General features: G+C 33.4%; 6 protein-coding genes, 1 non-coding gene and 1 pseudogene across 15 annotated transcripts in view; 4 read left to right on the top strand and 4 right to left on the bottom strand.

Annotated features, from left to right (window-relative positions):
- Positions 1-348: 348 nt before the first annotated feature.
- LOC7495193 (uncharacterized) lies at positions 349-3580 on the top strand. Of its 2 annotated transcripts, XM_002320233.4 has the most exons (7): positions 352-732; positions 899-998; positions 1264-1359; positions 1502-1554; positions 2503-2551; positions 2988-3035; positions 3277-3580. In XM_002320233.4, the coding sequence occupies exons 1-7, from the start codon at positions 491-493 to the stop codon at positions 3358-3360; spliced, it is 672 nt and encodes a 223-aa protein (XP_002320269.2). In that variant the 5' UTR covers positions 352-490; the 3' UTR covers positions 3361-3580. The 2 variants fall into 2 exon arrangements, with proteins under 2 accessions (XP_024440902.1, XP_002320269.2); XM_024585134.2 differs by lacking the exon at positions 2988-3035 and having other exon boundaries at positions 349-732.
- A 908-nt stretch (positions 3581-4488) lies between these two features.
- On the bottom strand, positions 4489-7215 carry LOC7455402 (probable protein phosphatase 2C 49). 3 transcript variants are annotated; one of them, XM_002320918.4, is made up of 4 exons: positions 6885-7212; positions 6241-6441; positions 5916-6151; positions 4489-5399 (listed from the first exon to the last, which is right to left on the bottom strand). In XM_002320918.4, exons 1-4 carry the CDS (start codon positions 7062-7064, stop codon positions 4823-4825), a joined length of 1194 nt encoding a protein of 397 aa, XP_002320954.1. In that variant the 5' UTR covers positions 7065-7212; the 3' UTR covers positions 4489-4822. The 3 variants fall into 3 exon arrangements, with proteins under 3 accessions (XP_002320954.1, XP_024440901.1, XP_024440900.1); XM_024585133.2 differs by having other exon boundaries at positions 6241-6477; positions 6885-7033; XM_024585132.2 differs by lacking the exon at positions 6241-6441 and having other exon boundaries at positions 6885-7215.
- Positions 7216-16876: 9661 nt separating this feature from the next.
- LOC112324110 (shaggy-related protein kinase alpha) lies at positions 16877-23297 on the top strand. Of its 5 annotated transcripts, XR_008057266.1 has the most exons (15): positions 16877-17089; positions 17771-17963; positions 18083-18175; positions 18262-18321; positions 18445-18717; positions 18861-18935; positions 19143-19199; positions 19290-19430; positions 19520-19570; positions 19980-20075; positions 20170-20253; positions 20782-20884; positions 20969-21055; positions 22074-22201; positions 22874-23297. XR_008057266.1 is itself a non-coding variant. In XM_052446955.1 (14 exons), the coding sequence occupies exons 2-13, from the start codon at positions 17850-17852 to the stop codon at positions 21049-21051; spliced, it is 1230 nt and encodes a 409-aa protein (XP_052302915.1). In that variant the 5' UTR covers positions 16877-17089; positions 17771-17849; the 3' UTR covers positions 21052-21055; positions 22074-22744. The 5 variants fall into 5 exon arrangements, 4 of the variants coding, with proteins under 4 accessions (XP_052302915.1, XP_052302916.1, XP_024440925.1 ...); XM_052446955.1 differs by lacking the exon at positions 22874-23297 and having other exon boundaries at positions 22074-22744; XM_052446956.1 differs by lacking the exons at positions 22074-22201; positions 22874-23297 and adding an exon at positions 21518-21943.
- Positions 23298-24843: 1546 nt separating this feature from the next.
- LOC7455403 (polygalacturonase At1g48100) lies at positions 24844-27895 on the top strand. Its single transcript, XM_002320235.4, has 6 exons — positions 24844-26258; positions 26361-26528; positions 26611-26655; positions 26747-26954; positions 27051-27132; positions 27260-27895. Exons 1-6 carry the CDS (start codon positions 25662-25664, stop codon positions 27759-27761), a joined length of 1602 nt encoding a protein of 533 aa, XP_002320271.4. The 5' UTR covers positions 24844-25661; the 3' UTR covers positions 27762-27895.
- Positions 27896-48165: 20270 nt separating this feature from the next.
- LOC18105267 (boron transporter 1) lies at positions 48166-52508 on the bottom strand. Its single transcript, XM_024584362.2, has 12 exons — positions 51861-52508; positions 51617-51699; positions 51206-51398; positions 50982-51120; positions 50701-50866; positions 50402-50568; positions 50134-50307; positions 49946-50041; positions 49654-49788; positions 49193-49512; positions 48836-49103; positions 48166-48719 (listed from the first exon to the last, which is right to left on the bottom strand). Exons 1-12 carry the CDS (start codon positions 51962-51964, stop codon positions 48411-48413), a joined length of 2154 nt encoding a protein of 717 aa, XP_024440130.1. The 5' UTR covers positions 51965-52508; the 3' UTR covers positions 48166-48410.
- Positions 52509-58313: 5805 nt separating this feature from the next.
- On the bottom strand, positions 58314-59172 carry LOC18105268 (GDSL esterase/lipase At3g62280-like; annotated as a pseudogene).
- Positions 59173-66495: 7323 nt separating this feature from the next.
- Positions 66496-66568, bottom strand: TRNAF-GAA (transfer RNA phenylalanine (anticodon GAA)). The gene has a single exon. It is a non-coding gene; the product is annotated as a tRNA-Phe (tRNA).
- A 3224-nt stretch (positions 66569-69792) lies between these two features.
- Positions 69793-70606, top strand: part of LOC7495198 (ADP-ribosylation factor) — a 2765-nt gene continuing 1951 nt past the window's right edge. The window contains exons 1-2 of one of the 2 annotated variants that reach the window (XM_006375363.3): positions 69793-69931; position 70606. The exon at position 70606 is cut by the window's right edge and continues 157 nt beyond it. The gene's annotated coding sequence lies outside the window, so the exon portion shown is untranslated. Of the gene's footprint in view, positions 69977-70605 lie in introns of both variants that reach the window. The other variant, XM_002320238.4, reaches the window with a different exon arrangement.

Genomic DNA, 70606 nt, shown 5'->3' on the forward strand with positions numbered 1-70606 from the left:
TATTTCTATTATCATTTTCTTAAATAAAAAATTATTTTAATAAATAAATTTAGCAAACACATTCGGTTAAATATCTTGATCTACATGTGTCTCTCAATTTTTCAAATTTTATTTTTAGATATCATTAATAATTATTTATTTATTTATTTACACATAATTCTCAATATATTTAATTACATATATGCATATATTTTTTTATTTGAATTTAAATTTTTTAAATTATAAAAACATATTAAAAAACTTACATATATAATTTATTTTTTTGAAAAATAAAAATATCATACTGGCGGCTGAGTTGGCCGATCTAAACAATGTTGTAACGGGCACGTGAGAGTAACGATAGTTGCAAAAATATTTTATGTTGGGAGAAGAAAAATCTAACAAAAACTATGTGGTGTTTCAGGCTGGCAAGTCCCCTTCTTCTGTTCTCCAGTCTCTGTAATAATAAAAACAACAATAGCAATTTCTTTAAGTATACCTGTTATTGACCATGGCTGCTGCTGCTGCTGCTTCAATGACTGTTGCGCATTGGTCAACCCCAACTTCCCTCCACTTCTCAACTGCTAAGAACAGGAACGCAGCAGTCTTATTAAACTCCTTACGCACTTGCAAAATCACAGCATCATCGTCTATCAGTAAAGTCCAATATGGATATGGATACTCGAAGAGAAGCTCAATTCTTACTGGTTTCAAGCCCTTTTCTTCTCCAGTCATGGAGTTTCAGGATTGCACGTAAGATACCAATAGTATTTTGCTTTGCTTTTAACTAATTGTTTCCAATTTGTTGGGCTGTGAAATTGGAGGAATACTAGGTAATTGGAGTTTGTTGTGATTGAATATGGGTCTTCAATGATCATTGTTTGTGTGATTTTAACCAAATTATGGGTTTTAAATGCAGGGTTAAGATGGAAATTGATGTGCCTGTTGGGTTGGCTTATAAGCTTTATTCAGATCGTGAATCAATTCCTCGTTGGATGCCCTTCATTTCATCTGTACAGGTGTGCAACAATTTTGATGTTTTTCTTCTTTTGATTTATCTAACGCCTAGGTAGGTTAAATAAGCACTACTGTTTTAATGTTAGCTCATGACTGGTTTTATCTGTGACTTTAGTTTTTCAATTTGAAGGGGGGCTATAAAATATGGTGCATTCATGATTTCATTTTACATTATAATGATCAAGAAAAAATCTCAACTTGTTTTAACATATTATAGCTATAAATGTCTGCGTTTAGGTTAAGTTGAAGTTTGGTTCTATTTAATAGGTACTCAAAGACAAGCCTGACCTATCACGGTGGTCACTGAAGTATAAAGCACTTGGTCAGGAACTTGAATATTCTTGGCTTGCTAGAAATATGCAGGTAATGATCCTTTGTGTTGTATGGAAACATTTTCACTAATCGTTAATGGATGCATAATGCTTTCGCTACATGATCAGAGGTGAAATCAGTGCCTCCTTGCTATGTTCCCATTCATTTTTATTCTGTGTTCAACTTGTTGCAGCCAACCCCCAATCAGAAAATTCATTGGAGATCTCTGGAAGGTCTTCCTAACAGGTAACTGGAAAAGGCAGGTAGCAAATTGTGCAGGATTAACCACATAATCTCAAGAATAGAGGATGCACCTTTTAGCCTTTGCATGATTGGTTAATGAGAATATGAGATTTCCTTTGCTAAATTCATAGTCCAAGATGTCCTAGACTGTATTCCACAGAAATATACTAACATCACAAGATTATGGAAATTTTCTTGCCTATTGTATTTGCTGCCTATGGTTAGAGAAATCTTGTTGACACACTCACATGACTTGAAATTAAATAACTTGCAGTAAATAGCTAATTATCACGTGTATGTGTGTGACTGTAAATTTCATCATGTGATAAAAATTAATTTCGGATTATAGTATTGGATGAAAACAATATATAGAATTTTCTCTGGCACCATTAATCTTCTTAAGTGCCTGGAAGATGCTCAGTAATGCTGAAGCAAACACATTTTTTCAGGCTTGCTATTAAGAAATTTCCCCTGAATATACTAGATAGAGGGGATGGTGAACAAGGTATGAGCATAGATGCATAGATCTAGTTCATTAATGTTGGTTCATGATATCAATTTGCTTCCACAATTACTTGCTTAAGTTTTTTTGTTTTTTTTTTATTTTGGTGGGAATTTTCTTGTATTTCTCTTTCAATTCTCATTGCTACGTGTTGATGAGTTTTAGTGTTAAACCTGGTGCTGTTAGCTAACACCAATTTGAGTGAGATTTTCATGAATGTAGATGGGAAGCATATTTCATCTGCATTAACTAATGAAGTTTCAAATTGCTTGCAATAAATGTGTATGGTTGTTGACATTGTTGAGCTGATCCATGCCCATATAACTTAAGCATGCAATGAAAGAGTTGTCATGTGGTATTGCATTTGAGTGCCTTGCAGAATGTAATATCATTTCATTTTTCCTTAACATAATAGCAGAATGTTAATTAACTTTTTTCTTACATTGCAGAGGCTCTGTTCGATTTTTTCCTAAAGGTTCTTCATCATGTCTGGTAGAAGTGAGCTTCTATATACAACATTCAGTTTGATCTTCATGGTTACAGCATTTGTGTTTTTCAATTAGTTAGCTATTATAATCACAGTTCATCACCCTAAGTTTAGTGGATTAATTAGATTCTTATTAACAGATCAACTAAATATTCTGTCAAGATTGTCATTTCTGCATGCCTTCACCAACTTGCCAAAATAGTCTTATCTTATGTAATTTTATTTTTTAAATAGAACCATAAACTTGGAAAGAAAAATAATGTACAAATTCTCTAATTCAAATCTCTGACACTGTGTGTGTTCTCAGGCTTGTGATAGGAATGTGTGGCACTATAACAAGGAAAAGAAATGTGGCACTATAACAAGGAAAAGATAATGATGTATCATTTTTCTTACAATCAAAACTTAGCTCAGACCTTTGTAATTATATATTTTTTTCCTTTTCAGCTAACTGTTTCATATGAAGTTCCCCGAATTTTGGCTCCTCTAGCAACAGTAAGCATTCGTACTTCCATTTAGATGCTATTTTATTACTTTGAAAGGAGCACTACATGCTTAGCCTGCTCAAGTAAAAAATGAACAGTAATGTGCATTTAAGTGGTGTGTGCAGTTGCCGTGTCCAAGCTGCTTGTTTTCAACAGAGAAGAAGATATAAATTGTCTTGTATAAGAATATGTCCTTGCACTTGCAATACAGTGAATGATGAGTCCATTTTACTTTATTGTCACTTTTTCAGGCACTCCAGCCTTTGCTTGAGAGCTTACTCAGAGGGGGTTTGGAAAGATTTGCAACACTTGCGAAAAGCACTTTGGCAGACTGAATTCCATGCTTCAAATGGGGTAGCTGGAACTCATGTCTAATGATCATCAACAATTTTCTTAGTTGGAATATTTACAGAATCAATATGATTATCTTTCACTGGCAGCATTGTTCCCCGTAGAAGAAGGGAGAAGTTTTCTTATTAATTTGCCATTGATTGTACTCAGCACCCTTACTTTGGATTGTTGATCAATTCCAAAAATAATGAAAAGTTCATGATATATGCTTGAGTTTTCCTTTGGTTGGCAACACTCACGAATTTAAAAAAGAGTAGCTTAATTAAATAACACCTTTTGCTTCATACTCCCTTCTCACCCATGTTTCTGAACTACTAGATTTACCATTCGAATGTGTCAGGATAAGAGAAAATAGAACTGGTTGTCCCATTATTTACTCTGTTAACTTCAGAAAACAGGGTTAGTACACCTGCCTCAGGTTTCCATGTATGGGATCATGGCAAGATGGCTAACTTGAGACTAACCTGAAAAGAACTTTCCATCAGATGCTTCTGTTGATTTTGGTAGTAACAATAAAATACGGAATATTTTACCAGAGAGTTCCCAAGTTTAGTTGTTCTTCCTTGTTTCTTGTGCAACTGTTTTCTCCATTAGAGCCCCTTATATTTCTTTGAACTGAAATTCCCAAATTCTGAGCGGAGGTTTTTGGATCAGGTCTTCATGCTCACCGGAACTGGTAGCCTTGCCTGCTTATGAACCACTTCTATTTTGATTTAGCTAATCGGCTATGGGAAAGATTTATTGATGTGAATATAATCAACAGTGATTAAATACACCCCAATAGCCACATATTTAGTAATTCCTGAACTTTTTCTTAATTTAATAATTTCTAAAATAATTTAATATTAAATGATAAAATTGAAAGAAAAATTAAATAAAAAAATTGAATTGTTGAAGGGATAATGGACAGTGTTAATGTTTTGTTAATTGATGTTTTGATAATAACAACTTATACTAGGCAAGTTGGCATATTGAAATTCGAATGTATCTTGAATTAAATATGCTTGTCATTTGATGAATTAAGAGATTCGTAAGACGTGAAACATGCAATTAACGCCTCATTCTAAAATACAAAAAAAAGTTTTAATATGGTAGATGAAAAGGACAGAATATAAACAATAACAAGAGATTTTTTATTCGAACTGTACAGATACATATCAAGATTAAAAATAGAATATATTAAATTAGCAGCGGAACGAGGCTGCGACGCCAAAACAATACATCCATGATGAACGTGCTTTAATAAAACATACATACATCTGAATCGATCTTTACACCGCCAGCACCCACCCATCACTGTTATGTACATTAACCAATGCTCAATGCTTGCTGTTTGAAAACAGTCATCTGCAAAAATGCGAGCTGCTTTTTCTATCTCCAGACTGAAGCAGCCAGAAACAGTTTATTAACACAACAATGGAAATTAGAAAATTATTCTCTTTACATTCAGCGGTTGGCACTGCCCTCCAACAAGTTCCTCAAGCTACATAATGCCTCTGTAGAGAGGCTAAAGCACCTCTGTTTCCGTTGCCTAGGTGTAGGCGGTGATGGCTCCTGATAATCAGTAGAAGAGAAGCACACAATTATTACAGTGAGATTGTCAAATGTGTTTCGGCGTAAGGCCTCCATAACAAGGTCCCTGGCACACTGCTCAGGGTCATCATGTCGCCGCAGCCCATGGCGGACAAGGCTGACTGCATGCTGGCTTGACATAACATCCCAAATCCCATCACAACCAATTATGAGAAATTCATCCTCCTCTGTTAGAACAAACTTCCGGAACTCTGGCTCAGCAATGAGAGGTGAAGGAGAGCCCCGGGGGAGTTTCATGTCCCAGTCACCAAGGGCTCGTGAAACTGACAGAACACCATTGAGATATCCATCATCAATATACCCACCCAATTCTTCAACCCGCCTTCGCTCTGATGGATAAATAGGCCTATGGTCTTGAGACATGTCTATTGCCTCTCCTTTACGACAGAGAACTGCTCGGCAATCACCAGCATTTGCAACCATTAATAGCCTGGAACATGAAATCATGATCAGGATGCCAGTGAAAAAACAAAAATAAATCCAAGGAAATACTACAAAACTATCAGCTTGGAGCACCCAAAAAAACTGGTACTTTAAAGTTCCTCCTAACTTTTCCAAAGTCAACTAGAGCTATGCACTGAAAAAATGATGTAGGAAGGCTGGCATTGAACCTTCTGAAACATTGACGGCAACATGCAATATGGAGCTAGCGTATGTAAACATCAGAAGTTAACTCAAATATTTGCTGGTTCAAGTAAGAAAGAGAAAACATCATGTGCAAGTAAAAAAACAAGACCACCTTAGTTAGCATATCTTAGAAGACTACATGTGAAGACTGATATATAGAATACTGGATTTCATAAAACATTTATTGCAGATAAACTAAATGGTGATTGACCAACATCACAACCACTCATATACCTAAAAACAAAGCTTTGACAAGGTAAAACGTGGACTGGAATCCATATACATGGCTATATTTCCATGTTTAAGAGCAAGAATATACCTTCCAAATACAAAAGCAGTAAGAGCGGTTGTCCCAGAAGAAGTGTTCACACTGCAGTCATCTGCCAAAGCCAAGTCAGCCAGATGAAATGCTTTTCGTAGGGAGTTCTCAACCTCCTCCAAGAAGATATTGTCAACCTCAGATGTCTGAGGGAAATTTGCATCTTCAAAAAAGATTCTCATTGCATTTTTTCTGATATAAGCTGCTGCTTCAGGTCCTCCATGACCATCAAAAACCTACAAATAAATTCAATCTCAATCAATTATGAATTCCTTAAACTTATCAAAATATTATAGTTACAACCATAAGTTTCAACAACAATCACCCCATAGAAAGCACTGGGCTTGGGAAACTTGAAGACTGGGCCCAGTTGCACAGATAGATCATCTATGCGTATATGCTCGTCTTCCATGTATCTTCGAGGCCCAATGTCGGCAAAGCTACCAGAACGGATACTAGGCACAAACTGCAGGACGGCAGACTCAATAGCTTCTGCATCTGAAATTTTTTTCGAAGATATAATATCCTACAAAAGGAGATGGTTTAATATTAAGTTTTCCACCTACAGCAGCACAACTAATAAAAAATCTAGGAATCATTCATTATTGACGAAATCTATTATTTACATCAAATTCATAATTAAAAATACTATACAGTATGCTAGTAATTAACAGCATGATCAAGACAATTTATTGGAAAAAACCCAGAAGTGAATTTCTATTTTATTCATATTTTCGCTACAAATAAATAAATTAATAAAAAAAAGGCTAAAATTCCCATTCAGATTCAGCTTGTCTGTCAATAAACAAAACAAAACCCGATCTGAGCAACCTGTCATGAAAGAACAATAACAAAGCAATTCAACACCTAACAAGTTACGAATTCTCAAATTTTAACTTAGTAATATTCAGGATTCTCTAATAAAACAAAACCTAGCAAAAAAAGGGGACGATCATGAAGAAAACTGACCAATTGGTCGGCGGGGACAGAATCCGAGATGCGAACTTGACTTAGCCTTCTGGGGGAAGGCGAAACAGTAACAACATCTTCAATTTCATGAACAGCAGCGGCAGTAGGGCTGTTACCTTTAGCAGCAAAATATTGAACATCCAACACCGGCACGCTTACTACCTCTGCTTCAACTACCATCTTTCATTCACCGAAAAAACAATCAATTTTCAGACTTCAAATTCCCTACTCTTTGGCTAGTAATAATGGTTTTTAATTTTGGTTTTTCTGAGTGATCAAAATTTTGAACCAATTTGGCTTGAACTAGTATATAAATTGGAGTCAGGAGTTTTTATTCTTAAGAGACCGACGACCGGTGGCTACAGGTAAATGGAAATTCGGTAATGGGACACGTGTGAGTTTTCGAGCCATGGGTTCTAAGAGACCGTTGTTTTCACACGCCACTTCGTTAGCTTCATTGACACGTGACTTTTTTGGTTGACGCGTGCCATGACTTTTGGTACATCTTGAAGGCCGTTTCGTGTACAGTGACTAAAAATCGTTCTTCTATCATGTAATGAGTTGTCTGTCCCCGTTGACTTTATTTTTTGCTGAGCTGGCCCCGGGTTGGGGGTGTTGATGGGATTTGGAGAGTGTTGGGAGGTCATTTGTGGGAAAGAAAGATTATGTTTCCTAAAATTTTCAATAGTATTACCTCGTCGTTCCTACATAAAAATTGTAAAATTAAGAAAATGCAATTCATCTAAGTAAGCGGTAAGTGTTTGGAATTAAGGGTTGGTTTTTCTTGCGATTTTAGATTTGAGATTTATGGTTGATAATATGATTATTATTTGAGGTTTATATAACTGTTAACTTCAGGGCTCATAGAATTAGTCGAGGTACGCGCAAGCTGGTCCGGACACCCATGTTAATAAAAAAATTACAATTAATCATGCCATTAGATTTTCAAAATTACACAATAGTCCCTTTGCATAACAGAACAATAATGTTTTGATGACTAAATTGTCATTTTGTATTTTTTAGCTATAAAAATTTCGATGATTAGTCATCGCTGTTTTAAAACTATTGATCTCCTTTTCTCAAATCTAGGTGGGTGAGTGTTACTGTTTTTTAAATTATTATTTTTTTGAAAATATATTAGAATAATATTTTTTATTTTAAAAAAATTATTTTTAATATCAAGACATCAAAATAATTTTTAAAATTTTTAAAATAATTTTAAATAAAAAAATAAATTTTTAAAAAACATAATTTCAAACACATTCTAAACACCACATATAATTGGATGTATAAAAATTATTTATTTAAGAAAAGGCAATTTTAGCTAAGATTCCTTCATAGAGAAGAAAAAAAAAAAAGAAATCTACCCTTACACATAAATACTTTTGGGTGTGTGGTATACTTTCCTTGCTTTTGTTATGGATGCTGGCTTTCATAGGGCGTTTAGCATTCAAGCCAAAATGCTGTTTGTATAAAAATTTAAATTATTTTATTTAAAATTAATTTTTTAATATTTTTAAATTACTTTAACATGATAATATCAAAAATAAATTAAAAAAAATAAAAAATATATATTATTTAATATATTTTTAAATAAAAAATAAACTTTAAAAAACAACTATTAGAAACCAAGCACCTAATACATGAAGGGACTATATTATCTCCTCATTGCACACCTAGTAGGCTTTCGTTACTTTTGTCTTTTTCCTAGGTTTTTTTTTTTCAATTCAATAATGAGTTAAATAATAGAAGTTGGGCTATAGGCATGAAACTAAGAGTGTGTTTGGCAGTATGGTTGCGGATGCTTTTTAAATAACTTTTCGTGCCAAAATGTATGTCAATGATGTTTTTTCATTTTTTAAAAATCATTTTTGAAATCAACACATCAAAACAATACAAAACATACAAACCATATTAAATTTTAGTAAAAAAAAATTAAAATTTTTTGAGAACGCAGCAGCAGCCGCGTTCCCAAACATTCTCTAAATCGTTGATTTTTACATACATGGAGGAGTAATCTTAAAGTTTTTGAGTGTAAGTTGGTGGTGTCACATACTCTTAAATAAAATTTCCATAAAAAGCTTGTCGGAAACTTTTTATAATGCATGGCATCTGCTTGTTGTTGCCAATTTTTTTACATGTGGAATCATGCAGGTGAGCGTTTTGGAAGCTAGTAGATTGATGTTATAAAATTTTAAATTATTAGTACTGAAATGAAACAAATGTGCAAGCTACAGGGGTAGAATATATTTTACCCTTAGAGTACTCGCGTAGAATGCGCAAGAAACCTAAGAGGAAAGGAAATATTTGCCGATGGACAAGGGTGCCCCTGGTACGACGATGTGAGTGTGTCATGCTTATCAATTCAGATTTCCGACACGCGGCTGTAGTTCACATCTTCTTGGAGAGAACATGGGGACACGTATTATACTTTTGGACGGTTAAGATGCATCTGGACTCTTCTCATGGTTGCTAAACTTTATGTGACCCCTTCTTTGCATAAATAATTCCAGTTGTTATTTTTGCTTATTTTAGCACCAAAAACTTTAAGTTTTTTCAGAATACTATAAATATAAAAAATATTAGCACAGTAGCACAATTTATATTTGTCAAATCCTATCTAATTCCTAACCCTAACTAAGCCTAAACCTAACTAACCACCAACTCATAATAATAAAAATATAAATTAACATTAATTTAAACTCTAAACACTAACTCTAATTTAAACACTAAACACTAATAATAATCCACAACTCTGACCCTAACTAATCCTTAATCCCATACCTTTAACCATAAAACTAACCCTAATCTAAACTCATCTAATCCATACATCAAAATTTAATTACTAACCATATAACTCTAAAAATAAAATGTCAAGTCTCTTGTCGATATGAAATTATAAATTGCTGATATCATTTAGATTATTCTTCCTTTCTTATAAAATTAAACATTGTATAAAAACTATATCTTATAAAAAAATTACAATTTTTGTTAAATTATAATTAACAAAATAAAAGCCTGTCAATTGGGTTAATTCTCCTCTTACTTTTTTGTTTTCAAATTTGATGTGAAATTGAAAGCTACCTGAACCGGTAACAAATGTTGTTGTTAGCATCCGGGTTCGTGCCCTAGCAGTCCTGACAGGGAATTCTTTGCCTCTGCACCCTAGGTTCGAACTTTAGTGTGAACGTCTGTCATTCCCGCGGTATTTTATCTGTCTACTGGGCTTGCAGGGTGTTCAGTGTATCCGGAGATTAGTCGTGGTGCACGTAAACTGGCCCGAACACCCCGGGTTATAAAAAAAAAATGTTGTTGTTAACTTCTTTTTTTCTTCTTCTTCTTCTTTTCTTAAGTCTTATGGCTATGCTTTTGCAAAACAGAAAAAAGAAAATATAATTCTTTCCTTGACCAACAAAAGAACTAGTTCAATCCCCTCCAATGATCATCAAATAATTGTAAATTTGATATTAATATTCGTAAAATCATGCCATTAACTAGCTCATCTCGCAATCAATCCAATTTAGTTAACATCCGCTAATTGATTCACATGTGTCTTAACATTCCCAAACTTGCCCACAAAACAACCAATAATTTGTGCACTTATTGAGATGTTGACCAATTATTTGAGCCTGTGCAGAGCAGGCATGGCAATAGTACCCTTTTATTTTATTATTTTATAAAGACAAAGGTGCCATTTTAAGAATGGAGAAGTGTGTAGAATGAAATCCTCGTCGTTAGGTAAGAAAGAAATAGCCTGCTTTGCACGGCATGCTTAGATTAATTTAATAGGCAGCAAATAAAGAAATACATACAAGTAATGTTGGGGAGTTTAATAATGTTTGTTTTTTAAAATATTTTTTTATTAAAAATATATTAAATAATAATTTTATTATTAGAAATTATTTTTAATATTAACACATCAAAACAATTTAAAAATATAAAAAAATAATTTTTCTATAAATATCATTTGAAATGCAATTCCAAAGATCACGTTACTCCACCTCTTCTCATCCATACATTAGATTAATAAATAAATAAATAAATATATTGACAAAATCTTGTACAATTCACACATCATCTTACACACATTACTGTATTTTATCGAGAGGTGTTATGTTCATGATATTATCTCTGAATGAAGTGATAATATTAGATTTGGCTCTCTTTAAATTATGAATAACATAATCTATCATGTTAATTAATCACTTACTAACTTGTTGAAACGAGGTCCTAATAATATATTTTAAAATTAATTATCTGAATTTATGTAACATGATAAATCTGTTACTCCTAATGTGAAAGAGGAGCAGATAATATTAGTATACCGAACAATTTATGATGGAGTAAGTATTAAAGGCTCAAGTTTGGATAAAATTATCTATCTAGAAGGTAGTTTAGTAATAAGAGTTTGATATCAAGAAATTTGTTATTCATGTGGTTGCTAATATGATAGTCACCAGAAGCTTACATAGTCATTAATTCCAGGACCCGTAAACTTAGTCAAGATATACGTAAGTTAGTCCAAACATCCGAAATTAATAAAATAAAATAAAAAATATTAAAGGCAAGAACGATCGCCAAAGTCAACTCCACTGTTTTATTCTTCATCTCCAAGGGGACCCCTTGCAGCCATGGTACAATAATTGTCTAACAAATTATTTATCTTTTTCAATTATTTTTTTTATAGTGAAGATATTTTTCAAAACAACTTTGAGCTAATCAAGCTGTGGTTGAAATTACCGTAGAGATCACTTTTTAATTTTTTTGATTTAAAATATATTAAAATAATATTTTTTATTTAAAAATTTATAATTGATATGAATATACTAAAATGACTCAAAAGCATTAAAAAATTAATTTGAAATAAAAAAATTTAAAACTTCTTAAAACCACAGTTGAACCATAAAAATAAATACTAAAGATTATAAGGACGTATCTTTTATATTAGCATGGTATATTTAAAGAAATTAAAAATTCTCTGAATAATGATTCTAAAAGTTGAACTAAAAAAAATAAGAAAAAGAGATATTTTCCATTGTTTGCAATCTGATGCGAAGCAGACGATGAAGTGGGTTTATGAGGGAAGGAAAGGAAATAAAATTCTACTGGACTATGAGGCCTACTTGATCTAAATTATTGTGTTGTGTTGGGCTTTAGTAGTAGTGTAGGCTATTCAAGAGAAGCCCAATACACTCCCAAGGTTAGAGAGGGCGTCGGTTTTTACTTTTTAATGGTCTTGAATGTAGTTCTTAAAATATAAGTTTAAATATTTTTTATTTAAAAATATATTAAAATAATATATTTTTTATTTTTTAAAATTATTTTTGATATCAATGTATCAAAACGATCTAAAGATAAAATAAAATTTAATTTTTTTAAAATTACTTTTAAAGTATGAATTATTTATGATATCATGATGATGTACGAGATTATCACAGCTATTTTAAATTTACTTGTGCATGAAATATAATTGAATATTTTGAAAATGGCATGTTACACCTTGTTTTTGTTGAATAAGAACATGGTATTCAACAAGCCTGCCCCAAGCCGTCAAAATTTGCATGCTCATGAAGAAAAATGTCACGATGAAAAATTATTTAGTTTAAGAAAGAATCATATATTATAATAAATTCAATGACTTTAGGTGAGGAGTGTCATCTTTTTTTAAAGAGTTCAATTCAAAGTCCAGGGATGGGGCTATCAAGGTGGTGTTTGTCGTATACATTAAAACTGTTTTTTATTTATAGATAAATTAAAATAATAAATATTTTTATTTTTTAAAATTTATTTTGGATGTCAACATATAAAAATGATTTAAAATATAAAAAAAATTAAATTAAATTCGATTTTTTTTATTTTTTTTAAAACACGGTTATACCAACGCCACATAAATTAGCCTTCTTGACTTTCAAAGTGACAATGATGGCTTCAACTACGGCCGTGAGAGCATTTCCAATGGAGAAGCTAAATGGATAGTCAAAAATAAAAAACTAATATTTTAATTTTTCTTTGCTTGTTTTTCATACTCCAAGAGGAAAGTCAAATAAAAAGCTAAAATGTCTTTTCTTTCCCACAAAAGTTATTCCTACATATCTCTCAAAAGAGCCAAAACTAACAAAGTGGGGCCAACAAAAAAATAAACCAATTAAATCTAGCCATGTGAAAAAAAAAACATTAAAATCATTAAAAAAAACACTTATTTATTCCACTCTAATAGAATTGGCTTTTCAAATGGCTTTTTTCCATTGGAACATGCATGATAAAAAAAGCTATATTTATACTATTTAAAATGCTATTTTAAAGGGAGATGCTCTGAGCACCCCTCTTATTTGCTTGAGTAAATTACAAGTCAGTCCCTCTACTTTTGATAAATAGATTAATTAATACCTGTGATATGATTATTTCACTCGTCGACTCTTTATTATTTATTTGATGAATTGAGTCTCCTTACTCTGTATTTCATATGCAAAGAGGATCCTCCATTCAAGAGTTCGTTTAATATTTGGTTTCCTCGCTGGATCTCATGTGGGGCTTACATCCATATTTAGAGGCGTTAAAAAAACTGATTTATCTATAATATTTATATTATTTCACTTTATTTAACCCATCCAATTTATATAATATAAATATTGAAGATTATAGTGTGTTCAGAAACCTAGGAAATAGAAATTATAAGTTGAATGGTGAGTCAAAATTTTTAAAATTCAGTCAATCTGATCCAATCCTTTTATCCTGTTTTTTTTTATCTTTATATTTTATGGTTTATGGATTGAATATTTTTTAATTTATTTATAAATATTCTAGCTTCTAGGTTCTTATTAATGAACTTCCTATTAGATTTCTTTAACATAAAAAAAAATATTTATCTAGAAAGGAGAGAGAGATGACTTGAATTTAATGGTGGTATAAAGTATACAAATTAGACCTAGCATTAGAGGTTTCATTGCATCTGCATCTCATGTTGTATGTTACTCTTTGAAACCTGTGTAAATTAGTAATATAAGCTTAACATATGCATATCTGTAATATTCACAAAAAAATTAGATCAGCCTGTTATATTTAACCTGCTCGGTTTCAAAAAAATTAAATAAATCAGGTTTATAATTTTTAAAATATTAAAATTTAAGTTAAATACAACTATAGATTGAAACTCGATCTAACTATATTTATGAATATCTCTATCGATATTGATTCAAATTTAACTTATTTTTTATTTTTAAAAGTAAAAAAGGTTGAAAAAATCGAGATTCGGCATCAAATTATTTTGAAAAACATGGAAAATTTAAAATTTTAAAGCCCGAAGAAGTTCCCAATAATGCCCCCATCAAATAAAATAAAATAAAAGTATTTTTATCCATCGAACTAAGGGGAAAAAATAAAATGATTAAAAACTAATCTGATAACTAATTTTTGTTGTCTTTTTAATATTCTTGAAATGTTTTAAAAAATGAATATCATTTTCGAAAACATTTTTGCTTCTGGAAATTGAAGATCATGTCAAATCAGACTTAAATTATCGCTAACGATGTCCTGGATTGTAAATGAAAGACAAAGTAGAAGGATTGGATTTATCAAAATAGTAATAAGAAGACTCGGTTGATCACATCAACGTAAATGTATTTTACAGTGTTCTTCGAAGCTGCCAGGGAGTTAAGTTTATAATCTTTATCCAATTCCACGTGGCTTTTTACAGTGTTCTTCGAAGTTGCCAAGGAGTGAGGTTTTTAATCTTTATCCAATTCCACGTGGCTTTTTACAGTGTTCTTCGAAGTTGCCAAGGAGTGAGGTTTTTAATCTTTATCCAATTCCACGTGGCTTTTTACAGTGTTCTTCGAAGTTGCCAAGGAGTGAGGTTTTTAATCTTTATCCAATTCCACGTGGCTTTTTACAGTGTTCTTCGAAGTTGCCAAGGAGTTAAGTTTTTAATCTTTATCCAATTCCACGTGGCTTAGGTGGACAGAATAATGTATTTTATTTTATTTTTTCCATTAAATAAGAATACGAAGGGTTTGATTTTCCAAGGCTAGAATATTGTTTTTTAAAGTATTTTTAAATAAAAATATATTAAAATAATAATTTTTAAAAATTATTTTTAATATTAATAAAATGATAAAAAATGATAAAAATATTTTTTTAAAAAAAATTCAAAATTTTAAATACATTGATTAAAACAAAATTCTAAACAATCTCCAAGTATAGCATACATTAAAAAAAAAAAGACCATACCTAACCACACCTACCTCCCTGGGACCCTCGAAACATGTTGCCCTGGCTGGGACCATTTTGAGCCTCCTCTCGTGGTTGCAGTCCCCGAGAATACGCAGGGAATCAAACCACGTCATCAAGGCGGGGAGAGTTGATTCATCACAGATAATATTGGATTAAGAGAAGCGGTGCTTATTTAATAGTAAGATAGTTGTTGTTTTTTATATAGTATTTTTTTATTTAAAATATATTAAAATAATATTTTTTTATTTTTAAAAGTTTATTTTTAATATTAATATCAATATATTAAAATAATTTAAAAACAATAATAAAAAATTAATTTAAAGTAAAGAAAAAATAAAAAAAAATTAACTTTTTTTAAAATATTTTTAAAATGTGAAAACAAACAATCCCGTAAAATAATTTGATTAAGGATTCATGATACTTAATTTAAAATCAATTTAATTTCAATATAGGTACCTTGAAATCCCAAAGGCGAAGGCATAATATGGCTCCATTAAATAAAGAAATATATAATTAATTTAAAATCAACCGGATATCCAATTATTTTTTTAATAAAATAACTAATATATTATTGGTAGCAGAAGGGGGCCATTATCGGATGGGAAGGGCCGAAGGGAGAGATAACTTTAGACTCCATGGAATGGGATCAAGCAAGCTCGGGGAGCGTTCAAAAATGGTGGCGTGTGAATGAATGAAAAGGTCAGTGAGCGCAGATCGGAATCCAAGATCACGTGGGAGGATTTATACCTTGTCCTCCATCACAACTTTTATAACACCACCAATTGTAAGAAATCTATAAACCTAATAAACCACACATCAAGTTTCTTTCCCTTTCACATGAATACTCACTGTCCTGAAATATAATGTTAAGACTATACCATTTTTTCTAGGAATACGTATCTTTTTTTTTCTAGGGTGTTTAAAATAATAATAACAATTATTTTTAGCAGTTTTTCATTTAAAAATAATATATTTTTATATTAACGTGTTAAAATGATTTAAAAACTAATTTTTTTTAAAAAAAACTTCACCTAAAATGTTGTAGTAAAAAGCTCTGCTTGTTTTTGTATTTCAAAAACGTTTTTGAAACAATTTAAATTTTATTTATTTATTTTTTATTTAAAATTAATATTTTTTGATGTTTTTAGATCATTTTGATGTGCTGATATTAAAAATAATTTTTAAAAAATAAATAAATATTATTTAAAATAAATAAATATTTTAAAAAACAATTATAATTATATTCTTGCTATAAATAGACCTGATCTTCCTGATTAAAGAGGTTCGGACAACATTTTGAACTGACATCTTGCATTCAAATACAGGGAGAAAAATTTGAAAGAAGGAAAGATTAATGAAGTAACAGTACGATAAATTACAGAGTGGAAACAGCGCCATTTTTCATCATAAATACATTACCAGCAATAATTGGAGACGGCATAATAACAGAATCCGACCGAGTCCAACCGGCTGTAGCTGGTCAAAAATCCAAACCGTCAAATATTTTTCAGAATCCCACAAAACTACACAGCTTAAAGTGTTATTTACGAAAATCTTTGGTCTCGACTGCTGACTGGAGAATCTACCTTTAATTTACGCTTTGGCTGTGGCAGGGCCTCATTGGGAGAAGACTAAAAATAAAAATAAAAATTGATTTATTCAAAGGGAGGAGACGGGGAAAGTTTGAAAGTGGAAGGGTGGGGGCCAGCCAGGGTTGAACGGTCAAAAAGAAGGAAAGTGAGAAATACAAGAACAACACATAAATGTTTGGGCTGTTGGACTGTCTTCTCTCTCTCCATCCATTCATCTGTCTATCTCTATCTGTGTCGAAGAACAAAATAGGGCAGTCCTACTGAGTACTTTGGTAAAAAGACCTATTCCAAAATCTAAACCGAAAACCATTTATTTTGTGAAATCCTGTCATGATTTTGCCTCGTCCTGCAATCCCATTTCTTGACCTGATCTCCGAGTCTTGAGTAAGTTTCTCCCTTTCCTCCATGCTGATTTTTATTTTTGATGGATTTTTTTTTCAAGTGGGTTCTCTCCCTCCCTCCCTCTCTGTCTCTCTCTGTCTCTTTTTAAGAAGTTAATCTTTGTGTTTTTAGTTTATAGATCAGGTTAGTTTCGTTGTTGATTTTGTTTGATCTGTGTGTGCATCAGGAAAGATCTTTGCTTTTATGGTTTTCATTTCTTTTGCTACTACTAGTTATGCTCTATTTTTTTCTTGGTCTTGTGATAACTACGCAAAAATTTGGGAGTTTTGTGGATCTTCATTTTCCTCTCAGTTAACTTTTTTTTTTATATATAATTTTTTTCCTTGGCTTTGCTTCGCCTCTACCCAAAATGTGTTTTGATGGTGCTTCACAGGAAAAAAAAATAAAAAGCTAATAAATCCCATTTCAAGCTAACTTCAGTGTTGGCTGCCCAGACAAAAAAAAAACCCATCTTAGCGAAACTTATCTTGCTCTCTCTTATGCCTTTGGTTTGTAGGGGTTTCTAGAGAGATGAGAAATAACTGACCGAACTTGGCAACTGCACTTGTATCAAAAGGGACCTAGATTTTGATTATGCATTGATGACATGCTCCTTTTCTTTCACATGAAACAGCTCCTTTTCTTTTACATGAAACAGCTAACCGTGATAAGTCTTATACACAGGTAAGTTGCAGAATCTTGCTTGAGTCGGCAAGGTGAATTCCTAAGAGGATCTTCTTTATTACTTTCTTTTTTTGAGAGAATGGCCTCTGTAAGTGTTGTCCCTGCTACTGGATTGCGAGATAGAAGTGGAAACTCAGCTGGTGTTGATAAGTTGCCTGACGAGATGAATGACATGAAAATTAGGGATGACAAGGTACACAAGCTGCCATCTCCACTAAACTGAGATTGCCTTCATGTTCATCACCCACCACATGTTGATTGCTTGGTTGCAATATTATTTACTTGGAAGGAAAATGTCTAATGATTTTTCAGGAAATGGAAGCAACTGTGGTTGACGGTAATGGAACCGAGACAGGTCATATAATTGTCACAACAATTGGTGGCAAAAATGGCCAGCCAAAGCAGGTTATTATCCTTAAATGTTAGCCTCTTGGTCAAATAGATTCTGATGTTGTTTTTATATGATATAATTTGCTCTCTGATGAATGCAGACAATAAGCTATATGGCTGAACGTGTTGTTGGGCACGGATCTTTTGGAGTGGTGTTCCAGGTAAGTTGTTGTCTAGATATAATGCTGATCTGCATGCTTTTAGCTGGTTGATTCTCACATGCTGTTTGGATTTATATTTGGATGAGGCACTAAATTTTCTTTTCTGCTGCGGTGTTGGTTCAGGCTAAATGTTTAGAGACTGGCGAAACTGTTGCTATTAAAAAGGTTCTGCAAGATAAAAGGTACAAGAACCGGGAGCTGCAAACCATGCGTCTTCTAGATCACCCTAATGTAGTGTCTCTGAAACACTGTTTCTTCTCAACAACTGAAAAAGATGAACTCTATCTTAACCTGGTTCTTGAGTATGTCCCTGAGACCATCCACCGAGTAATCAAACACTACAGTAAGATGAGTCAAAGGATGCCATTGATATATGTCAAACTTTACTTTTATGAGGTATGAGTTGTATATGTGCTTTCTTTCCTATCTGAGATGTGCTTGTTATTCGTTAGATATAGGTTATTTCAAATGAGGTTCAACGGATGCAAGTTCATTAACTTATGGCTCTTATTTGACCTTTTTTCCTTACTCATGGACAGATTTGTAGAGCTCTTGCTTACATTCACAATAGTATTGGAGTGTGCCATAGAGACATAAAGCCTCAAAACTTATTGGTATGTTAACAAGGGTACTTGGTTTTTGTCTTACTTGGAGTAGGACCTCCAATGTTGAATGTTTGTGCAGCAAACTAATAAATGTGCTTTTAATACAAAATTTTAGTATTGTTTTTTGATATGTCAATCCTACTTTGTTGTCTTTTTATTATGTACTTGCAATATTACTTTCTCTAATTGTGAATCTGTTGTATTTATTTGGAACAGGTGAACCCACATACGCACCAAGTGAAACTATGTGACTTTGGAAGTGCAAAAGTTTTGGTTTGTATTTTCCTATTCTGGAATTATGTCATAATTTTGAGTTACAATTCACATAATGTAAATCATTCTAATTTTGGTTGCTTTTGACAGGTTAAAGGAGAACCAAACATATCTTACATATGTTCCAGGTACTATCGAGCACCTGAACTTATTTTTGGTGCAACTGAGTACACCTCTGCCATTGACATCTGGTCCGCGGGTTGTGTTCTGGCTGAATTACTGCTTGGACAGGTAGGTAGTTTTGTTTTTTACAAGGTTTTCTTCCTGTGCGTTTTGTTAGTAAATTATACAAGTGACACCAATATTTCTGTTGATGACAGCCTCTCTTTCCGGGTGAGAGCGGAGTAGACCAGCTGGTTGAAATTATAAAGGTAATAATTGTTTCCTATACAATACCTTGATAAAAAGTGTAATGGCATGAAAATAAAGAAAAAGAACTTTTGGGGCGAGAGGGGAGGAGGGAGCAGGAAGGAAGGCTTGGAACTATGCTTCTCACAAAAAAAGTGCTAGATTGGTCTGTATAAAGAAAACATTCACTTTCAGTTTGTCACTTGATTATAGATGTCATGAAAAGTGGGATGTTCCTTACAATTCCTAATCCTATGAGCCTATTCCCATCCTGAACAATGGGTGAAGTGGCGAAGTTTTAAATATGTATTGTCGCATTTATATTGAATTTAGAGGGATCATTTTGGGTTATGTTGCTGAGATTGGAAATTTCTAGCTCTCTTCTCCATTGTAGGCTCTTTTCTCCCATGTAATTTATGTATTCTCATGCAGGTTTTGGGTACCCCAACAAGGGAGGAAATTAAGTGCATGAATCCTAATTACACGGAGTTCAAATTTCCTCAAATTAAAGCACACCCGTGGCACAAGGTACCAGCAAAAGTTACCTCTGCCCTGTCTCTAAAAAATAAGCACGTACAAATAACATGAATTATTCACCTATATGCCTGCATATGATTGACAGATATTCCACAAGCGCACGCCCCCCGAAGCTGTGGACCTTGTCTCCAGACTACTACAGTATTCTCCGAACCTCCGAAGCACAGCTGTGAGTATAAAATTCCAGCAAGATCCTTTGAAGATTGTTATTTATTTTCTTTGTTTTGCACAGCAAGATCAAATGAAAAATTATTCTTTGAAGTGCTTATCTTTCTCCATTACCTACTCTACTGTATTTTCTGATCATAAATTGTTGTTTCCTTGTACAAAAGATACTCTCCATGTGTGTCCACTCTTTGTATTTTGAAGTCATTCCAGGCACTTAATGCATCTTTTTGTCAGTTGTACCATTTAAGAGATGAATCAGATCTGACTTCTTATTTGTCCTCTGAGGGAATACCACTTTAGATGTACTAATTTTCAGACAGAATATTAGGGAAATGGGGAACCCCAATTAGGCATTTACCTTGTAGACTGTAGTTGAGCTTTCTATTGTATGTGCAATGTAGCATTGATTGAATGAATGAATGGGCCTCTTCAGGTTTTAGCTGTATGCTTTCGTTTTGTGGCTGCCTTTTTTTGTTGGTAATGCTTTTGGTTTCATTTATTTATTCTTATAATTTATTTTGCAATGCAGCTGGAGGCTTTGATCCATCCTTTCTTTGATGAGCTGCGTGATCCTAACACCCGTTTGCCAAATGGACGCTTCCTTCCACCACTGTTCAATTTTAAGCCTCATGGTACGACCAATTCTTAATGTTCTTTCATTATTCCATTGAAGTTCCTGTTAATAACTGTTCTTGATGTCTATCTACTCTGGTCAGAACTGAAAGGAGTGCCCCTTGAGATGCTTGTCAAGTTGATCCCAGAGCATGCAAGAAAGCAATGCGCCTTCCTTGGGTTATGATGCGGTACTTTGTTGTCTGGCTGTCTGCTCCTTGCAGAAAAACGTGCTCGGCTGTAGAGAAGTAGCTAGTGGTCTGTTTAAAGTGAATCATATTCAGGCTGTGTTATTTGTTATGCATCCCCAGTTCTTTTATTCCATTTTTATAATTATTTATTAGGTTATGTTCATCTTCCATCTTTGTGTAAAGAGCAGGTAAAGAAGGTTCTGCTTAGTCTGTTGTTAAGACTTCCATGGCATTACTGACCCTTAATTTGAAGTGAGACAAATTGCAATACCACAATTTATTGCTTATGTAGTTTTCTTGACTACAATTCGATCCCATATGATGACGATTTTACATTGAAAGTAGGTTTTTTTGTCCTCGGTGTTCGTTGTATTTTAGCTGCCAACCAGATCATGCAACTCTGCTTGTTCTATCATTCTTACACTATTCATGGATGTCTGAACATTGTGGCTTGTCGTACAGGATTTATTATATGAAATGCTACAAGGATGGTTAAGAGTTAGCATTTAAGTTGAGAAAGTGAAAATCAAATGAATACCCTGTATATGGTGTTGAAATTGTAGTCCTTGCATATTAGGCATATGTGATTTGTTGGGTCCCAAATTTCGAAGGTAAGCAGCATCAAAGGCTTTTTGTTCCTAACAACAACGCGTTTTAGTCATGCGTGGACTGGAAGTTATGATGGAACCGCCCTAGCAATTCTGCTCATAAAGAATAATGAGACATCAATATGGATTTTGTGAAAAGGGAACTTGATATCCTAGTCTGCTTTCCATTTCAGGTTCAGTGGTTTGGGAAATCATTAAAATAACCCCAAGATATAACAGGGGAGATGTATTTTTAGCAATCTACAGTGTCTATTCCGTGTCAGTCCTTCCTTGCATGCTTGTGCCTTTAGGAAGCTTGAGTAATCTTTCGAGGATTAAAGTCAATCTATTCTTCGCACAAGATGAATGAAATATTTATTGATAAGATCCGCTGCATTGGTGCTGACTTCGTCTTATTGACAATGCACCAGGAATCCAGGCGGTACAATTTTTGAAGAGGAGATATGAAGGTCGTTCAGCTTATAAATTGAAATGTTCGGGATTCTGTCGCACAAAACATTCTGTAGATTGAAAATTCTTCTAAGCGCATAATCAAAAGGTATGATGGTGATCCGAGCTAATCTTTGCATTAAAAATCTGATTGCTAGACACAGAAACCCTGTATTTGAGGTGGGAGTCACCTCACAAGCTAGTTTTTGAGAGAAATAGGCCCAAGACCACCTAACAATTTCTATCAGAGCTCATGTATGCCAGCAAGTCTGGACCCGACAATCAGAGTAAAAAACTGGTTGTCGTGGCTTCAACCTAAAGCCAGATTTGTGAGGGGGGAGATTGCTGGAGTTATCCGACATCAGTTGTGGAAGAGGCTGGTGAGGGAATTTATAAGAAGCTAGCTTTTGACGAGGAAATATGCTCAAGACCACCACCTAACAAAAACAGCTTGCAAGCCATCTATACCAAAAGCTTTATACGGACCCTGGACCGATATAAGAAAAGAGCATCTTTGATCTCTATATCAGCAACAGGCATACATAAAGAATTATAAGCACGGCTAGAAAGCATAGAAAAAGCACCTGAGATCGGAAATTCCTCCATTATTTTCTAGTCTTGATTGAAATAAAAAGCTTAATTCATTTATGGACATGTCATTGATTATGGCTTTGAAATTGAATTAATGTGCTGTTCTGTTTTGCTTTGACTAACTTACAGAAAATGTTATTTCATAGAATTCACTAGCAGAAATGCTTCTGAAAATTGTTCTTCTCTACAGATAACATGCAGCCAGCATATATGCATCATCTTGAATTCTTTTCTGGGAAGACTGAAACCCCTCAAGTGATATCCAATCTTACAGTGAAAGCGATCAGATCCCAATCGCAGAATGGGAACATCAGATTGAACATCATTGGCCGTATCGCCGAAAGGAGCGATGGAGAAACCATGACCAGACATGGTTTGCATTGATTTGGTCGGTTATAAAATAAGACTCAAGAAACCTTACCAGAGCTCTAAGTGAAGTTCCCACTACAAGGAAATAAAACTAAATTTTAGGCAGGCATTCACCGTCCAGTTCTTAAAGCGCCCACTTTCGAAAAGTGGGTCTCTGCCTTTCTTTTTTGTCGAATCATAAAAATGCTGTTGAAGTGATAGCAAGTTTTTTAAGCTATTTCAATCAAAACCTGATGGTTACCTCATGAGCGATGTTACTCACCTATATTAGTTCTTTTACCCATCAATTTCATTGCTCACACGACAGGCTATTTTTCTTACTGGGATAAAATTTCTTCCTATGAAGATGCTACTTTATGTGATAAAAAAACCTTGACGACCAGCTAGCATCTGCCATGTTTCGATGGGTAATTAATAAAACATAATATTGGGTTAAACATTTGCTTGATTGCTAGTAATCATATTAAACTCGATGCATATACAGCTCAACAGCCAGGCGAATATGCAATATTGCAAGCAATTCATTGTAATCTGATTGCCCATAAACAAGGGTTTTTCCATCATCATGGGAAATCAAACATAAATTATCTGCAACCCCGAGTGCATGTGGCTTTTGATCAGCTGTGTTAAGTGTACTTAATGATGCAAGAGATTTTGGAAGAGTTTAACCATCGGATACGGAGTTGATAGAGCTGGACTATCTTGACAGGGAAAACCAACACAAGCATGGCAGAAACAATAGTTCAAACTTGATTTGGGAATGTTTTTGCACACCCTACAGTATTTTGGCCATAACTCTTGATACGGGTGTCAAAATGACGCAAATCATTGCAATTCAAAAACCTTGTTCCAAGGCACACGTCGCAGGCAAAGAGCTACGCTTGCTGGGGGTTGTTTCGAACCCCAAAATCCATCTTTTAGGTCTCTATTTTTCTTGTTTTGTGTTTTTTTGCTATTTTTGTTGACTTTTCGGGACATTATTTTGTGGTGATTTTTTTTTCAATTTTTACTTAAATTTTGCTGACTTGTTTTAAAATTTTATTTTACTTTATTGAAGAAATCAGAATTTATCATATTCATATAGTTTTTGATACACAAAATATTATATTCAGGCTTTTCTCTCCTATTGTGAGATTATCTACATTGTCTAGGTTTTTTCTCAAGCCCTTTTCATTTCAATCCCTTCCAGATTTTTTTTTAATCTCAATTTTCATAGTTCCAACTAAGCTAGCTGGTACCAGAATTGAACTTTTCCAGTTGTTTTATGTTGTACTCTTTGATTTCCATGGATGGAGGTCATAGAGGACATGATCGTGGTAGAGGAGGATGATTTCTGAATGAGGAAGTTCCCCTCAAAGAGTATAATGTTAATAAATTGATAATTGAGGATATGTAAAGGCAATTTGGGAATGTTTTGTGCATCCCTTCAATATTTTGGCCATAACTATTACTATGGGTGTTAGAATGACACAAATCACTCTGATTCAGAAAGCTTGATTCAGAAAGCTTGTTTTCACAAATCACAATTCAAGAAAATTAAGAGCTATACTTTTAGAGTCGAACCCTAGATTCCATCATTTAGGTCTCTATTTCTTTAGTTCTGAGTTTTTTTGTTTTTTGTTTTTATAATTTCCAGAACTTTATTAAGTGGTTTTTGCTTAATTTTTTCCGACTTGTTTTAGACATTATTTTTATTTTATTGAATAATCAGAATTTATCATATTTGATAAATTTTCTAGTCCTAGCTATATAGGCCCGGCTTGCTATCGATCTAATTCAGATAGCTTTTTTATATATATATATTTAGAATAATATTTATATTTTTCTCTCTTGTTGTGAGATTTCTACGGTGTCCAGGATTTTTCTCAGGCTGTTTTCGTTTCGATCTCAATTTTTATAGTTCTGGCTGCGCTACACAAGCTCAAAACCAAGTGTTTTCAAATGTAGCTTCAATCGTAACACTGCTTAATTTAAACAACGCTGAAATCTAGATAGAGATTTTACAAATTTCAGGGCCAGTCACAAAAATCAATTTCGATCCTCTCGAATAGATATGCTGTCAAGCTTATGGGCATTATAATATGTGACATTGTTGAAATAACTGATGAAAGTGAAAGTTATGGGAGGAACGTGGGGGGCTTTTCGGCTCTTGCTGTAATTCCTTTTACCTTTTTCCAGAACAGTCATCTGCAGACTCCACATTCTCTACAAAATAAAAAAGAAATGCCTACAAGGAATTCGGTATGTTCCCGCCACCGAAACCATTAAAAAACGTGTATGGTGCAAATTAACGTTCCTCAAAGTCCCTTCCACTATCCACTGTTATTATAAATATGGAATCAGGCCTTTCTGATGCTGCATACATTCCAAAGACAAACTTAGTTAATCTATGGCAAGTTGCTCTGGTGCTCACAGTCACTTGTACAAGCCACTGGCTTGTTTCAACTTCCCACAACTTAGGCGCGTTCTTTAGATCTTGTTTCAGATAATTCATAGTGCAAAAGCAATTTGAACAGGTTTTCTTTTTAGTTCCAACAAGTGGAAAGACTTTCTCTAGAAGAGAATTCTCTTGTTTCCACTAATTAAGACTCAGCCAAGTTGAGCTTAAAATGAAGGATTCTCGCGTCTCGTTACTAGTATTTGGTATTTCTTTCATTTGCCTCTTCCTTTGCATCCAAGCTAGGCGGCATTACCATGCACAACACCACAAACATAGTCATCTTCACAAATCATCAACCATTCCAGAACCTCCCACTCCTCCACCTGAACCTGCCTCTCCTCCACCTGAACCTGCCTCTCCTCCACCTGAACCTGCCTCTCCTCCACCCGTGCCTGCCTCTCCTCCACCTGAACCTGCCTCTCCTCCACCTGAACCTGCCTCTCCTCCACCCGTGCCTGCCTCTCCTTCACCTGAACCTGCCTCTCCTCCACCCGTGCCTGCCTCTCCTCCACCCGTGCCTGCCTCTCCTCCACCATTGCCTGCTAATCCATCTGGCGGGAGTGGCAACTCTACTGGAGTTTTTGATGTACGAAGTTTTGGGGCTATTGGTGATGGCATAACAGATGATACGGACGCGTTCAAGATGGCATGGGACGCAGCCTGCAACCAAGATGATTCTGCTGTCATCCTTGTTCCTTATGGTTTCGAATTCATGATCCAATCTACAATTTTCACTGGTCCTTGTCAAGGTGGCCTAGTGTTTCAGGTAACATGCTTTGTCAGTCCTGTCATGTTGTTTTTTGTGCCTCTTGAGGTTTGTAAGGACTTACTAATTCTGGTAATTGGTTACGTTCTGTTCAATGAGAAGGTTGATGGGACTCTTATGCCACCTGACGGACCTGAGTCTTGGCCACAGAAGAACAGCAGGCGTCAATGGCTTGTATTTTACAGAATCAACGAAATGTCACTTCTAGGAGGTGGTGTAATAGATGGCAGAGGAGAGAAATGGTGGGATCTTCCTTGTAAACCCCACAAGGTATTGCTGAAATTCTACTTCATTGCAACCTGGAAAAATTAGGGTTGACTTGTATTACTGATCCTTTTCATATATGGCACAGGGAATAAATGGGACAACAATGCCTGGACCATGTGATAGTCCAATTGTAAGTCATCAACACTCACAACTTCTATTTTCATGCTCATTGCAAATTACCTTTTGGATCGATTCAGCTTAACATAACATTTGTGATGCAGGCCATAAGGTTCTTCATGAGCTCAAACTTAACCGTGCAAGGACTTAAAATCAAGAATAGCCCGCAGTTCAACTTCAGATTTGACAACTGCAAGAATGTTCATGTAGAATCAATTCACATTACTGCTCCTGCTTTAAGTCCCAACACAGATGGAATTCACATAGAGAACACCAATGGTGTGGAAATATATAATTCAGTGATCTCTAATGGTTAGTGCAGGACATAAAAATATTTCTCCTTATCCATTAATAGCTTCCCTCAAAAGCTCACTAACATCACGTTGTTTGATATTTACCTGTTCATAGGCGATGATTGTGTATCAATCGGGTCAGGTTGTTATGATGTGGACATAAGGAACATTACATGTGGACCGAGTCATGGAATCAGGTATGCACAGAATGTTACTGGTTTTCCATATATAGGATTCTTTTCTTAGAATTGTTTCTGTCACATTTTTCTTTGGAATTCTAAGCTAATCTCTTACAAATTCTTCCTTTCATCGAATTTAAAACAGCATCGGGAGTCTAGGAAATCACAATTCCCGAGCCTGTGTTTCCAATATCACAGTCAGGGATTCGGTGATTAGAGTCTCGGATAATGGAGTTAGGATCAAGACATGGCAAGGTGGATCAGGAGCAGTATCAGGAATAACATTCAGTAATATTCACATGGACAATGTCAGGAATCCGATAATAATTGACCAATTCTACTGCCTCAGCAAGGGGTGCACCAACCAAACATCTGCTCTTTCAGTATCAGACATTCTCTACGAAAACATAAAAGGAACTTACAACATTCGAAGCCCACCAATGCATTTCGCCTGTAGTGACTCAGTACCATGTACCAACTTAACACTCTCAGATGTTGAGCTTCTTCCTGCTGAAGGAGATTTAGTACTGGATCCATATTGTTGGAATGCATATGGGAATTTCCGAACTCTAACTATTCCTCCAGTTTCTTGCTTGATGGAGGGCATTCCCAGATCCAACCTGAATAATGAAATGGATTATTGTTGAGCTGCTAGATTCATATGTAAAGTGATTTCCATATTATATATGCATTTATATAATTGAAAGAGAAACCATGAATGTGGAGTGGCGTATTTTGATCTTCTCCTCAAATATATTATATGACAAGTTTAGTTCTTCAACTTTTGTTCAAAATTGCATGTCATGCATATTTAGAATGCTAGCTGGAGCTTAAATATCCACCATTATTTTTCTTTCGAACATAAATATACATGTATGGATCATATCAAGTTAGGCAAGATATATAGGACTAAATCAATACTCAAGCATGTCTCCAATGTCCATCAAATTAAATTCCTTAAATGAAAGCTTCGCTTTTCCTTTCTGTTCCAAACTGCATAGCAACAAGAAAAGTATACAGTATTTGTTTGTGGGATTTCAAGAAGATAAAGCATCCATTTCTAAAAGGGACTGCATATCTGAATGTAATGAAGTTTTTGTTTCATCTGTCAAAATTAATTGGTTAAACAATTTATGCATGGATGAATGATGATCCAATCACAAACTTAGAGATAGATATAGCAATATCATTACTGTTAGTGATGCAATGTACGATAAACTAATTATCAAAACAGAAAGTAGAATATTCCAACTTTCCGCTTGTCATGCGAGTTGGTGTATGGCGAGGGAGATGAGGACAAGAACTCTCATATATGTGAAGTATACGAGACATGATGAGGATCTACCTAGCTAAAAGAATAATTTGTGAGAGTGAGTGAATACATCAGAGGATACTGGTGTGCTGATGTGGGGCCAAACTTCTCTGAACATGCTGCACGCGCAGTCGCTAGTATAATCATAAATTAGGATGTCTATGGAAATAGAATAGAAGTATATGAAAATGACTCCTTCCATGTAGACTTGCGTGCTCTGAAAAAGTTCCTGTCGGTGCACGGGTTAAAATCCAATTGCCACCCACCAAATTCTGGGTTTTGTTTTTAATATTAGGGTATAGCGGACGTCTAAATTCATGGAAAAGTCATCTATTTTATTATTGTGAATTATAGCCTTTAATATATTTTTAAAACTTGGGTTCAATGATTTCTAGATATCTACATGTTAAAGAAGAAAAAAATTGGATCCATGTTTAATTTATTCCATATTTACAATTCCTTTAAATTAAACTTCTTCAAATTATAAACAATGATCAAATCAAATACATGAAAAAAAAAGACAAATATATATATATATATATATATATATATATATATATATATATATATATTACAAAAACAACTAACGGCAGGTGGTCATCATCACCAAATCAACCTCATCTTTATCAAAATACATTTCACATTCCTGTACACATGCAAATTCAAAATACAAAATATCAACATGTCTCCTCATTTCTCATCCATATAAATACTCAAATAAAAAAATCATTGAATGAAAAATCACAAAGCCATCTCTGATATATCAACGAAATTACCCTATATTTTCTCCAACTAACCCTAACTTTTATTTCATTTTCTTTACACGCAGAAAATCCTCAAGTCTCTTCATTTCTTGATTCCTAGCAACTTCTTATCATAACCCAACAGATAATATATATATATATATATATATACCGCTTTCATGCATTCAATATCCTCACCCATCCCTTCAATATATTACCACCACCGAACCATTGCTGAATAGCAAAATCAAGTACAAACACGATGTCAAATCAGATCATGAGGGGAAGGAAAAGGTGTTGCGGAAGCTTTTGTTTTTTGTCCTCTTTAAGTGCATGCCTACATTTTGCAAAGACAAAGAAAAGGAAACAGCAAGCAGTTTGAAGGGTACATTGGTCAGTTTATGAGAAAGAAGAGAGAATTGGAGTGCGGTTAACCTAAGCGGGAGCGCCAATACCAGCTCGATCCCCATTTTCTATGGCATAGAGTTGAAACTTTACTCCGTCCAATCCCATTATAAAGATAAACACATACCTGTTTCAATTTATCTTTTTTAATTATCTAAGCTTTAAAAATATTTTGTATACTTTGAACGTAATGAACATTCAATATCATCTCTCTTCATTGGCTGTTGTTCAAATGATCACAGAACGCATGTAACAGTCAAACCACAGAACTATAAAAGCACAAATGAGAATCGCTGATATGAGCAGAAGTCGCATTGATCATATTGGTAATGAAAGAGCTTGTTGAAAACAAAATGACTTTCCAAACTCACAAATTAATGTCACAAAGAGTATCCAATATGATTTAACAATTAATGTGTAAGCTGTAGCATTGGGCAAGAAGGGCTTTGAAAGAATATTTTAAGAGTAGTAAACAAAACGAAAGTTCAAGAAGTAGAAGACAATGGCGGACAAAGAAGAGGAGTAGAGGAAGTCAAGACTCATGGTTCAAGAGGATTGCTCTTGTCTGCAGCTTCTAAAGTAAAGGTCACTAAAGCTCTCAATGGGATGGAAGATGATGGGGGCGGGAATATTTCACTAATATGGGCCGGCACGGAAAGCTGCCTCCAGAGTTATCCAGGAAAAAAAAAAAAAAAACAGGGAAAGGGAATATTCTAGCGCACTAACTGTTTTTTTATATCAACACCCACTTAACTAATCGTTGAAAAAGATTTAATATTAATTGGCTTGTGAATTATTTTAAGGATGTTTTTATCTTAAAAAAATGAAAACGACAAGTATAGTAACCAAGTTTCCTGGCACGTAAACTACCTTGGTGCAGAGAGGCAAGAAAAATATTGAAGAGAACGTACGGCCACATAAGGAAGCTTTCGACACCCGACTGAGATGAGGAAGAAGATTCAAACTAAAAAAACAAAAATAAATTAACTAATTAAATTAATTTATTGCAGTTTGGGCTGCATGTTTGAACCGTGTGAGGTGCAGCAGCTATGCAAACAAACACAGCAATAGCCCAAAAAACAACAATTGTTGTTGTTGTGGTTTGGGCAACGTGGTCCAAACGGCAACGTTTGTAACGACAACAGCCTTTTGCAGCACCTATGCCGCTTGGGTCCCAGCCCAATCAGGAATAGTTTTTGGTCTGGCTTAAATGCACCCCATTTTTGTTTTTTCTTCTCTTTCTTCGAGCTTGTTTGACAGTGTGGTTATGAGTGCTTTTTAAATAACTTTTCATGCCAAAATACATGCCAATGATGTTTTTTCATTTTTTAAAAATCATTTTTGATATCAGCACATCAAAACGATCCAAAATGTATAAACCATATTAAATTTTAGTATATAAAAAAAAAAATTTCAAATTTTTTAGGAACGCAGGTTGAACTGCGTTCCCAAACGTTCCTGAAGGTACACTTTTTTGAGTTCTGAAGAGTGAGAACGCGGCCACGTACACAATATAATTTTTTTTTATTATCGGTTTAAGTATTGGAGAATCCTTTATTCCACAATAAATTTAATTTTTTAGAAATATTAAAATCCGAACCTAAAACGCAACTCACACGCCTAGAACTAGTTTCACATACCATAAAAAGCTTGATTTCTATTAGAAGCTTTTTCTGACTTCATCACCTTCCGTTACTTTTCTCTGCACATAACTTTGCGCACCCTAATGCAGTACCAAACTTCTTTATAGAAAATGAAATTAAGTGCTACTTCCATCAATTGTTTCAGGTACACCCGTGTGACCACGTCACGACGTATTTATTGATAGCGTTCTTGTCTCTTAGTGTTCAAAAAACACAAAGCCTACATTTTGAAAAATATATTGAGTCGGAAAACAACCACCGTTGATAGCCCATATCTGTTGGTTGGACGATAATTCCATGACTGATGAACCTGTTTTTCAGATGGAAAAGTTACACTCGAGATATATGGGATCTATATCCAACAAAATTACATTGATTTTGTTATAGAGCGCGTGCCGTTCCAAAAATAAAATAAAATAGAAGGGATAGTGTTTTTGCTAAAATTTTTTTTAATCTTCTATTATGTTATATCTTTCATATTATCTTGCTCGACTTGCTTCGGTTTGATTGTGTTTTGTTTTTTAAGCCTGTCTTGTTAATTGATTTTTAAAATTTTATCTTTCAACATTTGCTTTTAGGAATTAGACATCGTAATTTTTTTTATTTGTTTTTTTATGGGTTTATCTCGATCTCATAACTTAGGATGCAGATTTGACATGCCAACTCGGGTTGATTCTTGTTATTTTTTAATTGTTTTTAATTTGATCTTTTAATATTGAGTTACGTAGAAAATGAGCTTTAAAATTTTTCTTTTGACTTTTTTTGTGCATTACACTTTATCTTTTGTGATTTAATTAATTTATTCACGTTGTTTTTTATTTCCATAATGAAATTTGTTAGTTGGACTCAACGTCTATAATCTGAATTATAATTTTTTTTTATTTTCTTACTATACACGGAATAATAATAATAATAATAATTATTATTATTATTATTATTTCGGTCGCAAGCCATCCATGTGGTTGTGGTCCTCGTCGTCATCATATGCTTGTTACCAGACACGTGCTAAAAGTGATGTATGTTCTTCCGTTAATCTATGTGTCTTGGACTCACTCACTCTAATGTAGGAGCCCAGCAACACCTCATGTCGGCCTCCGTGTTCTGTGCTAGTCATTCTTTATTATAAAACTAATCATGATTAATCAGAGTTAGTTATCTTGTAATTTACACTACATATTTACAATTGTTTGATGCATATAAAGAAGTCCTCCACAAGTCTCTGGCTGCTTTCATCGTGATGAACATAGCTTTTAGATTTGTTTTGGAATCAATCCACTGATCATTGAATTAATTTATTTATTTTTATCAAAACATTAAAAGAAAAATTCTTTAATATTAAATAGCTTGACTGTGGATGCTTGAGGTTTCTTTTCTTCCCTTTTTTTTCCCCCCTTTTCTTTTTAATAAAGAGCACTCGGGGTCATTTCCCTTTTACAGTTGCAAATCCTTTTTTCGAGAATAATTGATAGCTTGTTCGTGAGCAGGGAGAAGTTATTTTTTAAATTGTTTTTTATTTAAAAATATATTAAGATAATATATTTTTTATTTTTTAAAATTTAGTTTTTATATCTATGTATTAAAATATTTTAAAAATATAAAAATTTATTTTAAAAAGAATTCAAAATCCAAACTCCCAGTGACACAGTAAACAAGGGAGAATAAAAAAAGGAAAAGGGGCATGGAAATGCGTGAAGAAGCGTCGCGTCACTTTGCTTTTGAAATGACGCAGATGGATTCTGATGAACGTAATTATCGTGCCTGCCTTATGAATTTACTAAAATGCCACATGTTTGCAGGGCTCAAATGAATTTACAGTTAATATGCATTAGCCGATAAATCAATTTAAGATAATTATTTAAATACTTGTTCCACGATACTCAGTCTTCTAAAATAAAGCATTACCGCGTATCTTTTTTTTATCAGTTTTAAGTATATACTACTTTAGACAGGTGGCGCTACGACACCGATTGAATAAAACAAATTAACATAAAAAAGTTTATGTTATAACTTGATTTACTAGATTAATCTTGAAAATTTTCAACTTTTTTTTATATCTAAATCGTGTTTAAAATTAAATCATGTGAGATTTACTCTGATTTGACCTTGTCGACTACGCAAGTTCAATAAAAAAAATCAAGTTAACTTTAGTTAACATTCCGAACTTGCAACCAAGATTATGGATCAAATTATTTTTTATTTTATTATTTAATAAAAAATACAAAAATTAATTTTTCATCAACCCAAAAACTCTACTCAACCTTCGTGTACTATGCTTGTCATTCTTTATTATGTTTACTTTACTGGCTTTAAAAGTGAATTGTTGGATAATTTTAAAACTTTTAAAGCAAAATTAGAAAAGTAATTAGAGAAAAAATATTTTTTACTATCTAAAAGAGGTGGTGAGTATGCTTTAATGAAATGAAAGAATTTTTAGAATTGCATGATATTATACTTTAAGTAACACTTCCTTATTCATCACAGTCTAATGGGATAGCGTGAAGAAAAATAAAACTTTAATGAATATAATTAATGTAATATTAATTAGTTTTAGTTTATCTGATAGCTTATAAAGTAAAGCTTTGTCTTCTGCTTGTCATATATATTTTTTAATAGAGTTCTTTATAAAAATTTGGATAAAATGCCATATAAATTTTGAAAGAATAAAAAACTTTCTTTATAATATTTTAAAGTGTGTGGATGTTTAGCTAAAGTAAATATTCTAATTACTAAGAAAAGAAAAATAGGTCCTAAAATTATAGATTACATATTTGTTGGATATTATTTGAATAATACTACTTATAGATTTTTATTTTCAAATCCTAAAATTGTAAATAATACAATTATTGAGTCATGTGATGTGATTTTATTTGGAAATATTTTTCCAATGAAAAATAAATTATCTAAACTTGTTTATGATAGTTCTTCTTCTAAAATAGAAATTGTTGACGATACTGTTTGTAATAATTTTAGAAAGAGCAACGAGAGATAAAAGAGCAAAAGATTTTGACTCATTTAAATTAGACATGTATTGAAGCTTATTTTTGAAAAGAAGTGCTAAAAGATAAAATGAATTCTTTATTTTCTATAAAAACATGGTTTTTGACTCATTTTCCACAAGGTTGTAAGACAATACGTTTAAACAAAAATGAGTAAATGTTTTTTACACATATGCACTGGTTTTTAAAATCACTATAATTAGACTATGAGTTAGAAATTCATCAAATGAATATTTAAATAGCCTTTTTAAATGGTGGTTTAGAAGAAGAAATTTATATGGATAAATCGAAAGGTCTTGTTATGCCGGGTCAAGAAAAGAAAGTTTGTGAAGTTGTAAAATCTCTTTATGATTTAAAACAAGCTCCAAACATGCAAAATTTGATCAAGTCATGTTATTTGATGGTTTTCAAAGAAATATTGTTGATAAATGTGTTTATATTAAACAAATTTATAATGATTATGTGATTTTATATTTGTATATTTATGACATTATGATTTTGGGTATTGATATTCAAGTTATAAATATTACTATATCTTTTTTGTCTAAAATTTTTGATATGAAGAATCTTGGTCCAATTAATGTTATTTTAGGCATTAAATTGTTGAAAAGTAGCAATGGTTTTGTTATAACTCAATCACATTACATTAAAAAAATATTAAAAAGGTTTAATTATTTTGAGGTGTCTTTTTATGTAGTCCTTCAAGCCTTCTGCCAAATTAAGAAAAGAATGATGGTAAAAGGGTGTCTTAATATAAATATTCACATATTAATGGATCTTTGTTGCATCTAACCAATCATACTAGACTTGATATAGTATATGCGGTTGGTAGATGAGGTAAATATATTATAATTGGAGTTCTTTATAAAGGAGTTTTAAATATCTAAAAGGAACTTTTTAGTAGGCATTTCATTGTACTGGTTTTCCTACTATAATAGAGGTGATGCTAATAGCATTTGTGGTAAGAAAAAAAAAAAAACAAAACCTGCTAATGAGTATGTGTTTACTTTATATCATAGTTTTTAGACCTGGCCCGGTCCAAGGCCCGTGTTCCGGGTTTTGACCGGGTCATTGGGTCGCTCGGGTCAATTGTTTTTTTTCAAATCAAAACGACGTCGTTTTAGTAAAAAAAACAAAAGGCAACGGGTTGCAATCGGGTTTTTGACCGGGTCAACCCGCTAGGTCAACCGGGTCACACCTGGGTTTTTCTTTTTCCTATTTTTTCTTCACCTGGCCCGGTTCTAGCCCCGGGTCGGCCGGGTCCCAGGCGACTCGCCGGTCCGAGCCGGGTTTCAAAACTATGCTTTATATGGTGGTGAAGTTTGTTGGAAATCTATTATACAAACTATAATTACTTGTTCTACCATGGGAACATAATTGGTTGCATTAAATGCTACTAGTTTAGAGGCCGAGTGGTTTTAAAAAAATTTAATTGATATACCATTTATTTCTAAATCAATACCACCTATATTAATACTTTATGATAGCCAAGCTACTATAGCTAAGGTTAAGAGTAAAAATTTTATCGGAAAAAAATGACATATGATCGTTAGAAATAAATCCATTAGATATTTGATATCACATAGTATTATATCTTTGGATTTTTTCAAGTCTAAAAACAACATTGCGGATCCACTACTAAAGGTTTGGCATGCCAACGATTTATTCAATTGTCACGGGAAATAAGACTGAAGTCTTTAGATTAATCACTAACAGTGAAAAGTTGTCTTCAAATATACAGTGATTTCATGAATGAAGTTTAACAAGTAAAAACAAAATTGTTGGATGATTGAAGAGAGCACAAACATTACATATATATTTTGTAGGGTGATCCTAGGTCCTATTTCTATCAGAATGTGTTTTCTATTGTGATGATTGGGAAGAGTTAATCTCTCTATGAATCCAAAAGCAAAAAAAATTAAAGGATGTTGATCATAAAATATCCTTGAAGGATTCACTTAAATGAGTGTGATGGTGAGATCGTTATTGTAAAAGCTTGAGCTACCTTTTAAAGACACTCATGAGACAAGACATGTGTGCATGATTGAAAAAAATAAAACACTAATATAACCTTAAAATCACTTATATGTTATTTATGTAATAAATTTAAACTTGATCTAAAAAAATCTAATTCAAAACATCATTTTTACTATAATGATTCAAGTTGATACTTATTAATACTAAATATAGGTTCAAATTCTAGAGGTATCTAATATCTATTATACATCATTAAATGCTCACTTTTATCTTATTTATTATAATAAGGAATAATTTTAAATCATGCGGGAGAATGTTAGAATCTCTATTTAAAATTATAATTAATAATATTTTTTTAATAGTTAATATATTTTATTGACTTAGCCATTAATTCAGAATTTTGATGTTACTAAATAAAATTTAAATTGCTAATATTAATATAATCAATATTTAATTGTTTTAGTGGGCTAACATTTATTATTAAATTTATTTATTTTATTTAAATATTTTAAATAACTGATATCTTTATCGAGTGTGTGTGTGTATATATTTTGTCATAAATTTTTCTTGAAAAAAACTCTGGAATTTGTTTGCCTAATTCTTTCCATTTAATTTTCTAAAATTAGTTTTGAAAAAAAAGAGGGGAGTACTGTAGTGGGCATCTAGAGTACGGGCAGCACATTGGCACTGGGTAACGTGGGGGGCGTTTAGGTCCAACGAAAATTGGATCCAAAAGCAATCGTTAAAAAGTGAAAATCATTGAACATGCTTGACCCTGACCTTGTGTATAAATAAGAGTCTCCGAGAAGCATCGCAGAAGCAACCTAGAAGGTGCATTTCACAATCTGCCTGTGAATTTTGATGTCCTGATCCCTGGCTAGCTAGCCCCTGCATACAACAACCAACAACATCCATGGATGGTGCAAGCAAGAAAATAAAACTTTTCCATGACGATCTTGATCATGAAGGAAATGAAGAAGAAAAGATAGAGGAATTCTTTGCTCTCATCAAGGGCATTCGCGAGGCCCGTGATCGACTAATGAATGTTTCAGATCCCGCATTGAAGCTTGAGATAGATACCAAGAACAATAAAAGAAAACTTGAGGAAGAGACGAAGCAGTTTACTGCTTGGAAGCCCTCATTTCAACGTGAAGACTTCATGGAAGAGATTGAGATGATAAGAAACCCCCCAGCTGCAGTTGCGTCGGCCTTGGTGGATTCTTCTCAAAGAAAGGAAGTTACTGAGAAAGATGAGCATAAAGAGAGTTTAGACCTCAACCTTTCACTTTAGTGTTGATTTTAGTAACAGTTTGGAAGGTCCTGAGAAACCCAACTCCCTTGTTATTGAAGTGGCTGGTTACATACGTATCAGAGAAGGTGAGAAGAAACACTACTCGTTGCTTTGTGCATAGCAGCACTATCTTATTGTAATTTAACATATTGATTGTATAATACATCTCGCCAGGAGTGACTGTTTTTTAATTCCAGCGAACAAGATGGATTGTAAAAATGAAGTGGGATCTTCTTCTTTTCCCTTCTAATTAATGTTTGATAATATTCCTTAAATTTAAATCATCAAAGTTAAAATGAATCAAATGATGTTGGTTTATGTTAAAATTAAAACAACTTAGTAATTATTTTCTTTTCTCATCTAATTTAATTTGCTAGTTAGTAAGTTATATTTTCTTTAAACATGAGAGAATATAAATTTTAAATAACTATAGAACTATGAAATTGAGGAAAACAAATGCTCTTGTCATAATAATAGTTGTATTATCAGGGGAAAAAAATTAATGTAGCTAGCTAGATCTAATTGATTCCTCATTGAATTTACTGTGTCTCTTCGTTTTCAGTTTAAAGGGGACTTCAAAAAAAGAATCAAGTTTCATGAATAAACTCGACTACTAAGCTTGTAAATATATTTATTTATTAATATAAAGTCTTTGTTTAATTTGCTGGAGTTTTCTACTATGTATAATTTGCTCGCTTGAACACTTGGGTTGTTCATCTTCTTTCCATAAGCTGTGCCTGGATTTTTTTCAAATAAAAAAGGGCCGTCTCGGAGATAAAAAGAGAAACATGCTGTGAGCAATTTCTTCTATAATTGATTGCTTGTGACCCAGGAGTGAATCACAAGCTTGCTCTTGTTAGTTATCACGAGATTGGTGATACTTGCTAAGCCAGAGACCGGGTTAAAAAAAATATTAAGGCAAAGTTAATGTTTTTAAAGAAGCGAGAATAATTTAAGATCCAATTATTGACTTGAATAGGATCAATAAATCTAGTCAATTTAATAATATAATTTAAAAAAATATCATAAATACCACAAAAAAAGCAATAATTAATCATAAAAAATAATTTGTCAGTATCATACTCGAAAGGAAAAAAAAAGAAAAGCTTGCTGGAGAACTATTATCTTTCCATTGTGGACAGTGCTCAACCACCTAAAATAGCTTATCATGATATTTTAAATACCATTGCGAAAAACTCCATGATGACACCAAAAGAGATCATATGCATTGTTAGAGCAGTTATTCAAAAAAGCAAACTAAAAAAATATATCATGAGATGAGAATCTCATGCTATATCAAATCAATTAATTTAATTTAGTTGAAAAAAATTCTATAAAAAGCTAAATTTGATAGAGAACGACAAATAAAAAAACTCAAGATAACATAAATAATTATCAAAATTAGTGAAGAATCTTATAGAAAGAAAATAAAAAATAACAAAGTCGAATCTCCAATTAAATAAATATTGAGAGATGAAACTGAAAAAAAAAGAGATTAAAAAAAAGACAAACAAACCTAGATACATTTTCGAAACCCGGATTAATCATTCAAACTCGCAACTCTTGAAATCTTAGACTTGAAATCAATCAAGGAGCTCAATTTCTAACAAATTCAATGTTAGAGCATAAAATCAGGAAAAAAATATAAATTAAAAAAAACTCGAATGCAAGAAAAAATAGCAATTAAACTAGTAAGGATCAAATTGGTAGAAAAAAAAATCAAGAAGGATAAAATTGCAAAAAAAAACCTTTCAAAAGTCCTCTCAAATAAAACAAATATCATTTAAAAAAATAGGGATCAAATTTGAAATAAAAAGATTGTAAGGAGATGAAACTGATAAAAAATCCAATTTCATAAATCATTTTAAAAAAATAGTAATAAAAAAAATATAGATCAAATAGGAAGGAATAACAAATTAAAGGGATGGTCTAAAGTTTTTTAGGGCCAGTGCAAAAATTAAGGAGGAGAGAAAGGAAACAGGAAAAAAAAAAGAGGATCACACGTGCCAAAATAGAGGTCCGTTTGGAACACGCATTGCATATATATGTGTGTGTATGCGCGCATTTAAAAGTCCATAATTAAAAAGGTCAAAGACAATATAATAACCCAATATACCTAGGCTTAGCTGAATAAAGCCTAGATAACATGGGTCTGACTTGATTTCAGACCCAACACCATTGTATTCAAGTATATGTGGGTTTGACAGTACATGTGGATTCGGCGAGGTGTTAGACTCAACATCATTGGGTTTAGATACACGCAGAACCCAAATGCATGTAGGTCTAGCAAGATGCTAGACCCAACACCTTTAGGTTCGGTTACGCGTTGAGCCCAAGTATACGTGGGTTCGTCGAGATGTCATACTCAACATCTTTTAGTTTAGCTATGCGCTGAGCTCAAGTACGTGTGGGTGTGCCCAACTAGTAGACTCATCACCTTTATGTTCAATTACACGTTGAGCTCAAATACATGTGGGTGAGGCCATTTACCAGATCCATCACCCTTGGATTCAGCTACGCGTCAAGTTCAAGTGCATGTGAGCCTAGTGAGATGTCAGACCTAATACCTTTGAGTTTAACTACATGTTGAGCCTAAATGCATGTGGGCTTAGTGAGATGCTTAACCCAACACCCTCGGGTTTAGCTATGTGTTGAGCCCAAGTACATGTGAGTTTGGTGCGATGCCAACCTAATATCTCTGGGTTCAGCTACGCGCTAAGGCCAAGTACATCTGGGTTTGACAAGCTGCTAGACCAATGACATTGAATTTTGAATCATTTCAAGTCCAAATACATATGAAGTTAATAATATTTCTAGGCTCCATATTGGGTTATGAAGATTTGTTATTTTATTCTTATGTCTTTTAACATAAAATGTTACAAGTTATGAATGATCTTCTCTTTATGGATCACGAGTTTGACGAGTTAACTTAGGTTGAATTTTTTTTGTTCATTTCTTAATTGATTTTTTTTTTCAATTTTATCCTTCAACGTTAAGTTAATTGAGAATTGAACTTCATAATTTTATTTTGATTTTTTTATGAGGTTATCCAGTCTCATGACTCGGTTCAGGGGTTTGGTGGGTTAAACCCTGAGTAGTTTTTTGTGTCTATTTTTAAATTATTTTTTAATTTCATCATTTAATATTGGATTGAGTGGGGATTGAATTTTATAATTTGTTTAATTTAATTTTTATAAGGGCATCACAGTCTCATAATTTAGATCATGGATTTTGTAGGTTAACTAGAGTTGACTCGAGTATATCTAATATGTTTCTCTTCCAATATTAAAAAAAATTATTATTTTAAATTTTTTTAGTCAAATTAAATTTTTAATGATCATCCAAATTGTATTTAGATTTATCAAGTTAATCAAGTTGCATCGAATCAACTCACACGCGACTTGAATTTTTTTTTTTCACTATAAAACTTGCTAGCAATGCTTGAATTTTTTATGTTAAAAAAATAATATGACTCGCAATGTATTGCAAGGGAATGATTTAGTATATCACTGATGTATGGGTATGCATTTTGAAATTTATTATTTATTTATTTTATTTTATGAATTGTACCCTATGATGTTGTGATTCATGATTGAAGATGTGATTTCAATAAATGTTTTTTCTTTAAGAATAGAGAGTCAAATTAGTTAGTCAATTTGTGAACAAAATCTTCCACCCGAACCTGACCCATCATCCATACCGACATTATATATTTTTAATAGTCTTTGCTTTAAGGGACTTGATTTCTGGAGTCACCATGAGGACTTTCTTTCTGTTACCTTTTCTTTTAAAAAAAGAACTTTAAAAATTTAAATATTGATCTACAATTAAGATGATTAAAAACGTGTCTGACGTAATTTATGAAAAATAGCTTAATTTTAACTATTGAGTTATAATTCAAAAATTATTTTTCAAGGATAAAAATGAGTTAAGTTAAAATTGTGTTCCATAAAAAAAAAAAAAACTCAAACGATAAAAGGAGATAATATGAGTTAAAAATAATAAATTTTAAAAAATTAACTTTTATTTAAAGTAAAAACTTAACTCAATTATATATATACAATTAAAAGTTAAAACCTATTTCAAATTTTAAATTTTAAAAACAAATAACTAATGATCGATTGATTGTCCATTAACATTATCATCCCATTAAAAAGTCGAAATTAGTGGTCTTGACATTTTGGGTGTTCCCCGGGAAGAAAGTATAAAGGGGATGCGTTCCGAGTGTTCAAAATCAACGATAAGACTCATCAGCAGGCAGCGTAAAGCAAGCAAGAAATGCAAGCCGCACCTTAATAATGCATGATGTCAGGCATCTTACCTCAGCAAAATTAACCCGGCAGCCGGTCTAGTTTCGCGATCTCTCTTTCACGCGCCTGGATTGCTTCTCTGACGTACCCTCTGCATCATCAGTACCTATTCGCCACCTTAATTACCTCTGTGTCCTTAAGAGTCTTTGATTCGACCCAACTTGTCCACCTTAATTACTTTTGTGGAGTGGTTTTTCACGTTTTCTATAAGCACAGTGGAACCGTTTGGTTCCTTAAAAATTAATTTTTTTTGATAAAAATTATTTTTTATATATATTTTAAATCGTTTTAATATACTGATTTTAAAAATAATTTTTTTAAAATAAAAAAAATATCATTTTAATACATTTTAGTATGAAAAGTAGTCACAACTACACTTTCAAATATACTGGCTTTTCTTCTTCTTAGTTAGTCTTGTAAGAAGAAGAACAAATTACTAGATACCGTGAAATTGAGTTTTTCCTTTTAACTTCCCTCAAATTTAATTTATTTTCTAAAATTACATGAAGGGTAAAATTTGTTTCTTCAAATGCCCTTCCCCGCGTCCCATCCAGTTAATTAGGCAACTAATCAGATTTTCCTCTCAAATTAATTTGTTTAACCAATTAAGGAATAGTTAAGGAGACCAAATTAGGAGAATAAACTATGTTAAGAATACGAGTTTTTCAGAATTGCTGGGCCAGGCCAGCTTTGCAATAGTCGGACCTTGGTTCATTCTTCCATCTGGGCTTATTACAAGTTACAAGTGATCCTCCATTATTTTAGACCTCTGTACCGAGGTTTAGGACTTTGGTATCTTTATTGTTGAATTTAATCTCTGTTGTTCTTAGAACAGGAATTAATTAGGTTTGGTTTTTAAAATTTCTTGCCCTTTTTTTGAACTTGAAATTGCCTATTGCCAAAAACTGGAAAGGTTTCCAGATAATATGTTGACTTTACACTTACCCGAGGTTTTATTAATGGGCTTTTTCTACCTTAACAACAGTATTGAATGCCTTATATATCTCAGTATGTGATTCTATAATATATATGAAGTTTCTTTTAAAAAAAAAAAGGAAAAACAAATTTCTATTTCGTTTTCAGCAGTTTATTCAGTATTCTCTTTAACAGAAATAGAAAGAAAGAGGGTTTATCCAATTTGTTTTATGTTCTATTTTATAGGCCCATTGTTTTGGGGTTTAGGTCAGTTGGCCCAAGAATATACAGTATGATAACGTCTAACGTCAAAGATGAAGAAGAAAAAAAAGGAAAAGGAAAAGGAAGAGTGGAAAAAGAAAATAAAATGAAAGTAGTGAAAAGCGGAGAGACAAGACGAATCTTAGCTTAAATCATTCATGGGGCCAAGCATAATTTAATCCCAGCTTTTTTTTCTTTGTGAAACGTGATATTATACTATCTAGTTGCCGTGTTTGATGGTGAGACATCACTGTTTTGTACTATGTTTTAAAAGTATTTTTAAAAAATTTTAATTTTTTTTTATTTTTTATTTTACTTTAAATTAATATGTTTTTGATGTTTTCAAATCATTTTAATGTACTAATGTCAAAAATAATTTTTAAAAAATAAAAAATATTATTTTAATTTGTTTTGGAATGAAAAGTATTTTAAAAATCAATCGCTACCACACTCCCAAATTGAAATTTTATTTTAAAAAATTTAATATTTTTTGTTTAAAATTAATTTTTTATATTTTTAAATTGTTTTGATATGTTGATATAAAAAATAATTTTTTTAAAAAATATATTTTAATATATTTTTAAATAAAAACACTCTAAAAAATACTCATTACCAAATTTTAATATTTTAAGGTAAGATCATCCGACCCAAGAGGAATCACATAAAGACCATACCTTTCCATGGAGAGTTACAGATCTCATCGCCTCAACAATCTTCCCAAGTACATTGTCCCTGTTATTCCAATTACCCAAGTGCCACATCATTGTTATTTTAACGTGTCAATAGGTAACTGGTGCGAGGCCTTTCAAAGGATGTCGGTGATATTACTAATCATTTGCACAAGATCCATGCTAACTGTTAGGAGTAGTTGTTGTCTTGCTGAGAGTGGAATAGTATTATATTTACCGGATAATCTTGGGCGATGTTACGAACTTTAAATAAATTTAGCTGGACCTGGGCTTTCTTAGCATATAATCTTTGTCAGTGTTACCTGCAAAAAAAACTCTAATGGCTAAGTCATTACGGTGTTTTAAGGGTATTATTTTCTTGTAAAAAAAAAGATGATTACATGTAGTAAGTAAGAAGGGAGGATTATTCCATAACCCAAGATCTCCTCTTGGTTCGGTTTTACTAGGTCAAACCGAAACCAAATTGAGCCAAAAAACATGATTGGTTCTTTACTCTTGGGTTGATTTGATTAGATCAAACTGAACCTAACCAAACTTATTTTGGGTTCGGATTAACACTTTTTTGTGTTTGGTTTAACCTTGGTTAAACCAAAGCTAATCGAGCCTACATTAAATTCGATTCTTTTGAACAATCCTCTCTCTTTTTATTTGTTTTTTTTTTTTGTAGTTTATTATTATTCATATCAATAGTATACACTACACCGACATCTACGCTTTACCTTTAACCTATACAACGTGACTATATCTAATAAAGTTATTATAAGGTGCTACACCTAAGAAGCTACTTCTATTTTTTTTAAAAGCTACTCTTTAAGTTATATAAAGAAAAGTAAAGCAAGAAGGAAAAGGATCTAGAATGATCTTTCTCTCTCACTTAGTACTTGTAATCATCTTTTCTCTATACAAGAAAATAACAATCTTAAAACACTATAGTGACTTAACTATTAAAGTGTTTTTTGCAGGTAACACTGCCTAGGATTATTCGCTAAGAAAACCTAGGTCCAACTAAATTTATTTGAAGTTCATAACCCCGCCTAGGATTATATGCTGAGAAAGCCTAAATCTAACTAAATTCATCTTCAACAACCCTATCTCTACTGAGACATCTTAGTAAAAACTTGTATTGCTCTGTCTTGTCGATCTAAAGCTGAGGGGTCTTCTCTAAAGAAAGCACTCATAACTGCCTTATCTGTGTTGTCAAAATTTAATAAAGGAATAGGTCGATTCCCTATCTTAGTTGGAGAAAAGGACATAAATCCATAGCTACCACTAGCAAATGCCATAAAACCAGAACTAACATTAGTGTTGGTATTGTCTTGTCCTGTATTAGGAAAATCATGTATCAGGAAAATCAGCATCACTAAAAATTGGAACAAGACTTGCTTGTGTTGATGGTATAAGAGCTGATGGTAGAGGGTTAGGAAGAGGACTCAAAGAAGGTGTACTTGAATCAATGTTTTTTCTACTCTTCTTACAAAGAGCATATCTACTTGCTGTCAAATATTATAGTATTCTTCCCCTTATTCATCATAGTTGGAGAAAAGAACATAAATCTAGAGCTACCACAAGCAAACACCATAAAACTAGAACTAACATCAGTGTTGGTATTGCCTTGTCCTGTATTAGGCAAATCAACATCACTAGAAATTGGAACAAGACTTGCTTGTGTTGATGGTAGAGGGCTAGGAAGAGGTCTCAAATAAGGTGTACTTGAACCAATGTTCTTTCTACTCTTTTTACGAAGAGCATATCTACTCGCTGTCAAATCCATTATAGTATTCTTCCTCTTATTCATTCTAGAAGGCTCAACATCCATTTCAACCTCCTCCTCATAATCTTCAACATCCACTTGGCTCTCCTCCTCTTTCTCCTGCTCCTCGTCTTATGATGATATAGAACTGCTTGAAGGAGAAAGAGATTTTTTAACTCTCCATGAGTTTCCTAGACCACCTAAAACATTGCACAAAATAAATGAGCACAAGACTAGAATAGTTTGAAAAAACAAGAAATGGTTAGTATTCATATCATATAAACTTTATTTCAAAGATAACCCTTCGGCTAACCAAAAGATATGATGATACTGGTGGTTACAGAAAAGTTTCTTAAGTACTTTCATCTCACTAGGACTTAAAGGATGAGTTGTGTTATCTCCACTAGCTATATTCCAAATTGAGAAACACCTATATACATCGTGTAAAGAGGTTGTCGATCCCCTTTAACTAACCATTACCACTCATATCTCTAGTTCTTTAAATGAGAGTGACTTACCTTTAAACATATTATTTAAAGGATTTTGGCTCCTTTTTTTGGCAAAGGTATAAAACCAAGTCTCACATTTATCTTGCTGATACCTTTATCAAGTTAGAAAATTTAACTTTTCAGAAGACTTCCATTGGTGAAACACCTTTTCTCCTGATTTTTGGCACAGAAGCAATGATCCCAACATAAATAAGATGCCTTAGCCATAGGGTATTACATTTCTTTACTAACATCAATGATTAGGAACTGAGGGAAAACTTGGACTTTCTAGAGGAAGTTAGACTCGATACTGCAGTGAATAATGAGGTAATTTGGGCTTGATTTGACCACGATCAAATTGACCCAATACTATTTGAACCGAGCTAAAAAAATAGGCTTGATTGTTCTTGCTTTGACCCAGGCAAATCAAGCTAACGTGTCTTGCACAAATTCATATCATATTTTTTTTTATTTTTTAAACCTGTATCATCAATGTCTGTTTTTACTTGTGATTACTAGCATTCTTGATATTCATGCTGGTACAATTTTCAATTTAATCTATATCATGTCATTTTTTTTCTTGAAATTTGATTTGCTATCACAATTAATTATTGTTATATAGTCAATTAATTGAGTGATTGTGACTCCTTTTGAAAAATAGGAGATCAAATTCTTGTTATAATAAGAAAAAAATAAAGGATGAATGTGTGGTTTATTTCGAGTTTTTAGAGAAAGGGAGATATCTGGAGAAAGACATAAATTTAGACCACATATTTTTGACAGCTAGTATGCATGATTTCCTCAGGTTTATTGTGGTGCATATCGCAATATTTACTCAAGACGATTCAGATGTTACACATGGTAGCGACTTTTCATAATTCGGTTTCCTTCCATCTCAACAAAACTCTGATGGTCAACTCCTTTCTCCAATGGAAACTCGGAACATCTGATTTCAAGCAACTTCATTTTTGCAAGGAATTAAAAGTTGAGGATATACTTGTATAACCAAGCTATTCTTTTTGGAATGTTTCTTTGAATTGTGCACTGACAGAGATACTGAAATCATTAGAAAGGGACTTGAGCTCGCTCGCCTATATTTCATAATTAATGGCTGACGTGAAGAACTATAGCCCACCAAAATCTATGCTATGAAAAGCACTCAAACCCTGTTCAGCAGTGTTCACTCGTGTGTGTGTGTGTTTTTCAATTTGAGGGTGTAGGACCTTACAAGTTTTAGCTAACCAGCTATCTCTTCTAGTTCTTCTATTCCCTGGAATGCTCGATGGGAAAACTTCTGACCGCATCTTTTCTACCACAGCTGTTCTAAAAGTCCCTTTATTCATATCTAGTTTGTGTTCCAAACCATTCTTCTACATGCTTCGTTTCTATTGAAGCGTTGACGCTTGGGTTGGATTATTACAAGTTATTTATAATTACAGAACAGACCTCACACACACCAGCAATCCCAAAAAAAAAAAAAGACATTAAGAGCCAGAGTCTGGGGCCACAAGCAGTTTTATGTGTCCAGCTACAGGTCCGTTCAAAATCATGATCTGGGGCCACTAGCATTTCATAATTTCTTTAAAGAGAATCAAAGTCTTTCAACAATGAAATACACCAGAACCTAATTTTGTTTTTCAGTTCTAATTATTAAAGTGATATACACGATAGTAACAGAACAACGGCATTGGTAGCTTGCTTCACAAAATTGGTTTTATGATTAGGTGAATCTCATTGACAAATTTGTAACGGCTTCATTTGTTGGCAATCCTTGCTTGTAATAATTGCTTAGGGATGCATGAAGGCAGAAAGAGGGCTGAAATTTGATGGCATGGAACACATCAGATAAGTTTCAACTTATGTTGCTTCGATCAGTTCTTCACTTTGCCTAGAGTATCCATGTGTGACATTTGATATTTGCAGATGGATGTGGATTCAGATATGGATATGTTTATCGGACATGCACTGGCACCAGATATGGATATCCGAAACTGAGCAACAGAGGCTTCTAATAACTGCCGATGTATCAACCAAAATAACATCATCTGAAATAAGGTCAGGCGGCAAGACAGCCAGATATCGTGATAGTAGTTTTAGGTTCAAACAGTATGCTCTCCGTTATACCGGAAAATATTTACCGTAAGAGTTTGAGGCATCAGTAGTGTGGTTGGAAGTAATATCAAGATGGGATCCTTGCAGCCGAAGCAAAATAAGTAAGGCTTCATTGAATTATAAACTGGCTATTTGTAATTCTAATTAAGAACAACTAAATTTCATCATAAAGCAATGCATTGAATTACTATAGACGGAACCAATATACTTCAGTACACTTGTCACAACCAAAGCAACTATTCTATTATACAAATTTTTTCTCGGAAGGAGAAGATCAGATAGAAGGAATATTTTACACTAATTCCAACAAAAACAACACACTTAAAAAGGGAAATGGGGCAAGCACAAGCCAATCTAAAGCTCCTTTCTTAATTACTGGTAGATAAGCCAAAAACAATTTGACACTAATTTTGTTCTGAACTTGAAGGACTCTTCCCCAGTTTAGAAAACTTTTGATCTCCAGTTATTGGACTGTTAGACCCTCTTGCACCAGGTTTAGGACTTTTCTCCCCTCTTAGTTCACTTACACGAGGACTATATGTGTAAGAGAGACGTGGGCTTTGATGGCTTTTAGGATTATTTGCTGGTGTTGCAGTGGAGCTTGTGATTTTAGGACTACTTGTGTGCCTGAACTCTCCTCGGCTTCTGGTAATAACCTCATCCAAAATCTCTCCATCTCCTCCATAAGCAGCTCCTGCCCCCATCTCTGCCTCCTATAGACATAATGAAGAAATTATATATGTGAAGCGAAAGTGATTGCAAGATGGGTTTTTTTTAGAACAATGCACGATGGGTTTTCCTGTACGTTATGTCGGACAAGGAATCTTACTGTTGCGAGATTGAATGGCAAAGCTGGTGCTTCTTCATACGCGGCTGCATCCAAATCTTGAAGGTGTGCTCCTTTGAAAAACTTGGGAAGACAGTATTGTCTTACTGGAACCAAAAGCATGATCATCAAAGGAAACATAACGCCCGCAATTGGAACCCAAGTGAGACCGAAACATATCAGCAAATAAGTTGTCTGGAAAATTGTGAACATGGCAATTGTCTTGAAAGGAACTGTTTCTACAAATGTGGCATGGTAATCTTCAAGAACTCTGCGAGAAAGTTATTTTAGGCGATGAATAACAAGCAAGCATGCAAGATAAAGTGGAAGTGTAAAAGATACAGGATTTGAAGGTTTTACTTGTATCTTCTGCTTGGTGCAGTGAAGAGCAGTAATATTCTTTCCCAAAATTGGTTACCCGGCAAACTTTCAATGGCCATAAACGCAAAATAGCCCCAAAGGACTGAGGTTGGAATCTTTTTGAGGAAGGGCATGGCTGCAACGCAACCTCCAACCATTGTGGCTTGAAGTATGTTACTTAGACGTTGTTCTTTAACCTCAACAGGCAATAGATCATCAATTTCCTTCTCGATGTCAAATACTGTCTCATCAACCGGGGCATCGATATGGCCTGTACATGTAGAAGCTTGGATGGTTGATTCTTTGAATTCCTTTAGACCCTGCACAAGATGTTTAACTATTCTCAATTACTTTCTGCAAAAGCAGATAATGTGATTTCATTTAGGAATTCCAAAAATATGACCATGTTTACTTTCAAGAGAAAGCCAAATGGTCAACAGCAGCATAAGTTGCAAACATACTTGAGCGGGCTGTTGGTAGACCAAAGGAGTCTGCATTTGTTGATAGGCTTCTTGCATATTTCCATACAACTGTCCCAAGCTGGCATTCTTTCTCAGACTTCTACGTGCTGTTTGCACAAGTCTATTTCGAAGCAACTGCGTAATATTTTCCATAAGCAGATTTAGTGCACAAAGTTATCACTGAGACAACAAGACTGGAAATGATGATTTGAATAACAAAAAACAATTTCTTCAATACTAATCGCTTTATTGAAAGAACGTTTAGTTTTAGAGAGATTTCAGGATATATTACCTGGTACTTAAGAGTAGCCAGACTCTTTGTATGCATTGGAGATTGGGGGATGACTCCATTTGATGGCGGGATTCCAAGAAGACCACACATTAAGGTCTGACATCATAAATGTAAATATTATGAATGATCGAAAAAAATAAAGTTAGAAGGGACAATTCGAGGAGAAGGAAACACAAATATCTGCATACCAGAAACCCCAAAAGAAGCAAGTCATAATGGTAAGAAGATGGCTTTCTCAAATTGAACTCCTTCTGCTGAGAAAGTTGAGATGCTACACTATGGTCAAAATAGTAAAGCACCGCGATCATCGTAGCAGGAACGAAAGCTCCAATTATGTAGAAAATGGGAACGTTTAACATCTCCTGTCATATGGGGTTTAAAATAATCATTTTAGTCAAATATGTGGAGATAAAATTCATTGATTTCCAGATTACTATAAGACGCGACAGAACTTGCCTTAATGACAGTCCAATTCTCATATGCACCAGGAGTCCAGGGATTTGGGCTGAAAAGACGCCGTGGGATCCCTTTAGGAACATTTCCTGTTGGAATATACGAGACAGCTGTCCACACTAGAACCATGAGGGGTACACCGTAGTCTGCTATTAAACTTCTAAGCCAGCCTGTCAGGAAAATAATTTTAAGTTTTCAAAACAAAAGAATTGAGTAATATTTAAAGTGATCAAGATTGCCGACTGATCATAATTAGTAATATTTAAGTTTTCTATCAGAAACCCGAATTTTGATCTACATACCACTCCCATAGCGCCATGATCTTGCCTTGCGGCTTCTTAATCCAGTGAGCAGGAGGCCAAATGATAGAACCAGAGCAAACATCCCATTCGCAAACCTCCATGAAGGTATAAACTCCGTTGATTTTGGATCTTCTCGTTGTGGAATGCGAAACTCTTCCACAAGTCCCTTCACAATCAGGTCAATTGATTAGTTTAACTAGTACTTAAACAAAAATAATATCAAGTAGAAATTAATCACAACAAGCCATCATAATGCAGACAAAGCCTTTAACCACTCTTACTTTGATGGCCTGTTGCATGAAGAGCATTGCAATAAGTAGACCAAACAACTCTCCTGCTATACGGGTGAACCTATTGATAATGGAGGATGCTCCTAAGACAGCCAGTAAGAACAACAAGAGTGCAGTCCAAACACATACCCTGCAAGATCATATAACCAGGTAAAGTTTGTCAAACAGAGGAAGGAGATCATCTAAGACCACTAAAAAGGGGTTAATCAGCTCACCATCCAGTCCATGCAAGAAACAAATCCCTTCCCAAATCAGCTCTCTCTTTAGCAAAGTTAAACATAAATGTATACATGATGACTGTTGGCTCTGCGACTCCCAATATCAGCAAAGGTTGACCCCCAACAATTGAGTGTATGATCCCACAAATTGAGGTGGATGCTAGGGTCTGAACTGCTGTTAGAACCCCATCTGCAAGTGCAAGATAGATTTCACGACGTGCTAAAATTTTACATAATAGTCATGTCTCTTCTTTTTCTTTTTTCCACCTTGAGATTAAAATGTTTTGATAAAACGGTAGAGTATGAGAAAAAGAATGGGCATGATTTGAGTGAAGCAACATCAGTTTTTTAAGAAAAAGAATATTCAACAGGAGATAAAATAGTTCTTCACTGAGTTCATGTCAATACCAGTATTTCTCTCCAATTGTTCACCAAATGAAATGACCGGAATAGCGGAAGCAAAGAATATATATGTGGTGGGAGCCAAAATCCTGAAAAGAACATCAAAATTTTTTGTCACCAACAATCATGTTGAAATTGACCAACAAAGAAGGCCTAAAATGCAAAGAATATATGTATCTGTCAACAAAATGGCAATTACTTCAAACCATGCACAGCAAGATTTTGTATGATCACTAAAGAGATGAGATACCTGAAGCCTGATTTGAATCCACCTGTCCAGTCTTGCTTGTAACACCTTAATCTTCCACGAAGGTCATTCTTGATTCCACGCAACGGCACAAATGTCTCCTCCATGATGTTATCCACAAGAAGCTAACTGGTGAAAAGTAGTGCTGCACTTGAATCTCTTCCTTCTTTGAAAGCTTGCAAAAGATGACTCAAACACTCAGAAGCTAAAGCTAGAATACCCTCTAGCGACAATTTTGGGATTTTACAGGGAGGAATGGATTCATTGAGGAACTGATTAGTGGAAAAGGCTACATAACTTGAAAATCATCAATCTGGTCAACTTATAGAAGGACTAGAGGAAAAAAAAAAGAAAAAGAAAGATGAATCCACAGGTGAGCTTGCTCTATGCTACCTGGCTTAACAAGCACAGCAAAGTAAAATAATGATACGATGGGTAGCAAAGAGTTTAAAGACAAAAGAGTGCCAAGGGGGAGAAGTTCGCTGTGCAGGACAGAAGTTGGTGGGTTGGTCTCCACAAACAAGAACAATACAAACCTCTTCTTGAGTTCCAATGTGTTGACAATTGAAGGAGAAGAAGCTCCAAATATATATAGTAATAAAAGTTACCTGGAAGGGTGTGGAGGTAGATTTGGTGTAGGCAGCAATGCTTGGTCATGCGAGTGAAATGAAGAGTCTCTAGCTTGGGGGATGTCAATCCTCTATACCCTTGATCATTTCCACTTCCATGCACTCTCCCTTTTAATTGGTCCACGTCAGCTGTATGGATCCACCAGGAAGCTTCAGTTACCATTAATTTGACGGATTTTATTTGGCCAAGAGGCAAGAAGTTTTTAATACAGGTGGTATATTTTGAAGCTTTTCATGGCCACATTGTGAGCTACAGTTGACTATCAATGAATTTATTTCGGTTCTGAATCACGATGCCTGATTCATAGAGTGAATTCATTATTCAGTAGACATCATGACCCTCTGATGGAGCCATATAAGCATCTTGCCCCACATTAGATGGTGGGTCTGATCTGATGTGGCAATATCAGAAAGCAATATTAATCTGTCTTTTTTGCATCTCTGAGAGAGGAGAGGAACTTGTGCCTCACATTACAGTGCTGGCACCCTTTTTATAAATTTGAAAAGAAGAAGAAGAGGGGGTCAACTGCACTTTTTTCTGGTTCATTCTGTACATGTATAGTCCACTGTAAGATAATGAAATGTTCTCTCGTCCAGTTTTTATTTTTTAAGGAATATGGTGGAGATTCTTGGTGTTGAAGGATGAGTGAATCCTGCAATTGCTGTCCTGGGATTACTCGAAATCACAAACTAATGAGCTTGCGAATACATCAAAGCCACTCCCCCCACCCTCTATTGGATCGATGTTAAGATAAAATGATGCTGCAACTTGTTCGTCAATGCCTTTCGTAACTGATAATTAAACCAGTTGACCTTTCTCTAGCTATCCAAATATATAAATCTGATTCATTTCCATTTGCTTTTAGGGCAGATTCAACACTACTAGGAATGACGAAATAATTTATCATATTCAATTGCTGCCCATGTGCTTAGAAACTGGAACAGCTCATTCTAGCTATCTTCCTTACTGGTACTATTTTTGAAGTTCTCTTTCCTGTCCACACTCAACCTTCCATGCCTTTCTGTTCCCTTTTTTTTTTATTCTAGCATTAATAAAGCATTTGTTTCTTAAAGAGTTTTGATTCGCCAAAGACACTGAACATAAGTGTCGCAGGGGACAGAACTGAAATGGGAAGACCTTAATTTTCTTCTTTCGGAGATCGAAATGAGAGCAAAGGTATGGTTCTTGCATATTCGTGGCATATATGATTAAAGAGTGAAAGATATATATAATGCAGAATTTGTTCTTGGCATTGGCTGCCGAATTAAACCAAGCCAAGTGCGTTTAGATTTAATAATTATGCTAACCACTTTCAAAATCATATCAGAAAATGACTTCTATTGCGTATCCTCGTTTCTAAACCGTTCATGTTCTTAATTATAAACCAGAAAATGCTTTTCACTTTCTTTTCTCATGATGTGAGAGTACATAGAAAACCAAATATACAAATCTCATTGCAAAGCCTAATAATGTACTTTGGATTTTTTATTTCACATAAAATATATATAATACTTTCTAATATTTAGCTTGAAATTTTTTTTACATAAAGTATTTTATGTGTATAAAATATATATATATATATTTTTTATTTACGTGGGGTGTCCGGGCCAGCTTACGCGCACCACGACTATTCCCCACGGCCCACTGGACACCCTGCAAGCCCAGGAGTAGGTAAGGCACCGCGGGGGTGACAGGCGTGCATATAGAGGGTCGAACCCGGGACGGGGACGGAACAAGTCACACGATTGACCACAACAGCTAGATATTTTAATAATAGTGGTGATGGGATATTAGTGGTACCAGTTATAATAATAATATTATGGTGGTGAGTTGATCAAAGTGATAATAAAAAAAAATTAACAAGATGATTGTGGTAATAAGATGATGATGATGGTGTGATGTAGACATGCTAGAAATATGTTTTTTTTTAAAAAAAAAGATGTTAAATTTATTACTCTTCTTGTCTTCTTGCATGACAATTTTTTTTTTTTATTAATAATAAAACGACACATGCAGCATGACATGCCACATATAGGACAGTACTTGGTGATGTTAAATGGTTACATTTTCTTCTCGACCTGGGATTTATATATATCATCGTAGGCATAACAGATTTCTAGGCCTGTAATTGACATGTATGGATTAATGTAATAAATGCCATGTCAATAAAGAATGAATAAATATTAACATATATATATTTTCAAAAATTGACTTGTCCATTTGTTCTTATCATTTTTTTTTCCTGGTAGCATATCCATTAGAATGTACATAACAATGGCAAGTGGTCGATTAATTAGTATTTAAAGAATTGGTGGTGTTTAGTGAAAGGATTGTTTACTAATGTATTTATAAGTAAAAAATATTTTGAAAAGTAATTGTAACTACATTTTCAAACATGTTTATTAAAAATGTAGTTATGATTGTTTTTCAAAATATTTTTCACTTAAAAATATATAAATAATTATAACATAGATGATCAATGTTTACTCCTTTTTCTTAAACGAAAAATAAAAAAGAGATTAATGATTTTTTATTTTTTTTGAAGGTTGAGAGAAACTCAAATGATATTGCTGTCATCTTTTGCTCCGATCCTTTTTTAATTTCTTATTGTCATGATCATTAAGCCACAATTATGGTTATATAAATATAAAGTAAACACGGGATTTAATTAAGGTGGGAACCTAAAGGAAACTGCAATGAAAGGGATAGCATTAGGGTATGTTCAATCATTAACTTTGAAGCTATTTGGAATTGCATCTCAAGTAGTGTTTTAATTAAATTTATTTATTTTTTAAATAATTTTTAGTATTTTTTGATCATTTTAATATATTAATATAAAAAATAATTCTTAAAAAATAAAATATATATTATTTTAATATATTTTTAAGTAAAACTTATTTGAAAAAATAATTATTATTACACTTATAAATATATATTTTTAATTAAAAGGGTCGGCAAACTAGCATCATTGTAAGATTTATAGGTATCTACCAACTCCTTTATATAGTCGTCACATCTTAAAAAAATAATAATAATTACTAGAGAAACATTCGCTTCTTCCTAATGCAAAATTATATTATTCTATATTCGAGCATGAGTTCTACTACTATAAAGTGTCTAGATTATTTATTACTAATTTTTTTTTATCTGGATATTTTCATATCTTTTTAAAGGATAAGACTAATCACATTTAGGGTTTGTGGTTGCCTCTCGTAATAAGTGCGTTTACTGAAGATCAAACTTGTATTTTTATCTTTACAAGGATATAGCAGTGTCTTAACCGCTAGACTAATATTTTATTAGTTACATTAATAAAGTGATATGTGACCATCAAGATTATTTCAACAGCCCTTAAGAAAATGGCTTCTTTTTCTTGCTTACAGTTAAGTTCTCTTTTATTTTTTAAATTTGCTTTGGTTCATGAAACACAACTTTGAGGGATTTATTATTATTATTACCCCCCCCCCCCCTTTTTCTGGTCATTGTGTTCTCTTTTCCTATGTGTTGATTACCATCTGACAAAATAAATAAATATAAAGAATATTAAACTATATTCCAATCCTTGTAGACTCTCTAATTTCATTTTGGTTCAGGATTGGTTTGATTTACCTAAATCAACCGTTGTGGTAACTTTCTCTCTTGATTTCAACTCATCATGAACTAAACTGGTTCTATTAGGACTCAACTAGCTTCTAAGATTTTCAGCCTACTCTTTCTATTTGGCCTTCATTGTTCGGTAGGTAACTTATCCTGCCTTCGCAACTTTTAGTTCGAACAAATTTGTTGAATTGTTGGCATATTATTTTCTTCTCGGTTCAACTCGCCAAGGACCCAATTTGTCTCGAGTTCTCCAGGTTCTGTCAGGTCCAACCAGTTTCCAAAGTTTTTTTTAATGATTTCTTTTCATATTTTACATCCATTATCAGATGCCTCGCTGTTTATAAATATAAAAAAAGGGCTCTTATGAAACTATAAGGTTTATATAAGATGTGATTGGCCGGACGGTTTTCAAGTTAGTTGATGTTAAAAATAATTTTAAAAAAATAAAAATATATATTATTTTAATATATTTTTTATAAAAATATTTTTAAAAACAATTATTATTATACTCTTGCTGAATCTAGAGCTAAAATATAATTAATCATAAAAATAACGTAAATAAATTAATGAATCTCTTTGCCTCTGCCTCACAAGGTATATAATTAGCAATGCGAAATTAAAAGAGAGGTGTATGTGTATGTATTACTATTTTATTATGACATGATGCAGTGCAACTTGGTGGTCAATTATATAATTTTATTTTTTATTTCTCATTGAATTTTTAGTATCGGGATGAAATTTATGGTAATATTTAAACTGTGTTTTATTTAAAATTAATTTTTTTATATTTTTAAATTATTTTGACGTAATGATATTAAAAATAATTTTAAAAAAATAAAAAATACATTATTTTATTATATTTCCAAACAAAAAACACTTTAATCATAATCGTTATCCCACCTCCAAACACCAATCACCAATGTATAATCATCTCCACAATTAAAAGTGCAAGCAACTTGGGTGTTGAATTATTTTCTCTTTCCTTCTTTTTTAAGTTAACTATGTTTTACAGATTCTAGCTTATTCCTTTATATATACTATTTGCACTTTATTTTCATTTTTTAGTATGTTTTTTTCCTTCTTCTTTTTGCCTTTTTGAGTTTGGGTAGATTCAACACTTTCAAGCACTTCATGAATCACGGACAGGATGATCCATGTCCTGTATATGATAATGAAAATAAAGTTCCTAGTCCACTACTGCCCATGTCTCGCCAGAAAATATAGAAATAAGATGAGAAAAGAATTTAAAATTGTGTTCAGTGGTGTTTTAAAAATATATTTAATTTGAAAAAATATTAAATTAATAATGTTTTTAGTGTTTTTCATGATAGTTTTTATATGTTGATGTTAAAAATAAAAAAAAAATCTAATAAAATTAATTTAAATATATTTTTAAATAAAAAATATTTTTAAAAAACATAAGAAACAAAAGATACCAAACTCCCCGTCCACTTGAAAGCAAGTTTTTCGTACATTTTTTTTCTTTTTTGGGATAAAATAAATGGACTGGAGTTGCATTCAAATGATTTTGTCTAGCACAGACTTTATTCTTGCTCATAATTGAGATTTGTGAGGCGAAGACAAAACCATCTGTCCATAAAGGCAGAGCTTTCATTTTCAATCTCAGCCATTGACTAAGTGGTAGGCCCATATAGCTTTCCATGGGTCACTTCCACAGAATCCACACCAACTACATGAATGGCAATTTTGTTCTGGGTTGTCCTTACAATTATTTTATGCATGCACTAGCATATTATCTTGCTTCTCTTTGGATTAATAATGTGGAAGAGAGAGCTCCAACAGGGGAAAAAAACAAGCTAATTCTCATTAGGCTGTTGGAATTAAAGCAGCAACATATACCTCAGATGCATAATGCCAGGCCCATGGTTAAGTATCATGGCAGGATATTGGGTCCTTGCAAGGCAAAACTATGTTTTTTTTTCTGTGTATGATATTGTACTGGGACGGAGCTGCATGAGTGCCTAATTCCCTTGTGCCCAGTTAGTAATTTAGTGCCTAATATCTATTGAAGATTAGTAATTTGTGTCCAAATTAGATTCAGAAGTTATTGTCTTGGGAATTTCTTTATTTTACTTGTTGCTTTCGAAGTTATTAGTTGTTTTTTTAAAATAATTGAGATTTTTTAACATTTATAGTTCATCAAATCACAGGTTTTTTCATAGTTTAGCCAGATCGTAAAACTTATCACATGATTCGTCAAATCTACTATAAATGGTCAGGCTCGATTCTAGTGGTAAAATACTGAGCTGATAAAATACTTGATGCAGTCACGCGGTTGGCTGCTTCAGTGCAGTGAACTTCATCTCACGCTATAGAACTCTTGCAAAGGTTGCAACCAGGCTGGCCGCACGTTGCTTTAACATTGTAATAATTTGTTGGCCCTTTATAGCCACAAAGCCATGAATGGATGGATCATCAAAACCTACGCATTTAGGCGTGGGAATTATTTAAAGTGTAAAAGCACACCCAACTCAAATCCACAGAACAGAACAATAATTAAAAGCAGCCTCTAATTTCAACTCAAACTGACATCAGAATTACCGTATTGTTTATGCTTGACGAAGAGATTGTATCTGATCTTGTATATGTCTACACAGACAATCGTTGCATCTTCAAAGATTGTTCTCATTTCGTTGCAGATTTCGCGAGGTCCTTTATTAAATGCTTTCACAACATCATTATGCACGCAAAGGCATCCAATTTGATCAAGGTCACTGTTTTCATGATGTAATGCTAGTTGTCTGGGCATCCAGAACTTTCTGCCACCATATAAATATATGCTCTGCATTCCCAGCAAATTAGATTAGAGAGAGGTATATATATCTTGTCCGACAGAGAACTTGAATAGCTATTTTAATTTCTGCAAGAAGAGAAGGGATCTTTTCAAGAACAGCTGCATACGTTAGGTTTGATGCATACAGGGCGACTAACAGATCGTTCTGATCAATATCAATCAAGTAAAGCGCATTAGAAACCCCTCGCCATCAATGTAATTTCCTGAACTTGTGTTGTGTTTTCACTGAGATTTACATCATCTTCATTAGTCTACACCGTGCTTACCCATTCATTGGAGCTCAAGGGAGCGATTCTTGAAACGCGTCACAAGTGAACGTTCATCTAGTGCAAAAGGGACAGAGTACTGGGGGAGAGTAAGCCCCACTTACTGCAAAATCTACTCCACTCAACGGATCCAAATAACTCGAGTTCAAGTGTTCTCCTACCTGATTACACAATCAAACTAATCCTGCGAGTCTCTTAATCTAAGGAATAGATAAGTTAAGATAGCAAAGAAGAGGGAAAATGGAAACTATAGGTAATATACAAAACTTCTCCAGGTTTACATGATTAATTATGCGAATAAGACCGATGAAGTGTCAACCAAATCTCCTCCCCAACTTCAAAATACTTTTTTTCTGATAGAAAGTTAAGAAAAAAAAAATAAGGCAGGACCATATCGTGATCCATGTCTGAATACGAAGGTATACAATCGTTTGTTTAATTGCTACAACTAAGTTGATGTGTGAGAGTATGATAAGAGTTTGTTTTTTAAAAACAAATTTAATTAGAAATACATTAAAATAATATTTTTTTTTATTTTTAATATTAGCACATTAAAACAATTCAAAAACATAAATAAAAATTTAATTTTAAACAAAAAAAATTCAATTTTTTCTCAACTCTTGTTTGGAACGCAATACCAAACAAGAGATAAATCAACATGGTTAGTCATAAAATAGTATTTTAGATAAGCTTGCCACTATTAGACTCTAAGAAGAGAAAATGCCTAATCGAGTTTTTATTTTATTAGTGAAGATGTACTAAAATCCAATATATATAAATAAAAGATTATATAGCATTTGGAATAGTGGTTAACCAATATATTCATGTGTTTGGACTTTTTTTTTTTAATCTAAAGAACTCCAGGTTTACAATAGAAGTTTTGAGTACCTGCAAAAACAATTTCAATTGAAGGAACTTAAAGACCCTCTAATGGTAAAGTCGGTATTTTTATTGGAATTGTATTAATTAATAACTTAAAAGAACCTTAAATTCCAAGAACAAAGATATTTGTTCTTGAGTTTTAAGTTTGTTAATATTCTGAAATCCAAGTATTTTTATCTTAAAAGATAAGAAGTTGGGAATCCTTTACCTAAATAGTTCAGGAGATATTTATACTCGTTGAACCTTATCGTTTTCATATAAAAAAAAACCAAAAAGTCATCTATTTTTTACAATATTAATTAGAAGCAAATATCTCTTACATATTATTAAAAAGATAATAAATATTAGAGACTTTATATATATATATATATATATATATATATATATAAAGAAAATCATTACCTTAATATAAACAATTATTCTAGATGTAGAGATATTACAATTTACTATGTTCTTAACACTTATATTATAGAGGATAGTCTAGGATTGAGCATAAAGCTTTAGAATTTGATAATCTCTAAGTTTTTGGGTTTATTATTTTTATCAGACTCATTTTACTTTGAACTTAATTAATTATCAATTCTAAATATTCTGATTCTAATATATTTACAGACCCATGTTTATTTGATTGCTACAACTAAGTTAACACCGTTAGTCATACAATAATATTTCAGATAAGCTTGCGACTCCAATGAAATATTGCAGAGAAAACAGATGCCTAATCGCGTGTCTATTTCTTTGGAATTTCTTTTTCCTGAGTAACAACAATCCCCATGAGCAAGTGAAAGTTCAGAGAAGATCGGCATTTCTTGGTCAGGATATATATATATATTCAACCCATTAAAAGATTGGTGACAGGGATATTGTACTCACATAAAAAAGTCAATCACAAGCCGCCCGACCCCTAGCCGTCCAGTGCTTCTGTGGAAAATGAAATGCCATGGGGAAGGCCAGTGCCTGCTAGCAGTCTAGCACTCCTCCAGTACTGCCAGAATTCGAATCACCAAAATTAATAAGAAGGGGTCTCATCTCTCTAGAATTTGAGATTGCGAACACATTAATGAAGATGCATATCCGTACAGCCAGTACGGAGTAAATAGAGAATCATCCCACATAACCCATTCCCTATAGCGCAGCAATTTCTACGCTCACAAGAGATTGGATACAAGCTTTGGGTTTTAAAGAGGCAGAGAATTCTCGTTCACAGTAGTATTTTTTAGGGAAGAATTGTTCCTAATCTAGCATGGAAAGACTTCCACCAAAATATTCAATCAAATTGCTGGCGTTGATTTTCTGTCTACTTGGCATAATCCAGTTGCGAGTGAAAACCACCTTCCTTTTCTGTTACGTAAACCACAATTCTCTTAATATACTCGCTCCATTTGCAAGATGACCGAAGGAATTTTCTTGTAGATGCTATGGAGAACCATGTGCCGCAGGAATGTGAAAACTGTTGATCTCATTCACTGAATCACACGTCAACTAGCAATATATATATAATAGATAAAATTTCAACTAGCTAGGTTTGCTTGTAAAGTTCCTGCAAGTATTAAATTCCCAAGGATATTTAAATTAGCAATTTCGACGAAGCTGCAAACTCGCTAGTTATTACAGAAATAATTGAATTAATCTGAGGTGTAGAGTAATCAGAAGATAGAATTTTGGAGGCGATGATTGCAGTGGCAGCTTCTGTGTAGTGAACTCCATCCCATTGTAACCAGATCGGCTGCATATGTAATATTAGGATTCTAGTTGTACGGTGGTCCGGCTAACAATATTAAAAAATAATATAAATTATATTTTAAAAACTCATCTAATAACTTAAATATATTTTTTTTTCCTTATGAAACAGGGCTGCAACGCTGAGCATCACCAATGGCCTTTGCCAAAGCCCAAAAGTCGAAAGCTTACTACAAGCGTTTTCAAGTGAAATTAAAGAGAAGACGAGAGGGCAAGACGGACTACAGGGCGAGGAGACGTCATATAACCAGGACAGAAACAAATACAACACTCCAAAATACCGTTTTGTCTTATCAACCAGCCGCTCTCGTAGCTCAGTGGCTTGTGTAATTCACATGCCACACATCAAGGGTTCAAAGGCTGGATGATAATGATGATGATGAGGGCTATATATGCTAATTAATTATTGATCAACGCTGGTATTCTAAAATACTTTTTTATTATTATTATTATTTTCTAACCCCCCATAGCTGACTTTCAATGAATTCTCAAAACCTGTTAAGCAGACTGTCAGCTTGAGGTCACAAGCACATGCGCTCCACACACATGTACTAAACGAAAGATCTATTCTCTTCAACAATGAAACTAACGCAAATATCTTGAATTTGCTTGATAAATTGTGTGGATCTTGAATTATGTAGTAGCATTCGCGATGAGGTCATACTTGATGGAATACATGTCCACGCTAGCTATTATTCAATTCAGATTCAAGTTCTTCACACAGAATGCGCAACTGGTCATTAAATTGTGTTGCTGCATTTTTTAGAGGTTTGAGGCATCCATGCTGATCAAAATCACTAGCTTTTTGGTCGAAGGCAGCAAGCTTTTTTGGAAGGCAACCCAGAGGCCCCGTATCGTGTACCCAGAAGTTCCTTCCACCATGTTGATATATATTCTACATTTGAATTGAATTGGCAATTATGTGAACAACACTTCAAGGGGCTTAAAAAACCATTGCTAGTGAAAAGTGACTGAAGAGTACCTGCATAGCATAGTTGATTTCTTCGATGAAAGATGTTACGTTTTTTTATAACTTGTACGTATGAAAGGTATTCAAACGAACCAGCAAAATCGTTCTGTCCAATATTATCAATAATATGAAGTGCATCCTTGAAGGCATCATCATCAACAAAGTCTTTATAGGCTAAAATAAAAGCAAGAGAAGAAAAGGAGAGAGAGAATTGAACTCTGTTAGGCACTCAAATTCTTCTTGGAAGGAACTCATGGGTGTAGTTCAATCTTCTTTGACAATGTACCTGTTGAAACTAGCTCTGGGGAGCAAGGTCGGAATCGAGGGAACTGAAGAATTTGAACGACTAAACTAAAAGGCTTGTATCTAGATTGAGTGGCGGCACCACTAGAAGCAAAATTGACTCAATTCTGAAATTTAACCCCATTGGTTCTAGTTAAGGGGCCAAGCAACTTGTATTCAAACTTTCGCCTGCAGTATACACAGAATATAATTGTGAGAGAGGGGGCTGTTTGGTCAGTTTGACACCACAAACATCAGGCAGGTCTAGTTTCTAGGTTCTGCAGACGCAATTTTTCAAAAAAAAATTACAAGAGACTGAGTTAGTATATTTTACTCTATATTTTTTTTATAATATGTAAAAAAAGTTAAACTCATAAAATGATGACGGTGATAATGTAAATAAAAATAGATTTGAAAAGTTTTCTCACTTAATATATTTGGACTCGGTCATGTGTTGAATCCAAGACAACATAAGTATAGAAGGTTACTAGACTCAATATATTTAGATTCAATCATGTACTAAGCCTAAGATAATATAAATATGATAAATTGTTAAGCTCAATATACTTGGATTTAGTAATGTGTTGAATCCAAGATAACATGAATCTAACAATTAGTCAACCCAATTTACTTTGGTCTAACAATATGCTGAGTTCAAGGAAACATGGGTCTTGCAAACTATCAAATTTGTATTCCCTGGACTTAGCTACACGTCAAACCCAATAGGTTTAAAGGTCATTAAAAATCCTTATAAAAACTATAAGGTTTTGTCTTAAGACTACTGTATTAACATGAATTATTCATGTCATAAATAATTATCTTTTTATATTTATAGAAGTGTAAAAAGTCTTTAAGAAACTACTATATTTTTATCTTATTAATAATCTATAAGGGATATTTATCCTTTATTAATAATGTATAAGAGATTTTTATCTTTCATTAATGCTATTAGAAGAAAATAATTTTCTAGACTCTTCATTCCATCAAAATAACAAGGTTCATGGATTATAAATACCTTATGAATCACTAAGTTAAAAAATTGATTTTTTTTTACTCTCCAAGCATTCATACTTTAACCTTTGAAGCATTTATCATATAAAAATAAGAACAAATACTCTTATTTTTAAAATTTAAAACTCTTTCTTTTATTTATTACAATCTCCCTTTAAAGTTATTAACTTTATAATTAAAAAGTTTCTAAATCCCATCAAATAAGACTATAAGACTATTTTAGAGACACTAAAACTTTTACCATCAATTATATATTTCTTAGGTTATAAAAAATAAAATATTAATAAAAAAATTTAATTAACCATTATCCAAATATCAAATAACTCTCTACTGAACATATTGGATTTTTGAACCATAGATATAAATGTATACGTTTCAGTGATGTCCTGCGCGCGTGAGAAGATAATAAAAGAGTGGACTATGAAACACTCACAAAATGATGAACAAGAAGAAATCAAAATTGTCTAGGGCATCAAACGAACTTGGTCTTGATTATAAAATGTTTGGACTAAATATCTGAATGCTGTGCATTAGATGACAATTTTGATGCGGCATATTAGCACTATTTTACGTAATATTCTGAAGAAAGTAGAAACTCCTTAAAAGTAAAAGATGGTTAACAAATGCAAAGGGCTTTTTTATTGGGTAATGAAGGGCTAGGGCTTTGTTGAACTAATTACATACGAAATCAATGACCAATTGTCCATCGCATAATCGACCTGATGGCTAATTATTAAAGTATGTGAGTCCCTTAGGAATTCCAAACATCAAACCAAGCCCAGAATAATAAGCACCGGTGTCAGAATTGGAGTCACCAAAGATGAATATTACTGGATTTCTGTAGCGCTGACAGTTAATCGGAAGGGGAAAGAAGAACCCCATTACTATAGGAGCCCTGAGAGGAGGGAAAAAAGAAGTGGAGGTTTTATTAGATTTGCACTCATTTTGCTCTGTTTTGATTAGAATGACTATAAAGCTGTATTTTTGTGTTTTCTGAAGTGAAGTTGATCATATAGGCATTGAAAGCTTCGCCATGGGTGAGAATGTGGGCGCAACTGGTTTTCCTGCATAGGAACAGAAGCGTCCCAGGACAAAGACACTGCTAGTACAGTATTACTAGGGCATGATTCATTTTTTTGGTTTACTCGATGAGTGATTCTCATTACTTGACATGATCGATCGGAGACCCGTGATGAAAACAGGCGACAACACACCAATAGCAAGATGAAGAAGGAGATGACCTGGTTTTGTCCTCTAGTCAAACAGTCAATCACTAGGCCTCAAAACTAAATTCATCATAAACCACTAAAAGGAACGAGATCCGTTGGCTTGTGAATGATTACAAGATAGGCATTACGATGAAATAAGGATCAAGAAATATACTACTCCGATAGTTACGGAAAAACTCTAGGACGGGCATGGGAAATAGTGATATAGAAACAAAGTATTGTTCCTCTTCCCTCTTCCCTTCACATGCGTGCTCACTGTCTATGGTTTTTGCCCTATGTATTGGAAACCCAAATTATTACAAAAATAAAAGGAAAATGTCTGGAACATGGTAACAGGCGGTAGTGCTATTATATAAAACAACATTACTTTAAAAACTAATCAACTAGAGTATAAAAACATTAACATTGAATTAAGAATGAAACCACGTGAACTAGTTCGTAGTTGACACACATTCTCGAAATCATCAAGTACCAGTACTAATCTTAAACATAGGCCAGTGGTGGATAATTAATAAGCTTAAACAAAGAAGAACGTGGGGAGAGTATGGTGAAGGGTGAGCTTCCCTCATCTTCTAGACGGACAGTAATTCTTGTTCCGAAATCTGCAAGGTACGTTTCATCTCTTGCTGGTATTTCTTCAGTCGTCTCTCTTACTTAGTCTTCCCTGGTCCCTTACCATGAAACTTATGACAAAGAGCTTTAAAGGCTTGTTTTTCAGTCACGATCCTTCCAAACTCGTCTCTCCTATCAACGCGTTCTCCTTTTTCTCAAAGTGTTTTTTTCATATCATCATCATTGAACTTGCGTTTCTTGTTCTTATCCTGCAGGGGCAGCAAGTGTAAATGAGAATAGATATTAATAGAATGAAAAAGTTTATGAAGTGCACCTGCTAATCCCTTACCAATTGCACTTCACGGATACTAAAATGATCGTCATCCTTAACCTGCACCGACTGCTGCTGCTGCATAAGATTGTCTTGATTGTTAACCGTTGCTGCTGCATCGCCGAAAGATTTCATCATGATTGTAGAGAAACTAAAACAAAAGAAGAAGATAAATTTTTTTTCTGAATGCTAGGAGGGAAATGAGAGAGATTTCAATGTGGTTTCAGAAATTAAGCTTGTTGTATCGGGGAGAGAGATCAACAAAAAACCTTGCTTGGTATATTGCGACTTAATAGAGGCATAAATAAATCCCCGGCCCAAAAATATAAATGCGGTGAGCGTGGATCGAACACGCGACCTTCAGATCTTCAGTCTGACGCTCTCCCAACTGAGCTATCCCCGCTATTTGGTCAGTTTTATTGTTATGTAATTATTAAACCTTTAATTCTATTCACTGTCATTTCTCTTCCACGGGGAAATAAGTTCAGCCGACATGGAAGGATTTCCAAGAAAGTTTTATAGGGATATGTATAATGTATGTACATGACAGATACCTTCAGCTCATATGCCCCAGAGTATTCTCCTAGTCTTTGGCCTTTTGGAGTGAAAAGACTGAAGAGGTGCACTTGGGACTCTCCATTCCTCCTCCCTCTTTTATTTTTTCTTTCAATTTTGGGGTAAAATCGTAATGTTTCGTTCATTCCTTCATTTCAGCAATCGAAAGGCTTGTCACTGATGCTAGATGAACATGGTCGGGCAGAGCATTCCTAACTTCCTCTTACTACACGAAAAATTAGATTAGATCATGCATACGAAGAAACTTTCATCCTGTCTCTGTTGTATCATGGATTGCTACCTCTAGTTCATCAAGAAAATAGGAACTTTAGCTGTATCAAATCCCTTAGTTCAAGGGTCAACCGTGAGTTTAGCCGTCTATATTGTAAGGCTTAGAATAAACCCTGAAAATATCTCTTCTTGTATCTATATATTCGGTTTATGACACATCATGATCACAAACATATTTCCTTTATTTTCAGTGCAAAAAATTGTTCATAACAAGACGGCACACTGTGTCAAGATCTCGAATTGGAGCACCTTAACTCAGCAAACTACAACTGAACTGGCCATCTTCTAGAACAAGCTTCTCTGCTTTGATAACTACGACTAAAGAGAGAGGAATGAAACTCTGAGAAGGGCCATGGAAATGAGGGAAGCTGTTGGTACCATCCACGACCTCATATACCAATCAATCAACAAGCTGCACCAAACATGCACGTAAATTAGAAGACTGATATTTCAGCGGGGAATTGAGATCATGAGAGCAATGCAACTTCAGCGTTGTTGCTATGCAACTTCGTAATCAATTCAAACAGAGGAAACTGTATATGTAACCAACAGATTCATGTACTTCAAAATAGGACCTTCAAATTGCAGTAACTTGAGTCTTGTGAGACTTCATTGCTGAGTTTCCCCTGATTCTACACATTCCTGTTTTCACCAGCTCTTATTCTTCCAGTAGCACCTTCAAATTGCAGTAACTTGAATCTTGTATTCCTGAGTTTGGAAGTGTCCCTCAAAAAGCAATAGCCAACACACACTATTTCCAAGAATTTTGATAATAAAAGTGCAGTCCGTAATTTTTATATATATCACATCCTTCCAGGCCAGATTCGCTAGGGCTTTTGTTAATGGACCACGTGTGGGTCCTGGCTTTCCAGACCCTCAAATGCTGGGTTTTTGTTTTTACTTGCAGGCCCGCGAGCCTTCCAAATTTTTTGTACCCATCCTTTTTTTTCTTTTATTTATTTAATTTTTTATTTTTTATTTTTTATAAAAGTACTCTTTAAATAAAATTATTAAAATATTTAAAAAATTATCTAATTTTCTCATAATTCTCAATTAAGATTAGAGTTTTTATGATCATATTAACAATTAATTTATAAAAAACATATATATAACAAAAAAAAATTAAAACTAAAAGGAAAACATTGTGATCATGCTCATATTTTATGATGGTGGATAGTCTAATTATATTTTTGCCCTTTCCAAAAAAAACCAATGAACTTGTCTTTAGAGGTAATATGATCTTTATACGTGATCTATTAGTTATTATGAAATTAACTAGAAGCAACTTAGTCTTTTCATTTTTTTTAACATAGTAGAGTTACCCTTAAAAAGCAAAAGATATTAAATTACCATCCATGCTCATTTTTGTCACTTTATTCATTTTGCATAGTAAAATAACAATTATATCCTTAAAAAATAATAAATTGTCACCTAGGTGTTATTTTTATCTTTTCACTCATTTTTTTTTGTTATATTTATGTTGACTCGGTGAAAGTACTATCTTTTAAAAAATAAAAAAATATTAAAAAATAGCTGAAATATGTATAGCATGTGTCAGCATATCATGCACTCTACCGCTTTTAGGTGGCACGCTGCAGCGACTTGTGGCAGCCAACAAAAAACTTCCTTGGTGTGGTTGGATTTGTTTTAGATGACTTTTAGAATTGATGATTGTTTACAATGTTATTCTCTTTTCTTCTATTTTTTCATGTGCATTGGTCTCCATATATTTTTGTTGCAATTTTTTTTTGCTTTGGTAAATTTTTTAATTTAGATTTTTTTATTATTTCATCCTCCAACATTAAATTGGTTAGGAATTGAGCTCTTTTATTGAACCAAGGTCTAGAATTTCACGGATTGCGTGTTTGGATTATTAACCCTAATCTAGAAAATTTATCTGAGTTTCCTTGGTTTTTTTTCCTCTTTTTTCTAGTTAATGTGTTTTCAATTTTATTCTTAAGCATTTATTTATTTCTTAAATTTTATCTCCATTCTTTAATCAAACTGGGAATCAATTGAAATATGTACAAGGCCTAGCCGATAGAAGAATAAAGGTAGGAAAAAGAAAGAACTAGATTGTCCAACTAGGTTAACTCATTGTGTTGTATCCTTTTCTTGAATCGTTAATTTCATGAGTTAGCATGGGTCAGTATAGTATGCCTTCATCTTTCTATATTGCTCCCTAAATTTTTTTGTGATTTGATCTTTTAACATTCCATTATTTCACACTTGAGCAGGGGTTAAGTGGGGATTAAAACGACAATGACGTGATTTTTTTAACTAGATTGTCATTTCAACAGCGTGACTAGTTCGCTATTAGCCTATTAAGTTAAACAAGTCGCATCAATTTTTTTTTTATTAACGCATATGATAGTTGATTAATTTTATCAGATATATTAGGCAAGTTTTTAATCCTCATTTTAAATATTTTATCACGTGCAAAAAAAAAATAATGATGCTCATATTTTTTTGCAATCGTTGGGTCTTGATCCAACCCGCAACGAAGCATAAACCCGAACCTAGTATATATCATAACATAAACTAAAATGCTTAGGACAATCATTGTTCCGATGTTTTTCTCAATTTTTTTTATTTTACTGTATCCTTCAATGTAAAAAAATAAAGGTATAATTTTTTAAAATTTGTTAAGATTAGTGCAAATTAAAATATATAGCATCAAAATGTAAAACACAACGTGGTACTAACGGCGTAATAAAAGCAACCCATAAACAGGCAACCACTTGGTAACAGTTAACGGCATACTTGACAGTTAAAAACTTAAAATAGAAAAGGGCCAAAAGGGCAAGGATCCACGTTAAGTCCTATAAATACAAACAATTAGTCTCTTGGATCGTGTGAATATTTGCCGTGAAGGACAGCTCCTCCTCCTCATTTTAATTTCCCTGTACTCTCTGCCGAGGTAGATCTCTCTCTCTCTCACTCCCCCCTCTTGGCTCCTTGTCAGGCAAGTGCTATCCTCTTCTATGATCCCTCAGTCTGGAACCCTAGATTCTGATCATTTGCTCAATTCATGCCATATTTTTCTCAATCGAATTGTTAAATTTCTGTGATTCGGATTTTATGTTGTTGATTTTGTCTGATATAAGATTTAGAGCGCGATTTGGTTTCGTAATGGCTTGATCTTAATTTTGATGTGATGCTGCCTCGTGGATCTTGCTTTATATTATGCTTTTGTTTTTGTATGACCTGAAATCGTGCGATGATACCTTAGATCTGGAGATCACTGGATGCAACACATCCTGTTTGGTACCTGATCTGTAGGAAATCAGATCTAAATCCATGTCTAAGTTGTCTTCAGTTTAATGTTTTATGTATTGAATATCTGAATTCTCTAGGTTTGTGGCGATTTTTTTGACTCAATGTCTAGATAATCTCTGGGTTCATATCTAGTGTGTTGATATGATTCTTTTTTGTTAGGATTCCGATTCATGATTCTTTTTTCTTTAAAAATGTGCAATGTTTTAAATCAAGGTGATTGAGATCTATTTTCTGATAATGATGTGGAATTGCATTTGATTTAGCTATGGGAATTTACAATTAGTGAGTTGATTTTTGGATTGTTGTAATCGGCAGA

Source organism: Populus trichocarpa, chromosome 14, assembly GCF_000002775.5.
Source record: "Populus trichocarpa isolate Nisqually-1 chromosome 14, P.trichocarpa_v4.1, whole genome shotgun sequence".
NCBI classification, from domain to species: domain Eukaryota; kingdom Viridiplantae; phylum Streptophyta; class Magnoliopsida; order Malpighiales; family Salicaceae; genus Populus; species Populus trichocarpa.

Bases quoted from the DNA above. Each gene is read 5' to 3' on its own strand.
- LOC112324110 (XM_052446955.1), top strand. From the start codon at position 17,850: ATGGCCTCTGTAAGTGTTGTCCCTGCTACTGGATTGCGAGATAGAAGT. The intron at 17,964-18,082 runs GTACACAAGCTG...ATGATTTTTCAG, and splicing joins TGAAAATTAGGGATGACAAG to GAAATGGAAGCAACTGTGGT. The intron at 20,254-20,781 runs GTGAGTATAAAA...TTTGCAATGCAG, and splicing joins CGAACCTCCGAAGCACAGCT to CTGGAGGCTTTGATCCATCC.
- LOC7495193 (XM_002320233.4), top strand. From the start codon at position 491: ATGGCTGCTGCTGCTGCTGCTTCAATGACTGTTGCGCATTGGTCAACC. The intron at 2,552-2,987 runs GTGAGCTTCTAT...TTTCCTTTTCAG, and splicing joins CTTCATCATGTCTGGTAGAA to CTAACTGTTTCATATGAAGT. The intron at 3,036-3,276 runs GTAAGCATTCGT...TCACTTTTTCAG, and splicing joins TTTTGGCTCCTCTAGCAACA to GCACTCCAGCCTTTGCTTGA.
- LOC18105267 (XM_024584362.2), bottom strand. From the start codon at position 51,964: ATGGAGGAGACATTTGTGCCGTTGCGTGGAATCAAGAATGACCTTCGT. The intron at 50,569-50,700 runs GTATGTAGATCA...TTTTCCTGACAG, and splicing joins ATCATGGCGCTATGGGAGTG to GCTGGCTTAGAAGTTTAATA. The intron at 50,042-50,133 runs GTATGCAGATAT...TTATGATGTCAG, and splicing joins TGCTTCTTTTGGGGTTTCTG to ACCTTAATGTGTGGTCTTCT.
- LOC7455403 (XM_002320235.4), top strand. From the start codon at position 25,662: ATGAAGGATTCTCGCGTCTCGTTACTAGTATTTGGTATTTCTTTCATT. The intron at 26,529-26,610 runs GTATTGCTGAAA...TATATGGCACAG, and splicing joins TTCCTTGTAAACCCCACAAG to GGAATAAATGGGACAACAAT. The intron at 26,955-27,050 runs GTTAGTGCAGGA...ACCTGTTCATAG, and splicing joins TAATTCAGTGATCTCTAATG to GCGATGATTGTGTATCAATC.
- LOC7455402 (XM_002320918.4), bottom strand. From the start codon at position 7,064: ATGGTAGTTGAAGCAGAGGTAGTAAGCGTGCCGGTGTTGGATGTTCAA. The intron at 6,442-6,884 runs GTCAGTTTTCTT...CTCCTTTTGTAG, and splicing joins CTGTCCCCGCCGACCAATTG to GATATTATATCTTCGAAAAA. The intron at 6,152-6,240 runs GTGATTGTTGTT...ATTTATTTGTAG, and splicing joins AGCCCAGTGCTTTCTATGGG to GTTTTTGATGGTCATGGAGG.